At 49.8% G+C, this 60,948-nt stretch overlaps 1 protein-coding gene across 2 annotated transcripts; it reads left to right on the top strand.

Annotated features, from left to right (window-relative positions):
- The first annotated feature begins 1,307 nt into the window (after window positions 1–1,307).
- ADAMTS15 (ADAM metallopeptidase with thrombospondin type 1 motif 15) lies at window positions 1,308–28,099 on the top strand. Of its 2 annotated transcripts, XM_036862115.1 has the most exons (9): window positions 1,308–3,360; window positions 14,338–14,470; window positions 15,202–15,369; window positions 15,547–15,830; window positions 20,865–21,042; window positions 22,712–22,893; window positions 22,995–23,170; window positions 24,690–24,808; window positions 27,580–28,099. In XM_036862115.1, exons 1-9 carry the CDS (start codon window positions 2,404–2,406, stop codon window positions 27,690–27,692), a joined length of 2,310 nt encoding a protein of 769 aa, XP_036718010.1. In that variant the 5' UTR covers window positions 1,308–2,403; the 3' UTR covers window positions 27,693–28,099. The 2 variants fall into 2 exon arrangements, with proteins under 2 accessions (XP_036718010.1, XP_036718009.1); XM_036862114.1 differs by lacking the exon at window positions 27,580–28,099 and having other exon boundaries at window positions 24,690–27,372.
- The last annotated feature ends 32,849 nt before the right edge of the window (window positions 28,100–60,948 follow it).

Raw genomic sequence — 60,948 nt, 5'->3', positions numbered from 1 at the left:
CAGTGCTTAGCTGCGAGTAAGGGCTCAGTGCATGCTCGTGCCTTTGAGGACGTCCACGTGGCCTGTTTCTGTGCTCAGGGGGTGAGAGCAGCTGGGGTGAGACTGGGGAAGGGGAAGCGAGGCCCACAGCTGGGGAAAGGCTTCCTCTCTCGGGCCTGCCATCGTGAGTGACATGCCACGGCCCCCTACCAAACCCCATGGATCACAGTGAAAGTAACCTTGTAACTCACCATTGAAACTGCTGGGTGTAGGAAAACAATTGCTTGCCCTAAATAAGTGACTTACGATTGCCCTTGGTTGTCTGAGTTTCTCTTTAATTACAGGCCCTCTTTAAACACTCAAACACAGAAGGCCTTTGGAAACGTGAACTCTCTCTCTCACCGGCCTCCATATGCACACCCTCTCTCTCTCATTTACAGAGCATAGACGCCGTCTCTTCCTCATTCGCAGAATGAATCTCAGCCCCGTGCATCTCGGTTGAAGAGGGGCCCCAGGAGACTCGCGGGCATCCCAGCACTCTTCCTGTTCCAAGGCCCCAGGGGGCTCTTGCAGACGGGCTCCTTTACGGGGAGAAGATAATGGGCAGAAAGCCCTCTCCGCCATGGACCCGTCCCAGCTTTCTCTTCCCTTCAACAACAGGGCTGTTTACTCGCCAGCAGCCACTTTCCTGAGAAAATTCCAAACTTCTTCCGAACACACACCCCTTCTCATGCTTCACGGCGACACATACTGTCCTGCCCCCTCCTCTTGCGAACTCAACCCAGAGCCCTCTGGCTCTGGGAAGATGTTCTCGGTGTCAGGAGAGACTAGGAAAGGCTTCCTTCCTCTACTTGACCTCCTTCCTGGTCAGAAGAAAAGACGTGGATTTTCCGGCGGCCTAGGGAGGACCTGGGGCCCAGAGCCTGAAACCGGGCTCCTAGCCACCCCGCACAGTAAGCGCGAGCTCGCGGCCTGGCGGCCATCCCACCCACACACCCTCAGCGTCGCACTCCGGGGTCCTGCGTCTACTTGGTCAAGGATCAAATGAGAGGAAGTCAGGGCGGAAATACTTTTTCTTGATGATTCTCCCACCGTCCACCAGTGCCTCAGCGCCTCCCGGGCGGGAAGAACACCTTTGACTCTGCCTCCCCCCCTGCACCGGTGCGCTGGTCAGTGCTGAACACGGAGGCTCCCCTCCCTCCCTCAAGCCCTGAGTGGCAGCGTCTGCCCGTTTGGGTGGTGTGAACATCCCACAGGGCCTGGTCCGAGCCCCCGTCCCCGTCGTGACACCCCAGTCTGGGGCCATGCGGAATGGCGCACCACTCAATCCTGCCATCGTACTCCCACCCCTCTGCTCTCCTGCCCCGGGGGCTGGGGGCTGTCCTGGAGGCTCAAGAGCCCAGATAACCCTGCACAAATAATTAGGAAGCGATGGGGCTTGTTATTAAACGTAATTTATAAGTTCACATAATTAAAATGTTAGGAATGACTGTGTAACAGCCGACTGGCAAAGTTCTTGAAAATTAACCGTCAGTATCATCCCAGCCAGCACACCACCGCCCCCATGGCAGACTGTGGACCTGGGCGGCCCTGGCTTCCAGAAGGTCCCTCCATGTGCCCGGGAGTGTGCACATTTACAGGGGGCAATTCTTGGTTTCGGGACTTTCAGGGGACACTAGGATGAGGAAACAGGGATGCTGCAGCGGTAGGGGTGACGGGGTCAGCGGCGGGTCTTCATGTCCGACTCCTGACCCCAACTGCCTTGAGATAAAGGCTAAGACCCAGAGAGCGGCCGGATGGTGGGTCCGGACCGACGTGTCGGGCACTGGGACTTAGCGCGAGGGCAGGACACGAATCCAGACTCCGGCGCTGGTTTCTCTGGCCAGCCCACGCCTCCTGCCTCAGCTCAACGCCACTCCCTCCCCGCCAAGTGGCTCTCCGCTCGGGAGGCGGGACCGAGTTCTTCGGTGGCCCCAGGAGGCTGCAAGCTTTGGGAGGCTGGGAGGGAGGGGAGGGAGGGGAGGGAGGGAGGGCGCTGACTGGGCAGTCCAAAGAGGAGGGGGCCTTTAATAGGCTCGCCCAGCGCCTGGTTTGCGGCGCTGCGAGCGGAGCGGCTGCGGTTCGGCGGAGCGGCCGACACCTCCCTCTAGTTCTCGGCTGCAAATCTTCGTCCTTGCACTTGACAGCGATTGTACTTAAGCTCCCAGGGCGCGCTTTGCTTGGAAAGGCCAGGTAGGAGGCGCGAACTGCCCGGTGCACGCTCGCTGCTGGCGAGGAGTCTCCCTCCCCGGGCTCTCCTTTCTGGGAGCTGCGGGCGGTCCCAGGCGTCGGTGGTTCCGGTGTACGGGCTGCGAGGAGACGGTGCCGGCGGCCGGGGAGCCGGCCGAGCCCTTCCCAGAGCGCTGCTGTGCGCCGCCCGGCGCCATGCTTCTGCTGGGCATCTTAACGCTGGCTCTCGCCGCGGCACCCGCTGGCGGCTCAGAGCCAGAGCGAGAGGTGGTGGTCCCCATCCGACTGGACCCGGACATCAACGGCCGCCACTACTACTGGCGGGGTCCCCAGGACTCCGGGGACCAGGGACTCATTTTTCAGATCTCAGCATTTCAGGAGGACTTTTACCTACACCTGACGCCGGATGCTCAGTTCCTGGCGCCCGCCTTCGCCACTGAACATCTGGGCGTCCCCCTCCAGGGACTCATCGGGAGCTCTCCGGACTTGCGACGTTGCTTCTACTCTGGGGACGTGAATGCCGAGCCGGACTCGTTCGCCGCCCTGAGCCTGTGCGGGGGGCTACGCGGAGCCTTTGGCTACCGAGGCGCCGAGTACGTCATTAGCCCGCTGCCCAACGCCAGGGCGCCGGCGGCGCAGCGCAACGGCCAGCGCGCACACCTCCTGCAGCGCCGGGGCACCCCCGGCGGGCCTCCCGCAGGTCCCACGTCTCGCTGCGGGGTGGCCTCAAGCTGGAACCCCTCCATCCTGCGGGCCCTGGACCCTTACAAGCCTCCGCGGATCGGCTTAGGGGAGGGTCGCAGCCCGCGCAGGTCCGGGCGCGCCAAGCGCTTCGTGTCTATCCCGCGGTACGTGGAGACGCTGGTGGTGGCGGACGAGTCGATGGTCAAGTTCCACGGCGCGGACTTGGAGCATTATCTGCTGACGCTGCTGGCCACGGCGGCGCGGCTCTACCGCCATCCCAGTATCCTCAACCCCATCAACATCGTCGTGGTCAAGGTGCTGCTTCTCGGAGACCGCGACACGGGGCCCAAGGTCACGGGCAACGCGGCCTTGACGCTGCGCAACTTCTGCGCGTGGCAGAAGAAGTTGAACAAAGTGAGTGACAAGCACCCTGAGTACTGGGACACCGCCATCCTCTTCACCCGGCAGGTGAGTTGATTTGTCACCTCTTTGGACCCAGATAGCCCCCATTTTTGGGGGGGAGGTCACTGCCCTTAGCTCTCCAAATGCCCTCTGTGGTGCGCAATCACCTCCATCCCCCACCCCCGAGTTGAAATCTCGTTGATCTCTTCCGACTGCCACTCGGGATCTTCCGGGGAGAGCCGGCTCCTGGGCTCGGTGGAGCTCCGGCTCTAGTGCATCCGGATGCACGTGGGCGGTCAGAGGAACGCCTGCTCCTTCGGAAGGTGTAGGCCCGGCGCGGCCAATGAGCGCCTCCTGGATCCGGCGCCGAGGGGCCGGAACCCAGGAAGTTGCCGCCCCGGAGCCGCAGTTTGTCTCCAAGGCAGACAGGAGGCGCTCTGAGGATGGTGTTGGCGAGGTCCGCCCCTACTGTAAGGGGGCGTCTAAGTCCTTTCGGACATATCCTTCCCAGGCTTCTTTTTTTCTGCTTGTGGAACTGGAAGTTGAGCGCCTGCTGCTTTTCTCGTGGGTAGCATGTCGTTACCCTCTATCTGTCCTGGGCCTGGGAAAGCTGGATTGGGATAGAGGGGCTCGTTTGGGATTTTTCCTGGGTTGCAGTGAAAGGACAGACTCAAGTACAGGCAACATTTCCGTCTTCCTTGCTGCTTCTCCTATACCCGTCTGTGCTGGGCCTGTCTCCTCTTTGAGGAGCTTCTGGTCCATTCAGGGCAGGCAAACGGTTCGAGGCTTGGAGTTTCAAGCGGAGCTTCACTTAGAGCCGAGTTGAGGACATCTCTTTCACTTTTCCCGTGTCCCTGTTGGTGGAGTGTGACCCCGGGCCCTGATGTAGGCTCTGGGCAGAGCGGGCAGGGCTGCTCATGACCCAGACTCACTGACACTTCCTATGACGGTGCTCGACTACGGGGCTCCAGCTTCTGGCCCTGGCAGTGCGGAAGTGGAGTGAGCTCAGGGCAGAGCATCTGGCGATCCCAGCTGCAGGGTTGGAAAGATACTGAGCCTTGGGATTAGAAAGACAGATCAAAAAAGCAGATCAGAAAAGCAGCTCTGCCTTTTGCTATAGATCTACTGAACATTTAGATTCGTAGATGTTGCAGTGACTCGGTGCTGTGTTTTTGGATTCTTGAAATTTCTCAGATACGGGAGACTGGGAGGAAGGCGAGCATCCACGTGACCTGCTGCTTCCTCTGATCTGGGGGGCTGTGGTTTGAATCTGTGCCAGGCTCTTGTTCTGTTGACATCATAACCACGGGCTTCTGGGGGTGGCAAGGAATCCTTGGGTACCTATGGGGCCCTGACTCTCCACCGTATCCAGAGGGACTGGCGCGCATGGGGCTGGAACAGGAGCTGAAGACGTCCACACTAACCCATTTGGCACAGCTGGGCCCTTCCTGGAGCTAAGCTTCCTCCTTTCCCAGCCTTCTCCTCCCACCACCTGGTTCCTCTAGGGAGGCCTTTGGCCCGAGGCCGTTTCCTTGCGCTCATTCTTCCAACTGAGGTCTGTGGAGCCGTCACTGCCCAGCCCCTACAAGCACTGCCTGAGTCACGGGGAAGCCGCAAAGGAGGAGGCTTCAGCCTCTGCACACAGCCCAACTCGGCAGTCAGATGGCTGGGGAAAAAGCAAAGGCCAAGAACAGGATCTCTTAATGGGCAAAGCAGCTGTTGCCCCATCTGCTACCTGGGATGCCCCTGTGGAGGCCATTCACTGGTCTAAAGTAACAGACCTCTGTCTCTACTGCCTGGCGGTGAGGCTGACTTTTGGAACCAGCCCTGGGAAGAGCACTCCTGCTGGGGATATGGGCCATGCCGTCAGAAGGATCCGCCTTTTGAAGAAGAAGCAATCAAACAGCGTGACAGCTTCTGTTTGTCAGCAGTGTGTGCCAGACCTCCCCTAGGGGGCTACGTTGACCATGCATAATGGGTACAAGATGTGTGGCCACTTGGGTCGGAAGCAGGGATGTGCACGGTGTGACTCTTAGAAGCTGTCTTTCCCTTAGGCGTGGAGAGGGCAAAGCCAGAGAGTGGGGAGGCTGTGTCGGCAGGCCCATTATGCCGGTATGTGCTTCATGCTTCAGAGCAAACGTCTCTCCTCCACCTCCCTGCCAGTACAGACCTCAGGGCCTGCTGCATTCTCAGAGCCTTAGGAACGGCTCATTCCTGAGCTCCCCGGGGAAGGTACAGTATGAGATGAGAACACCAGCGCGCAGCTGCTCTTTCTAGACGGAGGCCGACGTGGTCTCCAGGAACCTGGAGCCTCCTCTGCTCCAACGCAAGAGGGACTTTTGTCTTACTCTGTAAGGGTGGGGAGGAATCCTTTAAATCAGACGTGTGAGCTTCTCTGCTTAAACCCTATTTATTGGAATAGTGGTGTAATCAATGCTTTTTCAAACTAAAATTTGAAAAGAATATATATAATTTGTTTGGATAAGACTTTTTTTAGAAAGGTGCTTATTTTGTAAATTACCTTTTGTCTCTAAAGGACCTTGAGCTGACGGACACCGTTTTTTGTGTTGTTGTTGTTGTTGTTTTTAACATTTATGTATTTATTTGGCTGCGCCGGGTCTTAGTTGCGGCACATGGAATCTTCGTGGCCGTGTCCGGGATCTTTACTTGCGGCATGTGGACTCTTAGTTGTGGCATGCAGGATCTAGTTCCCTGACCAGGGATCGAACCCGGGCCGCCTGCATTGGGAGTGTGGAGTCTTAACCACTGGACCTCCAGGGGAGTCCCTTTAGAGTCACCTATCTCTTGGTTGCCCCAGAGAAATTGGAAAAATGGCGATTGCCTCTTTCTGATTGCACTCCGGTTGTGTTTCTCACGGGGAGGAAGCAGTTAGGAAGGGGTTGGGCTTGGCCAGATGGTACCTCCTCCTGTGAGGAAGAGGTGAGAGCAGCTCCAGGGAGCTCCCGGTGCCGGGGTGCCCGGCAGGGAGCAGGAGGAGGGTAGGCCTGGCAGGCGTGGAGTTCCCCTCCGACGCCTCAGAGCTGCAGCGGTGGAAACAAGCCCGGGCCAGGCTGTGGGGAACCTGCTGTCCCCTTGGCAGGAGGATGGAGGGATGTGAGGTATTGAAATCAAAACACTGGGAAGATGAGACCCAGGGAGGATCCTTCACTGTCCACAAAGGGAAAACAGTGGATCCTACAGCAAGGATTTTGACAACTGGAGGAGTTTCCTTAAAGATTCGGAATAAGTCCATTCCCATAGGAAGAGTGCACGCTGGATTCTGCAAAGCGATCAGCCTCCAGCTCATAACAGCAGGGTGAGGTCACATAGGGCTGGAACCAGGATCTGTGGAGAATGAGAGCCAGCCGTTCTGTGTGGACATTTATTTCTGAGAGGAGGAGTTTCTATGGCTTCTGTTGTGCTGGGCAGTGGTCCAGTGGGACCGCACTTCTCCGGGTCTTCTCTCTCTTTAGGTCTAGCGCCTCTGCTGTTTGGGCAACTTTGTGGTCCGCTGACTTCCATTCACTTATCCATACATTCTCGTAACACTTATTGAGCATCTATTATTTCTGGTACTATCCTGGGCTGTGGAGCTACAGATACTCCTAAGATGTGGCCTCTGGCCGCCAGGAATTCACTGTGTGTCAGGGACCCCTGACAAGGAAACAACCCATTACAATGCGGTGTATGTGCCCTGGCGAAGGCTCGGACCCTGTCTTCTGGAAGCCCAGAGGGGGGTCATTCTCTTTAACACCGGAGTCTGGAAGCTGAGGACAAGGGACAGACAGATGCTGGACCGAAGGAAAGGCAAGAAGGAAGGAGGTGGTGGTGATGGGACAGGAAGCTTGTTTTCTACCTTGCAGGAGGCCCTTCCTTCAGGCCACCTTCTGGTTGGCTATTTGTGACATTTCCTCCATGGGACTGGCTGTTTTTTAGGATTCATAGTTTGTGGGTTTTTGTTTGCCTGCTTATTCCTTCATTTACTTGTTCTTCCTGTCGCGCTGAGTACCGTGCTTGCTGCTGCCTCGTCCCCTTCTCGCCCCGATTTCTTCCGCGCTGTCTTCTTCCTCTTGTGGGGTCATCGAGGCAGGCTCTCTGTCATCGTTCTCTTCTCTTCCTCTCCTCACTCATGCTCTCACCTTTCCTCCTCTCACGTCCCAAGGCTGGCGCTTGTCTTCCCGCTCTGGCCTTGGGTTTTGTGGGGATGTATATGTATCCTACACTGTGCAGAAAGGGTCAGCGTTCTGGACCCTCATTTGAAACAGAGGCCAGTTCTTTCCATAATCAACTAGTTGCAGCATGGCAGTGAAATTTAGTGTTCTGACAAAAGAAATGCTAATGATAAAATAATAATATGGATTTTACACACATCTCCCAACACAATAAAAAGAATCATAATTTTGTCAGGATCTTTTAATTTTTTAAAAAAATATTTATGTATTTGGTGGCATTGAGTCTTAGTTGTGGCAGGCAACCTCCTTAGTTGCAGCTCGTGGGCTCCTTAGTTGTGGCATGTGAACTCTTAGTTGCACCATACATGTGGGATCTAGTTCCCTGACCAGAGATCAAACCCGGGCCCCCTGCATTGGGAGCATGGAATCTTAACCACTGCGCCACCAGGGAAGTCGCCAGGATCTTTTCATTTTTTTTGATTTACCATGTTGTATTAGTTTCAGGTGTACAGCAAAGTGATTCATGTATGTATATATATATATATATATTCTTGTTCAGATAATTTTCCCTCATAGGTTATTACAAAATATTGAGTATCGTTCCCTATGCTATATAGTAGGACCTTGTTGTTTATTTTATATATGTACATATGTGTTATATGTTTATATATATATAAAAAACATATGTAAGTGTATATATGTTAATTCCAAACTCCTAATTTATCCCTCCCCCAACCCCTTCCCCCTTTGGTAACTGTAAGTTTGTTTTCTATGTCTGTGAGGTCTATTTCTGTTTTCGTAAATAAGTTCATTTGTATCATTCTGTTACATTCCACATATAAGTGATATCATATGATATTTGTCTTTCTCTGTCTCTGGCTTACTTCACTTAGTAGGATAATCTCTAGATCCATTCATGTTGCTGCCAATGGTATGATTTCATTCTTTTTTATGGCTGAGTAATATACCATTGTATAAATATACCACATCTTCTTTATCCATTCATCTGTCGATAGACATTTAGGTTGCTTCCAGGTCTTGGCTATTGTAAATAGTGTTGCTATAACATTGGGGCGCATGTATCTTTTCGAATTAGAGTTTTTGTCTTTTGTGAGAAGCTTTTTTGAAGTCGGGTCTTGGAGGAAGATGTTAGCAGAGAGAGAGAGACAGCTGTAGATTTGGCACTTAATAGTTTGTAAATCTTTATCACTAAATGGAAACTCAACCCCACTCCTTCTGGGAGGCAGGAGGAGGAGAGATGATTCTCCCTGGCCTGTAGGGTGATAGTTCTTCTGCCTCGTATCTTACTTACAGCAAATAAGCAAGCCGGGAGTGATGGGGGAGGGTGGGGAGGAAGTTTGGAGGGAGGAATGTGCCCTGTAATCTTTTCTTTCTTTTTTTAAACGCTGATTAGTCAGGAGGGCCAGCGAGGTTGGTTCCTCGGTAGGTCCTGCCCTTCCCCTGCCTTTCAACATCTCTGTAGCTGTTGGCATCACATGGGGCCCTCACGCTCACCTTGCTGTGACACCTTGCCCGGGTCGCAGGGCGCAGTGGAAAGAACACAGGCGTGGAGTCGGGCAGAGCTGAGTTGGGATCCTGGCACTTGCACTTTTAGCAACGACAGTGAGCGAATCAGCTGTTTGAACTACTCTCCCCTCATCTGTGAAACAAGGATAATGAAGATGACGAGGGTACCTGAATGGCAGGGCTCGTGAGGGGACGAGCTACCGAGTGTTCCAGAACTGGTGCTGCTGATACCATCGCTGCCTTAGTCTCGCTCAGTATGTTTGCTGTTGTCCCGTCATCACCGATGGGTCCCTGGCCAGAGCTTAGGTTTGAGACGGCCCTGCTTCAAAGCATTCTGCCCCATCCCCCTGCAGGTATGCCCACCACTTCCTATTTGTGTGGAAACTCTGGGCTCCACAGTTGCCAGTCCCACTGATCTTCCGGGCAGGACCTCTCTACATCTTCGTAGCGCCTCCGATGGGCCCATGTGTGTCGCCGTTGTTCAGTGTGTTCGCAGGAGGGAGGTGCTGATGCAGTGAAAGGACCACAGAGCTCTGAGTGCTCAGGTAGTTTCACCTCCCTTCCTGGGGACTGTTCATCCAACTTTTGAGGCTGCAGGGTTGGGAGAGGGAGCCTCGGGTTCTTTGGCATTTCATCTTGGCTCTTTACCATCAGGCTTTGCCCAGGAGGAGCCGGCAGACGGTGCACGGCAGGGCTGGGGTCAGTGTGTCTGTGCAGGTGTGGGGCTGGGAGTCTGGCGCAGACCCCGTACCCAGAGCACTCGTGGCCTTTAATCCTGCCTTCCCCTCCCCCCGGGCCTCTCCGGCCTCTCCCCATCCGTGACCAGCCTGCGCTCTGGGGGCAGGGGGTCCGGAATGGATGACCTTGCCCTCTTGAGACCCCCCAGCCCCTTCGTTCTTTGGGAGCACGTGCCCTGGAAGTAGCATGCAAGGGTGGGGAGGGCCCAGCTCTGCTGATGCACTGCCTGGGTTCAGCCCTCCCTCGGCCCCTCCCTCCTAGTCTAACCTGGGTTTGCTGTTTGACCCTGGGCTGGTTACACATCTTCTCCGGGTCTCATCTGTAGAACGGGGCCTGGTAATGGCATCTCCTTCATAAAGCTGCTGTGAGGATTCTGTAAGCGAGCAGGTGAAGCGCTCAGAATAGCGTCTGTGCATGAAGGCCAGCTACTGTTGGACGTGGTACACACCCTTCCTTGAAGTGACGGCTTCTGGAGAAAGTTGTTTGGTCTTCCTGCAGTGAGGTTGCTCTGCTTCCTCAATGATGTAATTCTTGTTTGGTTTCGTCCATCTCTTGCTGGGATACCACTCTGTATATCTTGAGGTGTTTATATCCCAGTGGAACAGAATCTGCTGATAGAAGCTGCCTCTTCTTCCAGGCGTCCTGAGTCACACTGCCCAGGCACTGAACTGCTAGATTTTTTTCTTCTAGCAAAGCCACGCCCTCCCATCCTTGGAGATTACAAACAGAAGTGGATTCTGAGTTGGATGAAGAAATCCAGTGACGCCTGAGAGATTCAGCTGGGTAACAGGCTGTGGGGCAGTGTTAATACAAGTGCAGGGTGGTTTCACCAGTGATTAGGATACCCTAACTCGTGTGGTGCCATCCAGACCAAAGGCCACTGCTGGCCTGGTGTCAAAAGGCACGGATGCCGACCCCATTCTTTACGTCATAGCGGCATGGCCTTGGGGGAGTGATCTTGGCTCACGGAGCCTCAGTTTCCTCGTCTGCAGAATGAGAGGGCGGCTCTGAAGTTCTGTGAGTAGAATTCTTGGAAGCTGTGGCGTGGCCGTGAACATGAGTGCTGGCTCGCACGCGTAGGAGTTCAGTGTGAGCAGGGAGCTGGCTCCATTAGAACGTGTATCTTCTGCCACATTAAAAAAACGAATGTGCTTGAGTTTTGTGGGTCTCCCTCTCTTCCTACCGTTGAACACGCGAGCATCTCAGCAGATGGCGGGGGAAGTGAGAGGAGGTGGAAGGAAGGCCGTAAGGAAGGCAGCTGCCGGGGAGGTGTGGTGCGTGTGTAGCACACAATCTTGGTAAACGTGGGATAGGCCGCTGCGAGGTGTTATCCTTATTTATTGATTTGTTTCCAAAATGCGGCTCTAGTCCTAAATTATTTTTATAAAAAGAGACAGTTAGAAAAGAATAATCCAGGAGGATTAAGTTCTTGGCCAGGATGATTCTTGGGTCATTTGGAAAGGCAGTTGCAGCTACAAGAAGAAATGGCAAATCACCAGAAATAGTGAGGGGCTGGGCTGGGCGGTGCCTACGCCCTCCAGGTGGAAGGAACCAGAACCGTTTCAGTTTCTGGAGACAAGTGCCTGAGCTGAAGAGGTTAAGGCAGCTTGAGTGCATCTGAGTTCGTTCCAGAAGGGTGGAGACACACAGGGCCACGAACGAGGCACCCTGGGACCCTGCACAGCCACCTGTGGGAGTTCAAAGCGTGGAGGCCCAGCGAGGCTCCTCCATCTGAGTCCTGACTCGGGGCAAAGGGCCAGGCAGAGGGCCAGGCAGCACCTCTGACCCCACGCAGCTGGTCTTCCCACAGCGATGGGCTGGGTACTGCGGGACGGCTGCTCTCAGCTGCATCCGACCCGCGGGAAGTTTGCCGGCTCTTGCCTTGTTCCTCTTGTTTGATCCAGGGAAACTGGGATTTCTTGATGGAAAGAACAGGTTGCTCCTGGCCAGGAAGGGCCTGCAGCTGCATGTCTGCTTCAGAGAGAATCCACACTCCCCCAGAGGAAGGCGGCTTTTGGCTTTAAGGACCTGCTGACCACAGAGGCAGGCTGCCCCGCGGCCGCGGGCCTCCGGCCTGAGCTCTCACTCTGCTCTAGCCTTTTCCGCTGAGCAGGGCAGGGGATGGGCCTCTGAATCTCCATGTGGGTGACTTCACGTTTCTGTGACTCAGTTTTGTCAACTACATAGCATGGGTCAGCAGACCAGATCAGCTTTAGGGTTCTTCCCATTCTACAAGCAGACCGTTCTGGGTGTTCCTTTTATAACCCAGAGGCCAGGGGTGGGGGGCTGAGCACCCTGGGGTCGGGAAGAAGCAGAGGCTTCAGGTGCTGGGACCGTCTGGGTTTTAGTTGGGAACTGGCCCTTCCGCAGAGGAGGAGAACGAGGGGATAGGAGTGACTTGCCCGAAGGGACACACCTGCAGCGTGATGGGCCAGGACCAGACTCTGGGCTTCCTGGTGCTTGTTGCCGTGCCCTCTCGTACACAAGGCCAGTGCTGGGTGCACATGGTGGCCCGGGGACAGTGTGACACGCTCGTCCTGCAGGCTCTCCCTACGGCTGTGACCGCCAGGCTAGAACTTTCAGGGCGACCACCTTTGTGGGCTCCTGTGCTCTCGTGCCCCCCTCCCTCTGCCCTTGCACGAGCCTCCCTGCCTCCCTTCCGTCCTCCGCTCCCGGGCCGCTCCACCGACCCAGCCAGCTCCTCTGCGGCCACGCTCCCTCAACCACTGGCCAGGTGAGCCTCCCCCGCGCCAGCCCCCATGCGTCCTGACAGCAGGTGTTTTCTGGGTTTCAGAACTCTGGCGTAGGGAGAACTTTCTGGGGAGTGAGCCTTTGGAGAGGGAAGGGGACTTGGAAGAGGCCAGAATTCGAGGTCCCCCCGGGGCCTCCCAGAAGGGACAGAGGAGCCGTGAGCAAGTGCGGGACAGCCTTTTACCCGCCAGAGACTCGGGTGCCCTTGGGTTCAGTCTGATCGCCCTGGAAGCTCTCTGGCCAGAATCCCCGTGAACTCCTGCGGAGGTGTGACTATCACCTGACCGTGAGAAGCCAAGTCTGACCGCTCAGGCGGTAAACCTCTGAGCGCTTGGGATTACATTCTGCTGGTTTTCTGTGCTGTGACCACGTTTCCTCCTGTGTGCCCTGGCTCCCCTTACGCGCCCTGGCTGCCCACCTTTTCCCCATGTCAGCACACGTGCACACACACATACACACACAGGCACACACACACCCCTAGGGAGACACACAGCTGAGGACAGCTCTCCGTGCCTGTTGTGTGAGCCCCTGGGCTCCCGGGGGAATCACCCGCAGTGCGTGGACTCAGGAGACGCTGGGTGAACAGCTGCGATGAAGCGGACAGAGAGTGAGTGTCCAGCCCTCAGACCCTGACTGGGACTTGAGCTTCTCTGAGCTTCAGGGGACTCTGAAGAGGTGTCTGTGGAGGGTGACGGTGGCAGTCATGACTCTAGGGGATGCTGGAGGATTAACTAGCACTATGTGTGTCAGGTGCAGGCCCGGTGTCAGCATTTACTCAGTCACCACCGTGATTAGCTGTGATCATGAGTCGCGGTCTCCACCGTCGCCAAATGGGTGTAATACTACCTCCGCCTCCTCAGCCTGTGGTGGGGATTGCACGAGATGCTGCACGTCAACTTCGTGTAAACTGTCAAATGCCCTCCACGTTAAAGGCAGGGATGTGATGTAGAGAGTACCAGTGTCACCCGTTCAAAGTGTCTTCTCAGGAGGAGCAGAATGTGTACAGGTGTCTCATCCTATTTCCAACTCCGGGCTCCGAAGGCACCTAGATGCGTTGCTGGCCCATAATGCTCCTGAGTCCTGCGAGATGTGCCCCCAGGAGACCCTTCCACATCCGTGAAGTGTATTCCGTCCGGGCTGCCAGAGGCTCTGGCCCCGCTGCAGGCTGTTTCAGTGCAAAAAGAGGGACCTTCCTGCTTAGGTCACGACTCATGTAATGTGTCTTCTTCGGAGCGGCCGTGGAGCCTGTGGTCCCCCAAGCCTCTGTGGCCAGTGGACCTGGGTCTGTATCCGGGCTCATCTCTGCCTCGCTGTGCCTACTCCCAGCCCGTGGAAGCCGGGCCTTGGGCAGGGCGGGCCCTTGGCCAGTGACCCTTTGGCTGAGAATCTGAGCTTAATTCATGGTGGTCCAAAGGCAGTCCCTCATCAAGGATCGAGGCTCCCAGAGTCGACCCTGGCTGGGGTGGTGCCGGCCTTCCACCCCCTCCTGCCCAGTGAGCCATGACCGGAACCTCACCCGGCTGGGGTGTCGCCGTTTTCGGGGCTGGAAAGCTGTGTCTATAGAAAGCAACGGTCCTTTCAGTGTAATCCTGTACCTCCTAATTTCCTCCCAGGGCCTCCCCGGGTAGGATTTGGGTCGCATCTTCTCAGCGAGCCGCCGAGCTTCCCTCCTGAGGCTTTTTCCCTGCGTGCATTCCATGAATGACAGCCCTGCAGCCCCCTGGGCAAAGGGCCTGGCTGGGAAGTGCCGGGCCTGCTGGGGCCCGGAGCGGGGCGAGTGCCCCTCCTTCCCATCTGGTCCTTCTGTCACGTCTCTAACTTCTGGCCGGCTTCTGCTTCTCCCCCACCTGGGCAGGACCTGTGCGGGGCCACCACCTGTGACACGCTGGGCATGGCCGACGTGGGCACCATGTGCGACCCCAAGAGAAGCTGTTCTGTGATCGAGGACGACGGGCTTCCCTCAGCCTTCACCACCGCCCACGAGCTGGGTGAGGCGGGGGGCTCGTGGGGGAGGGAGGAGGGAGTGCCCTTCTGGGTTTGCACGGGGTGTTCTGGGCAGGGGTAGACGTCTATCTGTGCTCCCTTGGGCTCCTTCCTTAGGGTCAGAGTCAGCCTTGACGATGGCTCACTTTCCCGATCGCCCCAGCCCAGGTTGCCGGTGCCCCTGTGTCGGTCAGCGGTCAGAGTGTCTCATCAACTAGGGGCCAAGGGGAGAGTAGGTTCCCTACCCTGCTGTCTTCACTGAGCCCACAGCCGATGGGCAGGGCGGGACCTGTGAGATCATGCTCTCTCTCTCTCTGTTTTTTTAATATAACAGCAATAAAACCCCAACATGATTTTTTTAAAAAAATATTTATTTATTTGGTTGTGCCGGGCCTTCGTTGTGGCAGATGGCTTCCTTAGTCGTGGCTCGTGGGCTCCTTAGTTGTAGCACGCAGGCTCCTTAGGTGCGGCACGCACGTGGGATCTTAGTTCCCTGACCAGGGATTGAACCTGCGCCCCCTGCATTGGGAGCGTGGAGTCTTATCCACTGCGCCGCCAGGGAAGTCCCCAGGAACATGATCTTGAGGACACTTGCAAAGCAATCTACCGTTAGGCAGAAGTGACCCGCCTGAAAGCTGTAGACACAGGTCCTCTAGCTCCCGCCCCCCACCCGCCCCTCGGGCTGCTCCACACTCGCCCGCGTGCCGCCCTCTGAGGCCTCTCGCCTCCCCCGCAGGCCACGTGTTCAACATGCCCCACGACAACGTGAAGGTGTGCGAGGAGGTGTCCGGGAAGCTCCGGGGCAACCACATGATGTCCCCGACGCTCATCCAGATCGACCGCGCCAACCCCTGGTCGGCCTGCAGCGCCGCCATCGTCACCGACTTCCTGGACAGCGGGCACGGTAAGCGGGGCCCCGGGGAGGCGGGCTCGGCCCCGTCCCGTCTGTGCCCCGTGGCCCACAGCGTCTGACGGAGCCCATTCCGTCCCCCTGGCTTCATCCCTGCTCCCGTCGAGACCCTGCGCTGGCCACGGCCACCTTTCTGGCTCACCCCTGATGAGCGCCCTCGGCCCCCTGCAGGTGACTGCCTTCTGGACGAGCCCAGCAAGCCCGTGTCCCTGCCCGAGGACCTGCCGGGCGCCAGCTACCCCCTGAGCCAGCAGTGCGAGCTGGCCTTCGGCCTGGGCGCCAAGCCCTGCCCCTACATGCAGCGCTGCAGCAAGCTGTGGTGCACGGGCAAGGCCCAGGGCCAGACGCTGTGCCAGACCCGCCACTTCCCCTGGGCCGACGGCACCAGCTGCGGGGACGGCAGCTTCTGCCTCAAGGGGGCCTGTGTGGAGAGACGCAGCCTCAGCAAGCACAGGGTGAGTGGGCTGGGGGGCGGGGGGTGGACTCTGGGGCCCTGTCCTGGGGACCAGCCCCGGCACACACTGCTGTGTGGCCGTAACTGTATCTCACTGCTGCTCTGTGCCTCGATTGCCCTGGCTGCGGTCCTGGCCCCTTCTTGACTGCAAAACCGGAGAGAAAAGATGAGGCCGGTCAGAGAAACTGGTGAGGCCGTAGGCAGGTGGGGTGCTTTCCCAGGGGCAGCGGGCCCGGCCCTGAGCTGCACCCTGGGAGGCGCTCTGGAGCCCAACACCTGGAGCCCAACACCTGGAGCTCGGATTGGCTCACTGCCCGCTCCTTCCTTTCTGCTCTCAGCGGGTGTTTCATGGCCGGGGAGCCGTGGGCTCAAGATGAGCCGGGCTCAGAACCCTATTTGTTACATCCCGAACCAAGCTTCAGTTTCTGTTGTGACTGGTCGTTTTTGAAGTTGAAACATAAAAGAACAAAAGTTATTTTTTCCCGATAAATAGGAATAGCACCCAAACCGGAACAAATTCAGAATCCACATATTCTCTGAATATAATAAAAACTTTATTTTCTCCAGATCTTGGGTTGAGATAGCAAAGGGATTTGCGCTTTTCCACCAAAAGGAATGAGAAAGAGGCCCATCTTCTCCCTTGATCCTGGCGGGGATTGTCAAGCCCTCTCCTGCCCCTGCCTTGGCCACGGGAGGGCTTGCCTTGGGGTTTTATGTACTCAGAGGCCATGGATCAATAATAAAAAAGCATTCACCAAGCACTTTATCCATTGCCCTGAGATGGGCATGGTACAGAATCATGTAGAATCTTCTGTGTTCTGGGAATATACGTTTAATTAAAGCTTCATTCATTCATTAGGCAACAACCCACTCTATTCAGGGATCTGGGTAAAGTACTGTGGTGGTCAGAAAAACGAATGAAACATGGGCCATGTCAGAGAGGGCTCACAGTCTAGTGGGGAAGCTAGAAATGTAACTGTAATCCAAGACGCAGAGGGGTGTGTGCTGTGTGTTGAGACAGAGTGCGAGAACGTGTCGTGGAGAACAGGGATGAGAGATTAATGATGATTAGAAGGGCCTGAAAAAGCCTTGATGAGGAGGTTGGATATGAAGAGAGCCTCGAGGGATGAGTAGGGTCTCAACAGGCAGAGCTGGAGCAGAGTCTGGGAGGTGGGCTGAGCTGGAGGCTTGCGTGGATGAGCACTCCATTGGAGGCATCTTTGGGAGGGTGGTTTGCTACTAGCCCCTAGTTGCCTTGACCACCAGCCTGATGCCTTGAGGCTGGAAGGTCCTGAGGACAGGCCAGTCACTGCCAGTTCCTCCTCTTGGGAAGATGAGTCGGAGGATAAAGAGATAGGTCAGGGGGATACTGGATACAGGAAATGTGATGGGAGAAGCTCTCTGGACCTCTCAATCCATCAGGGCCAAATCCACTCTATCCTCAACCTTCTTTCTGAGCGAACTGTCCCTCCTCCACCCTGGCCCTTTAGGGAGGACACTGCCTTCATCAGCCAAGGTCAAAGCACAAAGCTTGTCCTATTAATCACCCCAGAGATCTCATTTCAGGGGTCCCACTCTGTCCACTGAAGCCCTATTTTCCCAGCTCACTCCCTCCAGTTTTGGGACTCCAGCAATTCTTCAATCCCATCTGACCTACAGTCCCTTGATCCGACATCTTTCCATCGTCCCTCAGGCTTCTCAGGCCCTCACCAGCCTCTTATTGAGCTGAGACACGGTGGTCCATTGTTGGAAGCACTGCTTCACGTACACTCCTCTGCCCCCGTCCCCATTCATCGTACTCACTGGGCTAAGCCACCACGCTGGTGGCATCCGACTCCCTCACCTTCTCAGTGGTGCCAGCGTAGGTGAACACGGCCGGAGAAGCACACGCAGCCCTGCTCGCCGGCCTCAGCTTAAATCAATGACCTGGACGCTGCGGTGGGCCTGTCCTGCTGCTCAGGGGTCACATCACGTTTTCTTTCCTGAGTTCTCTCCCAACCACCTAAGCTGTTACTTCACACCTTCACTTCTCTCTTCCATGACCAGCTCTTTCCTCCTCATTTTTCACTTTTGCCAGTGACCTTTCTTCCTCTTTCCCTAAGAAAAACGAAGCATTTAAGTTATCAGACGTGAACTGCCACCAGCTCCCAGCACCGCATCCACTGCCGGACCTGCCTCTGCGCCCATGGCGCTGCCTTTCCTCCTGCACAGCGGACGAGCTGCCCACACGCTCACCTGAGGCCAGGCTTTGTGCTTTGCGCTCCGATGCTCTCCTCTCCCGTCTCTTCAAGGAAAGCACCCTGTCAATCTCCGCTCTCTCTCCTGCAGCATCGGATTGTCCCCTGTTGAGTCGGATCGTTCCTAACAGGATGCACGCTGTAGTTTCTTCCACCTCAAACTAAACTTCTCACGATCCCTCCTGTTCTCATGTATCACAGTCTCTCTCCTTGACTCCCTTTTACAGCAAAGTTCCTTGAAAGAGTTGTATGAACCGGCTCTCACCAATGCCTGTCTTGCCACTTTTCTCTGGAGCCCATTCCAAACAGGCTTTCAGTCCTCCTGTTTCTCTGAAATAACTCTTCTTAAGGTCACCAACGACCTGCACGTTGCTGGTCGGTGATTCTTGCCTGACCTGTGAGCAGCATTTGACCCGGCCATGGCTCTCTGCCCTGAGGACACAGCCTCACCCGCCTCGGTTTCCCTCCTCCCCCCCGGCTGCCCCTTCCCCACACTCCTGTTTCCCAGCGTTGGGGTGGGTGCTGCAGAGCTCGGTCCTCGCCCCCGTCAAGATCCACGCCACCCTCTGAGGTGGTTCATCTAGATCGCTGGCTGTAGACACCATTTACATTTACATGTTGAAGACTCCCAAGTTTGCTGCCCAGACCTCTCTCCTGGACACTGCCTGTCTCCCTGGATCTCCATCTCCCCATCTGGATAACTGATGACTGTCCTAAATACGACATCTGTAAAAGGCAGCTCCTCGTCACCACCCCGAACCTGCTCTGGCGTCTTCCAGGTGCTCAGGCCAACGCCCCTTTGCCCCAGACTCATGTCCAGCAATCCCTGTGGACTGTCTTCGAAATCGATGCAGAGCCTAACCATTTCTCACCATCTCCTCTGCTGTCACCCCCTCCCCGCCACCGCCCCCTGCCCCGTGGATTATCACCCCTGCTCCCTAACCGGTCCCCCTGCTTCTGACCTTACTCCTTACACACGGTTTCCTCCAGAGCAGCCAGAGGGATCCTTTGAAATGCAAGCCAGGTCCTGCCACGTCTCTGCACGGACCCTTCAGGGCTTTCACTCCTCGCTCAGACCCAGTGAGCCCCGTCTCTGTGTTCAGCCCCTGCCCGTCCCGCTCCCTCCTCGGGGCCTTTGCACTGGATCGCTCTCTCCCTAATATCGACGTGCTTCACTCCCATACTTCCTTCAGGCCTCTGTACAAATGTCGCCTCAGCGGTGAGGCCTCCATGCCCCCCTGTAACACAGGGCAGCCCACCTCTCCAGGGCCCTCCCCATCTCCCGCTCCCAGCACCTGCTTTAACCCCACCTGACACTATGTGCACAGGCTTATTTTTATGGTCTGTCTTCCCCGCTGGGATGCAGTTGCTTCAAAGGCAGGGGTTTGCTGCACATGGTGCCAGGCTTGTGGTAGGAATTCAACAAATGTTTGGCAAATGAGTGACTGAATGGCACATGGCAGGAGTGTTTCCCGTAGGAATGGGTAGGAAGAAGTGATGCCAGGTAAAAAAAAAACATAGCATCGTCTCAGAAGCCACAGGAGCAAAGTTAAATATTGAAGATTGGGGACCACGGGCCTGGGCACGGACTCTTTCATTCTTTAGGGGGGTCACTGCTGACCTTTGAGAGGGGACACTGCTGACCTTTGAGAGAGCAGCTCCCGTGGTGCGATGGGGACAGAGCCCGTACTGCAAGGCACGGAGGAGGGAGCAGGTAGAGCAGGTGCGGCTGCCTCTGGGGAAGGGAAGGCATGAATGAGGTGGGCTATGGTTTGAGGAGAAAGCAGGGTTCAGGGAAAGTGTCCTTCCTCAGGATGAAACTCTGAGCATCTACCTAAGTTAAGGTATCTGTCTTACCTGCAGCCGGTTCCGGACTGGCTCCGAGCAGGTTTGCAGCTTTCGGTGACCTGTGACAGCCTCTCCACCAGCCTCGTACACCTGGGCCCTGTTGCCCAACTCGTGTGTATTCAGGGCTGAGAACTGGCTAAGAAAAACATAATGAAGACTATAAATTTTCTCTCCCTTCTCCACCCTCTTGAAAAGTAAAACAACACTGCATAATTCACCCCAAAGCCAAACAGAGTTTCAGGATTGCTCAATAGTCTCCTATCTTTATCTCCTCTCAGCACAAACATTACATCTGCTTGTAGTGAAACTTTCTCAAATTTAACCCCGGATTGAGGTGAAGACCAGTCTGGCTTGGTGAAAAGTCTGAATTATGGAAATCTTACAAATAAAAATATTCAGATATCTATGGCGACACGGTTTACTGGCCACCCTTTAGACTCAGAGACTTTTGTAAGGACACTAACGGCACAGAAAGAGAAACCCTGAGCTCCCTCGCGGTGGTAAGCGCGGAGCTAGGAAATTTCACACACGCTGCATCATTTAAATCTTCCATCTGACCTCACACCCGAGGTCGATGTGCTGGCCCCATTTTTGCACACGAAGCACCTGAAACTTAAGGAAGTTTCTCTGCTTGCTCAAGACCACCCACGTGGCGAGGGCAGAGGCCCGGGTGGAACTTGCCTGCCTGACTCCGCAGCCAGGCCCCTGTCCTGCGCGCGGCCTCGTGTGTAACTGGGAGCAGTGGGCACTCGCTAATCAACGGGCTGAAGTGTCGTGTGCGTCCCAGGCACAGGATCATTTGCTGCTCATTCTCTCCCTCGTGGCACAAAGTGGGTTTCGTTCGGGTGGGATGGCACGGTGGAGGCTGTCCCCGAGGGGCTCCCGTGCAGGCTCAGCGTGTGGGTGCGGTGCCCCGACCCCGCAGGGACCTAACAGACCCTTCCTCACAGGTGGACGGCTCCTGGGCCAAGTGGGAGCCCTACGGGCCCTGCTCGCGCACCTGCGGCGGGGGCGTGCAGCTGGCGCGGAGGCAGTGCAGTAGCCCCGCCCCCGCCAACGGCGGCAAGTACTGCGAGGGAGTGAGGGTGAAATACCGCTCCTGCAGCCTGGAGTCCTGCCCCAGCTCAGGTGAGCGGGGGCGGCCGCGGCCGGGCTGGGCGGTGGGCCGGAGGCCACAGAGCTCCTGCAGTCGAGATTCTCACTCCCAGGGCACAGTCCGGACGTGCAGATGTGCAGAATCCTTGGGATCATTTCTTGGCCTCGCCACCTTTGCCAGGGCTGTTTTCCTCTGATGCTGAGGCTGGGAGTCTAGATGACCCAAGGGGTCAGGACACTAAAACCCTCTTAGTTAAGCACAGACAAGCCCATCTTCATAAGCAGAAGTTCTTTTTTTTTTTTTTTTTAAATAGGTTAGCTTTTAATTTGTTTTCTGAGAATAATCCTTTGCAATAACAATAGCAGAATGGAAGTAATATAGTTTAGAAAAAAAAGGAACTGTTACATATCCCTTGTTTGACTTTCCTATAGACCACGATCAGCTGTCTGTAATTTGCTGGGATAAAAGTAAATTACATCTTTTCCACATTCTCAGTTTCTTGCTATTTTTAATGAGATTGGAATAGGTACAGCCCAGTTTCAAACTCAGACACCATTCTTACTTGTATACAAGCAGGAATTCTTTCTTTCCTCCCTCCCTCCCTCCCTCCCTCCCTCTTTTTTTCTTTCTGGCTGCGTTGGGTCTTCATTGCTGTGCACGGGCTTTCTCTAGTTGCATCGAATGGGGGCTGCTCTTTGTTCCAGTGTGCGGGCTTCTCACTGCAGTGGCTTCTCTTGCTGCAGACTCTAGGCCCACGGGCTTCAGTAGTTGTGGCACGCAGGCTCAGTAGTTGTGGCTCGCGGGCTCTAGAGTGCAGGCTCAGTAGTTGTGGCGCACGGGCTTAGCTGCTCCGCGGCATGTGGGATCTTCCCGGACCAGGGCTTGAACCTGTGTCCCCTGCATTGGCAGGTGGATTCTTAACCACTGAGCCACCAGGGAAGTCCAAGCAGGAATTCTTTATCCAAGCCTCATGAACTTGGGTGGGAGGAAAATGACATCTCTATATTTACTAACCTTTTAATCTAAAATTTAGTATTTCCTTCAGGTAGAAATTTAGTAGTTTGTACTGACCTTTCCACCCAAAATTTAGTATTTCTCTTAATTAGGCAACAAACTACAATGCTAGTCACAGTACGTGTGGCTCTGCCACTAGAAATCACAGGCATTTTCATATGTTGCATATTTTCAGTTGTTGCAGATTTTCCTTCAAATGGCCTTTGTGCTCATCACTACCTCACGATTACAGTGGGTTTTAGACTCATTGTTGGATCTTGCTATTTAATAGGTTAACAAGGAAGCACATAGATCACAAATACGTTTCAAAATATATTGATAGTTGTATATAAATGTAATTGGTATTCTTTGTAATCTATCTATGTATTTTATGCATTTAAGAACGTTCTGAAAGCAGTTTCAATAGACTGCTGGGGGGTTCTATTTAGGATTCCGGTTAGAGGGAATTTAAGGGCAGACCACTGGGAGAGGTGGCACATTGCCTGCGGGATGAGTTACCATCTGTATCCTGCATCCTTTGGTCCCCGCCTGCCTTGGGCCTTTGAGGTGGGGTGGCTTCAGTGATGAGGACCACTCGGCGGCGGGTGAGGAGAAGCTGTTTAGAGCCGGGGGAGGCTGAGCGCCCCTGAGGGGCGTCTCTCCTTCGCCCCTCCCTTTAGCTTCCTGCATGTGCTTCCCCCTCCCCAGCCTCTGGCAAGAGCTTCCGGGAGGAGCAGTGCCAGGCCTTCAACGGCTACAACCACAGCACCAACCGGCTCACCCTGGCCGTGGCCTGGGTGCCCAAGTACTCGGGCGTCTCCCCACGGGACAAGTGCAAGCTCATCTGCCGAGCCAACGGCACCGGTTACTTCTACGTGCTGGCACCGAAGGTGGGTGAGCCTGGGCAGGGGACCAGGGCAGGGGCAAGGTCTGGGGGAGCATCAGGCAGAGTTGCCCCCGCTCCTCTTCTCCCCTTCCTGGGCCACTGCAGGTGGTGGACGGCACACTGTGTACCCCTGACTCCACCTCGGTCTGCGTCCAAGGCAAGTGCATCAAGGCTGGCTGCGACGGGAACCTGGGCTCCAAGAAGAAGTTCGACAAATGTGGGGTGTGCGGGGGAGACAATAAGAGCTGTAAGAAGGTGTCAGGACTCTTCACCAAGCCCATGTGAGTCCTGGGCCCTGGGGGATGGGGGGAGGGAAGGAGGGCAATTCCCGTGCAATTGCCCCCAGGCGTCGGAAGCTTGGGTTAGATGGAGTAAGTGTCAAATCCTGGCCAGTACCCTTGCTGCAGAGACCACTCATGCTCGGCTACAAGTATGATGTTCATTCATTCATTCATCCAACAAAGATGAAGGCTTGACTAGGATGCCACTTAGCTGGAGATGATATTCAGGCATTTGGCAGAGTTGTTAGGGTCTGTCTAGAATTCTAGAGTGAGACTGACCTGTGTTCAAGTCCCAGTTCCCCATTTTCTGGATGACGCTGGGCAAGTGACACAATCTCTAGAATTCTAGATTTCCCCACTTGTAAAGTGAGTACGATGCTAATATATTTCATGTCCTGCTATTGTGAGGATTAGGGAGTTTATTCAAGTAACATGCTTAGCATAGTACCTGCTGCATAATAAATGCTCACTAAATGTTCATGATGATGATAACAAAACATACCTGGGGACAGATGTGACAGCCTCCCCCTTTTCTGAGCCTGAGGCCCTGGCCTTGGGGACAGGATTAAGCCGAGAATGGCACTAAACTGCAGGGAGACGGCGGAGTGAACGGCTGGGACTGAGGGAGCCCGCTCCTGGGAGATGGGTGCCCAGATCAGCTGAGGAAATGTCTCTGCTGAGCCTGGGCTCCTGCCTTTCCGAGGTCCAGCACGTTCCCTTTATTTTCAGGGGGCTGTGCTCCTTGCAAAGTCCCGACCCAAGCTCTGGAAGAAGCAGGGGCAAGCAGAGTCCCTGCTGTCTCCGTTGAGGGGTGTGCTTGGCTCTGAGGACTTGGGGGTCCAGGTGCCGGTGGCAGTAAGGCCTCGATGGCTGTCCAGGAGCCTCGCCCGCCCCCTGGCCACAGTGCCCTCTGCCGAGCCCGGGGTGCGACCTCTCTGGGCACTCGGGTGCTGCAGGCGGATGGTGCTGCAGGCTGGCCCTCAGGGGCCCGCAGGGGAGACCGGGCTGGGAATTAAAGGTAGATCCCCGGACTCTCTTCACAGGCTAAATGGCAGGTGTCCCCTTCATAGACTAGTGGAGTGGGAAGGAGCTGAGGCATCATCTCTTTTAACCTGATCATTGCGTAGATGAGGCCCCTGGAGCCCAGAGAGGCTGATTTGCTTGAAGTCATCGGGGAGCTGGCGCCCGAGCCAAGGCTTGGTGTAGGTCCCTGCCTCCAGGGTGTGTACCTCCCTGCATCAGCCCCAGCCCTGGCCCCTCCCGTCCTCCTCGCCCTTCCTCTCCGCTCCCTCTGGAGGCGACAGGTGCAGCCAGCGTATCCGGGGTGGGGGGTGCTGGCCGATGTGCCGACAGCCTCCCCACCTCTCGGTTTGTGAGACCCATGGACTGGGCCAGGCCCTGTACTCTGCCACCTGCGTGACCTGCCCGGGGTGTGGGAAGGGGAACCCGTCTCGGCGTCGGAGGGCAGCGGGGTCCTCCTGCAGGCATCGGTCTAACGCTCACTCTTCTGCCGCCGCAGGCACGGCTACAATTTCGTGGTCGCCATCCCGGCGGGCGCCTCCAGCATCGACATCCGCCAGCGCGGCTACAAAGGGCTGATCGGAGACGACAACTACCTGGCCCTGAAGAACAGCCAAGGCAAGTACCTGCTCAACGGGCACTTCGTGGTGTCGGCCGTGGAGCGGGACCTGGTGGTGAAGGGCAGCCTGCTGCGCTACAGCGGCACGGGCACCGCGGTGGAGAGCCTGCAGGCCTCGCGGCCCATCCTGGAGCCCCTGACCGTGGAGGTGCTCTCCGTGGGGAAGATGACGCCGCCCCGGGTCCGCTACTCCTTCTACCTGCCCAAGGAGCCCCGGGAGGACCGGGCCCCGCCGCCCCCGGGCCCCCGGGCCCCCTCCGTGCTCCACAACAGCGTCCTCAGCCTCTCCAATCAGGTGGAGCAGCCGGACGCCCGGCCCCCCGCGCGCTGGGTGGCGGGCAGCTGGGGGCCGTGCTCGGCCAGCTGCGGGGGCGGCCTGCAGCGGCGGCCCGTGGACTGTCGCGGGCCCCCCGGGCAGCGCGGGGCATCCGCCTGCGACGCCGCCCACCGGCCGGCGGACGCGCGCGCCTGTGGGGAGCCCTGCCCGGCCTGGGAGCTGGGCGCCTGGTCCCCCTGCTCCAAGAGCTGCGGCCGGGGCTTCAAGAGGCGTCCGCTCAAGTGCGTGGGCCACGGAGGGCGGCTGCTGGCCCGGGACCGGTGCAACCTGCGCCGGAAGCCCCAGGAGCTGGACTTCTGCGTCCTGAGGCCGTGCTGAGCGGAGCGCTGCGCCTCCTCACTCTCCAGCCCCTCGCGCTGCTGCCTCCGGGGCGGCCACGGGCAGAGGGCAGTGGCCGGGGCCCAAGCCACGAGGTCACCCACATCCAGGGACAAGGACCTGGGCGGGGAAGCTAAGTCACTAAGGCACAGTCTACCTCACGCCCGGCTCCTCCGGGGCCAGCCTCGGGGTGAGGCTGAGAGGTGCTTGGAGCTGGGCAGGAGGCACCGGGCCCCGTCTCCCAGGGACCTGGAGGATGGGCGCCTCCCCGCAGAACTTCAGGGACCTTGGCCCCCGTCAGGGAGGCCGCAGGCTGCTGGAAGAGCCAAGGCCCGGCAGCTTGGCAACTTCAGGGGGCCCCAGGGCTCTGAGCCGTCTCTGAACAAGGCAGGTTTTTATGGTGCTTTCAGCCACTTTCTTTTCTGACCGGTGCGGACTGAACAGTGAAAACTGGCCGGGGGTGGGCAGAGCTGAGGGGCACGGGGCAGGTATAACTGGAGCCTGGGCCGCTCCATTTGGGATGAGGCGTGTGGGGGACAGTCCCAAGTTCCTCATCTTCCTTCCACCCTCGGCCGTCCCTTAAAGGGTCACCTCCTCTCCCTGTGTCGTCCGGTCTTCAGACTAGTGGGAGGGCTTCCGCATAGGTGTCCTCTGAGGCTTTGCAGGTGGAGGTAGGCGGTCAGTAGGGAGACTGTTGTCTTCTTCAAGAGGGATCCGACCATCAGAAAAAAAGATGCTGGGGTGATGGATTCTGTGCCCGAAGCAGGGAGTTTGAGGAGAGACCTAGAGGGTTCTGCTGTCACTGGGGCTGGGGCTGAGCTTTGCAGGAATGTCGCCCGAGGATGGGGAGGGGGGGCCCCAGTTCTGATGGCTTCTTCCTCCAGGGAGCCAGATATAAATAAGGCTGTTACCTTAACCCAGCATTGCCACAGTCCTGACCCCACGAGGGGGACGTGGGACATGCCCAGAAGGGCCAGGTGCTGAACAAACAAGCGGCCATCATCCAGACAGCTACGTGCGGTCTTGCCCGGGGTCTGTCACGTTGCATCGCAGGCTGTAGTTCCTGCAGTTGGACAACGGGGTTCACTGTTTGCTACCTCAGGCTCTGCTCTCTGGGAACCCACCCTTGTCCCTCCCTGGGGCAGTGGGGACCCTGGTGCTTCCAGCAACCCCGGCTGTCATCCCCTGTAGACTGAGCTGCCCACACACAGAGATGAGCTTGGGTGCATGCTTCCTGCTCCCCACAGCCCGGCCACCCCCCGGGCCTCCAAATGCGATGACAGGGTCTCTCTCTTCAGGTGCCATGGGGACAGGTTTCAGGAGACACCAGGAATCACTTAGCTGACCCAGGGGCCCTTGGCAGCCACCAGTAGGAACTGCCGGAGACTTGTCTGTCTCGGAGACACGGTAGCGGAGCGGAAACCGGATGTTTCCTACAGCTCCAAGGGGGATGATGTTTTGGAGTTAGGGATTCTTTGGCCACGCAGGGTATTTCTTGAGGGTGCAGCTGCCCCAGCACGAAGACGGGAGAGTCTGCCTCTGAGAGCAGGTAGTGAGTCCTGGACCTCGGTGAGGTGACAGCACAGCACTGCCTTCCCTGGGAAAGGCAGTCAGCCCTTTTACTTGGTTTCCCCTGATAGAATCCACAAACCAGCCGACCAGCCAGGTGAGCCTGGGATGGTGTTCTAATCCCAGTCTGACCCTGGCTGAGCCCTGAACAAGTTCCCGCGGGGGGCGAAGGGCAGGAGGGTCTCGGAGGCTGGGCTGCAGCCACCCTTGAAGAAGGGAGCGAGGAGGAACCCCCCTCCCTGCGCGAGCGAACAGCGGGGCTGCAGGGCACAGGTGGACCCCCGCTGGCTGACGACAGCACCGCACCCTATGCTGGGTGCAGCCCTCCTCGTTGGGGAGAGGGTGGCGCGGGGGCGTGCGGAAGGGGCGGGGACCGGGTGGGTGGGAAGGGGGGTGCCGTCACTGGGGGCGCCTGGCCCCCAGGAGAGCGGCTCGACGGATCGTTTCCAGGAGGGACAGCTAACCTTGTTCCTGACGTAAGCTGGGTCTCAGCGCTCTTTTCTGTCGTGATGTTTTCCTTTTACCTTTTTTTTTCCTTTTTAAAAGAAGTACAAGCAAGACAACTTGGGAGGTGTGTCTTGTCTGTGACCATTTCACTAATCCAACCATACTCTCCAAGGCTGAGCAGAGACAAGCCTCAAGGCACAGGTTTCTGGTGATGGAGAAAAAGTTAAGGTGGTCTCTCATGTCTGTGGAAGAAGAGGAACATTCTGGGGCTGCAGCAACCTCTTCCGAGGGGTGTGGACCAGTAAGGGTCTGGGCTCAGGAGCCCCTGCCTCCTCTGCCCGTTGTGTGCACTGATTGGAGGATCTCAACCTCGTGGGCCTCGCCATGCTGGAGCAGGGGCAGGGGAGCCGAGGATGGGAGGAGGGACCCGAGTGCCCCCAGCCTGGGCACTGGCTCCCGAAGGCACTAGACACTGTCGTTTACCGAGACCCCCTTGTGTTTGGTTCTTTTGCATTCCGTGTGTGTACTGCAGAAGGATGGAAGGACCTGGGTACTGGCTGGGCTCTGTATACTGTGTATACGTGGGAGCTGGCCGCTGCGGGGACAACGGCCTGCTCCCAATAAAGTTGTATTTAAGACCCATGTCCTGCCTCTGTGACTTCATCTCATCCACACACACCTTCCCCAGATCTACTGAGCACCCACCATCCGCCAGCCTGTGGGTCCCTGTCTCGCCCAGCACCCGGGCTGGCAAAGACGCAGATGGTGACAGGTGTGGTGAGTGTGAAGAGGGGTCGGACTGGGGCTGAGAAGGAGCACTTGGGTCTGGGGGTGTGGGGAGAGGGACCAGGGGAGGGCTCAGGGGAGGGGCACACCCTGCTGAGGGGCGGAGGGGATCCAGAGGAGCAGGTGTGCAGGTGGCCTGAGGGGCGGCCGCTGGGGCTGGACCGAGGTCAGGGGGCCCAGCACGCTCCTGGGCACCTGTCTCAGGAGAGAGCCCAAGTTTTCAGAGGGAAGCTTCATTCTGTTTGGAGAATATTCCTTTCTTCCTTGTTTTGTTTTGGTCGGACCACGTTAGCAGACGTACGGCAGGGGCGTGACACATTTTAAAGAACATCCAACTAAGAGTCCAGAAGCTTGCCTTGGTCTCAGATCTGAGATTGTCTCTGGAATCCCATTTCCTAATCTGCAAAGTGAGGAAGGTAGATTTCCTGTTCCCTTAGGGCGTTTCCAACATTCACAGTCTGGGTTTCTAGGCACAGTTATGCTTTACACTTTGGTGGATGATTATTTTGTTTCAATTTGGGATTCAGAGATGAGTGAGGGGTCTAAAGGAGGGGCTGGGACAAAGCTTTGGCACTTGATAGAAAGTCGTCGTGGAAGAAGTGGGGAGCCAGAAGAGCCTACATGACTCTCCGAGCTAGTTGGAGGCCTGGACGGGATCTGGAGGGGCTTAGGGTTGATGTCTAAGCTGGCAGTCAGCGACTGTAAGATCTCTGTAAAATTACCCACAACCTTGTCACATTTCTGGGGTTGTTATTTTTGGTATCCCTTCTGTTTTCCATTGTGGCAATTGCCAGCAAAAGCTTTGTGAGGAAAAGTTCCCATGGGTTGGTTTGGGGGTAAAGGAAAAACTGTTTCTCTGCCTACAACACTTTTGATACCAAATTCATGTGGTTTTTTTTTTTTTTTTTTTTTTTCCTCTCGCCAACCAATTTTCCAGCTCTCCGGGCACCAACTGGGTGTCGTATAGTTTCATTCATTTCTGGAATTAGCACCAGCCTCCGCAGGTTAAGAGCTCAGTCCCACAAGACTGCCTGCACTTCAGACACATCGCAAGTAATGGGTCCCCAGGGTCCGCACACTTCTGACCTACTTGGCTACAAAGTTGAGGGTTCCCACAGTTCCCTCTCAGGCTTGATAATTTGCTGGAATGGCTCACAGAACTCAGGGAAACACTTGCTTGTGTTTACTCGTTTATCATAAGGGACATGATCAAGGACACAGATAAGAGTCAGACGAGGAGGTACATAGGGCGAGGTCCAGGAGGGTCCCGACGCAGGAGCTTCTGTCCCTGTGGACTTGGGGTGCGTCACCCTCAGCATGTGGATGTGTTGACCAACCCAGAAGCTTCCCAACCACATAGTGCAGGGATTTGTATGGAGGTTGCCTCGCACTGGAAACTGCAAGGGATTGAAAAGGAGCTCTGTACCAGGAACCAGCATCAAAGACCAAATATCACAACAAAAAGATACTTCTAGCACTTCTGTCACTAAGGAAGTTACAAGTGCTTTAGGAGTTGTGTGTCAGGAACCAGGGGACAAAGACCAATATACATTTCTTATTGTGTTGCAGCAAATAACAGAGGAAGGGAAGAAGGCTGGGTCCCACCCCGCAGCGAGTCTGGGGGCTCAGGAGCGCCCCAGGCAAAGTAATAGGGGCAGCGACTTAACACTGAAACGTCGAAAGCAGACAAACCTGCCTGTGTTTTCAAGCTTTCTGGAGAAGGAAGGAGCAGTTTCCTAACCTCACTGGCCTTTAAAGAGAGGCAGGAACAATTTGCTTTGTAATTCCTCCTCGGGAGAGGAATGTCTTCTTGCCCCAGTAGAGAAAAAGCCTCTATGATTGCATAAAGGTCTTGATTCCCTGGGCCATGCTCCCTGTGCCCAGCGAGCCCTGGCTGGTCCCCAGCAGGCTGAGCTGGCACAGCCCACGGCCGCGTGTGTAACCCCACAGTCTTTCCATGGCCCTTGGCTTGTGCCCAGCCCTACCGGGTGAGTCAGGCCTGAAGCTGGCAGTCCCAGCAGCAAGTCCCAGAAGAGCCCAACGTCTCCTTCAAGCTCCCCAGACGCCACCCTCACTTGACAGCCCACGTGGCCCGGAGGGGATTGCGGTGGCACCCTCACTGCACCCACTGTGAGGCCCAAGTGGGAGGAGACCCCTTACCGCCTCCGTCCTGGGGCCCTGGAAGGGGAGGCTCCTCCCTGCCTGCATCACGGGGGCTCCGGCGGGAGGAGACCCCAAGCTGCGTGGGAAGCTCAGCTCCCCCTCACCTCGCACCCGGCAGCACCGCTCAGCCCGTGCATGCAGCTGGGAGGGCCTCGCATTGTTTTATTCTGCGCTTGTGGTCAGTAATGTAAATCACATTCCAAGCACTGGCCGGAATGTTGTTGAGGGAGATAACAGTCCCTGGCTTCCAGCGGCATTCCAAGGATGAAGCAGAGCTATTGGTTTCCAAAGGAGAGCGATCTTGGCAGAAAGGGCAAGATAGAGGGAGAGGGTGAGAGAAGGGAATCTCCTCCTGAAAAGTGGGATTTGGGAAAATGGTGAAAGTACTGTGATGGCAAATGCTCGGAGGTTGATGAGGTTTCAGCCGCATCCCTGAGCTGTCACAAACAGTCCCCTTCTACCCACCCCTCTCCCCTGTCCCCACGCGGGCCACAGTCCCAGACAGTATATGCAGGGGTTTAGGCCACCGCTCCCTGGGACTTCTGACCCCACGGGACTGGGATTCTAGACTCATCAGAGAGGACCTGTCACCACCACAGGTCATCAAGCAGAGACTCCTGATGTGGGGCTGCTGGTGGTGAGGATTTTGAGGAAAGAGTCTTTGGGAGGCCTAAGGACATGTATCTGGGGGATGCCATGACCCCGTCAAGGACCCTCCTGGGCCTGGGTCTGCAGAGCGTGGGGATCTGGCCCAGGCAGCAGGTACACACACACGGAGAGCAGGGCCCGGGGCCAGTCAAACACCAGGGAGCGATTCCCAGATGGAGGCTTCCCTGGGAACATGCGTCAGACCAGGAGGGATGATGGAGCTTGTCCTCTCTGCAACTATGAGGACCCTGCTCCGTGCAGGCAGCGTTTAACCTACAAACACGCTCCCACTTGCTCTTCACAGCCACCCTCTGTGGGTTGATCCATCCAGCCTTCTAGATGCTGAAACTGGTCTTTCAGAATATGACGTGACTTGTACAGTTACCCTGGCGAGTGGCGGAGGCAGGATTCAAGCCCAAGTTTGCTTCCTTCCAGAACTAGGCTCTTCCCTACTCCGCTGTGCTTTAGGAGGCCTTGTCAGCCTCTTGGTACGGCAGGGAGACAATGACCTTTCTTCAGTGACCAGTGTTCCGTTCTTCTGCCCTGAAAGATTTCTTGGGATGACTGAGAGCATGTTCTTGAGGCAATGTTTTGTGGTTTCTAAAGGACTTCTTAACACAACCCAAACATGCCCTGATTCCTGTACAGGCAGACCTGAGAGATACTGCAGGTTCTGTTCCGGATCACCGCAATAAAGCAAATATCGCAATAAATCGAGTTGCACGAAATTTTTGGCGTCCTGGTGCATATAAAAGTTATATTTACACTATTCTGTAGTCTATTAAGGGTGCAATAGTATTATGACTAAAAAATGTACATACTTAGATTAAAAAATACTTTATTGCTAAAAAATGCAAACCATTGGGACTTCCCTGGTGGTCTAGTGGGTAAGACTCTGCGCTCCCAGTGGGGGGCAGTGGGGCCTGGGTTGGATCCCTGGTCGGGGAACTAGATCCCACATGCCACAACTAAGGAGTCCATATGCCGCAACAAAGAGTCTGCATGCTGCAACTGAAAAGATCCCACATGCTGCAATGAAGATCCCGCGTGCCACAACTATGACCCGGCACAGCAAAAGAAAAAGAGAGAGACTTTGCAATACTAACATCAAAGATTACTGTCACAGATCACCATACCAAATATCAAAATAGTAATGAAAAAACTTGATATACTGTGAGAATTACTGAAATGTGACACAGAGACACGAAGTGAGCAAATGCTGTCAGAAAAATTGTGCTGATAGACTTGCTCGACACAGGGTTACCACAAACCTTCAATTTACAAAAATGCAGTATCCGCGAAGCATAATAAAGAGAGGTGCAATGAAAAGAGGTCTGCCTGTAACCTCTCCTAACAGGAAACCCATGCACTTGACTGCTTTCTTGGTATGTTTCCCAGGGGAGTGTTTTCTGAGGTTTTTTAGGGCTGGCATTTGACTCTTGGAAACATTCTGCCACCAAATGAACCTAGAGTTCAGAGAAGCCCCAGAAGTCTCAGATGGTTTGAACTACTTTGAGTCAAAGGAGCAGAAAAGAACGATGAGATGTGAGTAAAACTGGCAAGGGAGTCCAGCAACCCCCATGACTCTTTATTTTCCCTGAAAACCTGGCAGGGGAAAAAAAAAACAAACCCAGAATTTTTTTTTCATTTTTTTCCTTAAAATAATTATTAAATATTTAAGTCATACATAAGGAACAAAGAATAATAAAATAAAACCTAGGTGCTAATCACCCAGTGTAAGAAATAACACATCACCAGCAGAGTCGAGGCCCCCTGGGGATGCCTGCCCTTTCGTGCCCCTCCCCACCTCTGCCCAGGGTAGGGGTGGAGCAAACATTACCTTGAATTTGGTGTTTATCACCCCCAGCCATTCCTTCATTCTCTCACTACATGTGTCTGTATCCCCAAACAATGCCTAGTTTGCTTGGCGTGCTTTTCAACCGTCCATGCAGGGTAGCATGTGCATTTACCTGCAGGGACCTGTGTTCTTCAACCTCTTACCTTCTTTGCTTAACGTTCTGCCTGTAGGCGTCATTCACGTGGGTACATGTAGTTCTAGTTTGCTTGCTTTTCAGTCTGGTATATTATTTCATTATTTAGATAGGAATGATGGACATTTAGGTAGTTTCCAGAATCCTGCTAATACAAACAGTTCTGCTGTGAAGATTCCTGTACGTGTTTTCCAGAGCATGTATTATGTGAGAGATTTTAGGGGTGGAATTTCTGGGCCATAGAGTATTTGCATCTTCAACTTCATTATGAGCTATTTCCAAATTGTTCTCCAATGTGATTTTACCATGCCCAGTTTTCCCAATTTGCCTTACTATTTTTTAGGGGCTGCCTTACCCACCAACCAGGGTTGCTTCTTGACCCACTAACCTGTTGGGTAATGATTCACCTGTCTCCAATTTCTTTCTCTTTTTCTCACCCTCTGGCTCCCAGGATTCCAGCAGGAAATAGGCACACTCAACTTAGGATAATTTGAGGAGAGAGTTAAATAAGGAGCAGGTTACAAAGGTGTGGGCCGGGGTAGGGAAAACCCAAGGGCTCGTGCAGCACCCCAGGTAGTAACTGTTGGGCTTAGTTTCCACACTCCCTGAAAGGTGAGGGGAGAAACGTGGTGAGGACCAGAGTTAGGGAGCTCTGTGTAGACAGGGCAGCCAGACACGTGCTGAGACTTTTGATTGGGGGACACAGCTTCAATTGCTTTAACTATAAAAGAGGGAATAACAGTACTTACCTCTGCATCTTCTGTGTGAATCAATGGACCGATGTGTCCAGCAGAGTGCCTGGGCTGTAGCAAGCACTCAGTAAATGCCATTAGTTATTACTCTAAACCTGGAGTAAGTTACACTGCCTCCAGAATTCTCAAAGAATTTTCATAGCTGTTATTTCCCAATCTGTGTTGAAATATAAGTGGCTTAAGGTTATTCCTTTCATAGCTGTGTCCCCGACATTTAAAAAAATAGGAAATGTGTCATCTCCACTTTCTGTACTTTTCTGGGACTCTACCTACTGCCTTTTCTCTAGGACTTCAGGAGTCAACATGGTTCCTGCTTCTTGGATATTGCAGAACTATTTCTGGGGGATGACTCTCCAAGGTTCTGAAGAATGAGTTTCTCAATCTCTCCCCCAATTTTTATAATGAAACATATCAGACATACAAAAACTGGAAAGAGTAGAGTTACCCTCTGCTTAGAATCTGTGATTATTATTTTACTGTATTTTCTTCATCTCTTTCATCTAGAGACCTTTTTTGTCAAACCATTTGGGAGTTGCACCCTGACACTTCACCCCTAAATACTTCAGCTGCATTTCCTGAGAATAAAGATTGTCTTCTACAGTCTACTATAAACATGATACCGTTACCATACCTAAGAAAACGAACAGTTCCGTGTCAGCATCTGATATCCAGTCCATATTCGCATTGCCCCAGTTGTTCCAAGAATGTCATTTATAGGATTCAGTCAAGCTTCTCACCTGGAATTTCATTATCTGGTTGTTTCCTCACGGTGCCCTTTGACTTGTCCCATTTCCCCCTGTCTTCCCCGCGTGGCTCTCATGCTGTCCCTGGCGTCCGGGGGCTCGTAGTGCCTGGTGTTCCACTGCTGGTGAAGCTGCTGGGTGACTTGGTCTCCTTGACTCTTTTTTAGGTGTCTTGAGGCCATTCACGCCCTCTGTCCTCCGTGGAGTGGGGCTCAGCCAGCCCTCGCCCCTTTGGTTCCCCTACTCTTCCCTGAAGTCCAAGGTCCCTCTCTCCTTTTAACATGTGCATTTTTTTTTTTTTTGGCCCCACCGAGTGGCTCGTGGGATCTTAGTTCCCCGACCAGGGATCGAAGCCGTGCCCCCTGCAGTGGAAGCACGGAGTCCTAACCACCGGACCGCCAGGGAAGTGCCATCTCCTTGATCTTCAATACCCCAAGACGCTGTTAGGGTAAAATAATAGGCGTGCACCTACTCCTATGAAAGGCCTTTCATATGTCTTCAGTTTTAAGTGGGTCATTTAAATTCAGTGATTCACTCATTTACTCCACAAATATCTGTATACCTGCCAGGTATCGGGCACCGGGCACTAAGACTATCCAGAATATTCTTTTCTCTGCTTCCTTGCTGCTTCTGTGCTGGGTTCCTCCGCTCTGTCTGGTTGTGGCCCTCATGAGCTCGTCTTCCTCCTTTGGCCCTTCAGTGCTGCTCTGTGCAGCCCTCTGCGCAGCTCATTTCACACGCTCCCCTCCCTGCCCCCGCATCACGCGCTCTCCGGTTGCTTCCGTGAAAACCAGCACAGGGATGGCTCCTGAGTCTGCATTCTAAACCTCCCCCGGGCCGGTGCTCGCCAGACGCTCCCTGGCAGGGACCCCACATCTCATCACTCACTAGTCACATGACTTAATTCCACCTCCCAGATGTCTTGAAAGCTGTCCCCTCCGCTCCTGTCCACGGCTGCTGCCTTAGCGCAGGCCAGCATCACGTCTCATCCGGGAAATGTCAGGAGGCTGTTCCCCGTCCTCTGTGGTTTCAGATTCATCCCCTTTCAGTCCTTCCTCCAGGAATGACTTTCAGCCTCGATAGTAGATGGCCCATTTTGCGCTCTCCCGGCACCTCCGTGTCCTTCTGACACTGCACTACTGGTTTGTCTGTCTCTTCAGTTATACTCTGAGGACCTCGCGGGTGGGCCCTGATTGACCTTGCACTTGTGCTTGGCACACAGCCATAATATAACAGTAATAGCCATCCCTCAGCATTAACCATATACGAGGATTGTGTTAGGGGCTTTGCTTGTATTATTGTATTTATTCATCATATTAACATTATGCATGATGTTAAATTACTGTGCCCGTTTGCATATGAAGAAGCTGAGGGCCTAAGACGTAAAGGACCTAGTATGTGTTCTCCCAACTTCTAAGTGGCAGTCAGGTCTCCATACTCCATATTTACTGAATGAGTTATAGAATGAAACCTCTTGTCCTGGCTCTCAGGAGGCTCACATTTCACTGGGGGGACAGGTGGATGACCGTGATGTGGCGTGGGAAGGTATGTGTTAGGTCTCGAGGTCTCGAGGTATGTGTTAGGTCTATGGGATTGTAGAAGAAGAAGTTGCAGTGATAATTTTCAGAGGATCTGGGAAGACCTCACAGAGGAAATGATGCCGGAGCTGGGTCTCAAAGAGTGAATAGAATTTGCTAGTAGCTAAGGAGGGAAGGTGTTCCTCACAGTGGGGCCAGCATGGACAATGGCACAGGAGTGTCAGGAATGGAAGCACTTGCTATGGTAGGACTACAGGGTGCTTGGGGTGGAGTGGTGGGAGATGAGGCTTGAAGGCTGGGCTGGGGTCTCATCATGAAGGCCCTTCATGCCACCTTAAGGAGTTTGTGCTTTGTTTGGTGGGCAATAGAGAGCCATGGAAAGATTTAAAATCAGATATTTAACTCAGATCAGATTTTAATCAGCTCACAACTCCGGTGAGCTTGAGCAAGCATGAATTAGGATAGGAAATGACTGTTGGCAGAAACACCAAGTAAGAGGCTCTGGCAATAATCCAGATTCAAGACCACGAAACCTAGACCAGGGCAGTGTAAGTGGATTGGAGAAGATGACATAAATTCTAGAAATGTATACGGTTAAGGGTGAGCTGGTCTTGAAAACGAACTGTGTACAGAGTATGACAATGAAAGAAGTGTCAGAGGAAACTGCAGATCAATGTTTTCCCTGTCAGTGACTTCCGTGCTTTACAAAGGAAGTGTAAAATGAGGACATTCTTTGACACATGGATATGACCATGGAACAAGGGGAGAGGAAAGTGGAAATTCTTGATCTCCTGTCTGGATTAAGTTTCGAAAATATAGTACTGCCAGGGTTCAGAGGGATGTGATGACTGATAGTTTTCTTTTCTCCTGTTGCTCCTAACTGCCAACCACACCTTCTTACTAACTGCCTTAGTTCCTGGAATCACATCCCCCTCCCTCTAATCTTACTATTCTGTGGTTAGCTTGGCACCAAGAAAACATACAAGGAGACATGGCAGGTTGAAAGGAAAAGGAAAGAGCAATCAGAGGAAAAGACAGTGAGATAGTTCACTATCTTTTCCTCCACATACAGTTGAAAGCAACTGTATGGTATTTCAAATGTATTTCAGCATAGGTCATATAAACAGATTTATTTTTTAATATACCCCCTGTATCTTTCCATTAACCATACACTGTGCATAATATATTTCAATACACATCTCTCAGGATGGGAATAGCAGGAACATATGTTAACAGAGTTATATTAACTCTAGGGACAATACCACTGGGTTACGAGATATTATGCCTCCATATGGTACCCATAAAGGATCCTGTGGCTTTATGTGTAACACATTCTGCTTTGGATTGGCAAATGGATTGGAGTCAGGCTGAGAAAAATGAGGATCTTCCGGATGAGAAGGTTTATGTACTGTTCTGGGCAAGAAAACCTTCTTAAAAGCAAACTGGGTAAATCTCCTTGCTGCCCAATCTCTATCTAAATGAAGATTCCAATGGTTAGGCCACTGCTATTTTCTCCCCACCATGCTGGGAAAGTCTGACGCATACATATTGCCTTTGAGATAATTAGATAAATACCTAACTGCTTAATGGGAAAGTCTCTCCATGAGTCTAGGGCACTATGTCTGAGTCACTTTGCTCTTATTTCTTCAAAAGTCACCTATCTACACATGGCTCTGGTAGCCTGGACAGTCATGGCCTGAGAGTCAGGAGACCCAACCTTCTTTCTAGGCTATGCTACCACCAGGTGACTTTCTGCAGGTGACTTGTCTTTTCTCGGTGTCCAGTTCCTTTTTAGATGAGGCATTCAACTTGATCAGTAATTTCATGGTCCCTTTCAAGCTTTAAGACTCATCAATTCCATATATTGGAAATCTCAGCTCCAAGGGGATTTTCAAAAGCTTTTGTCTGTCACTTTTTCTGAAACAAAAGAAGATGTATTTTTTGGCTTTATACTTAGGAAATTTCCATGCTTCCCCACTTTTTTGGGAAGTGTCCCATCCGAAGCATGCCTACCTACTCTTCCATCTGCAGGCAGCCCTTGGAAGGAGAATAAATATTTAAGAAATCTCACTGCAACATAGGTTTGCTACTGCCTCTGGGGTTTCCTTAGTCCTTCTTGACTTCTAAAGTAGTTTTGGATGTCATGGACCAGGAAAGTGGTATTAAATATTTCCATTTCTTCCCTCTACTTATCAAACCCATACCTAGACACCAAAATCTGTTTTAAACTCTGCACTGCTGCCCAGTGGGTAGCTCTCATCATTGCATTCTCTTTATACTGGGCCTTGGGGAGAGAAACCTGGACACCTTCTGGAAAGTGGGATAATAATAAGGCCGCTGCTGCTAATAATGGGGGGTTTTCTACATCCCACCCAGGCACTGTTAAGTCTTTATATGTTGTGTATGTTGTGTGTGTTTATAGCTTATAATTATTTATATGTTACATGCGGTCTATCCTCACAGCAGCTTGATAGATAATAGAACAATAAAGTTCAACTATTATTCCCATTCTGCAGCTTAGAAAACTCACATTGGTTAAGTGACAACTAGGTTGGTAGGATTTAGGGCTAGAAACAGTGAGAATCGTTCCTCCTGGGTCTCTGATCTCACAGAAGTTCTCAACAGCCGAGTTTCTGTCTCAGCTGTTGTCTCAGGCATCAGAAGAGAAGGGATTTATTCTTGGACAGTGTCTTCAGTTTAGTCCGATAATCGTCTATTGTAGTGTGTGCTTGGAGCTTTATAAGAAAGAAGCCCAAGAAATGGTCCTTGCCCTCAAAGGGCCTATAGTCCAGTTCAGAGGGCTGTGCAGAGTCTTAGGAAATAAATAAGTAGTGCAGAGTAGTCCAGAAAGTTTCCTAGAGGAGGAGGAGTTGGGGTGGGTGAGGACAGCCCAGCTTGAGTCTGGAGGCTGGAGAGGGATGGGAGGTGGCAGAGTGTGCATGGAGTGGAAGGTCGTCATCTCCTCGAGGCAGGCACTGCGTCCTTCCTTATTCTTTTTCTCCTCTTTCCCCCTTTTCCGTATTTATCATTTTCTCACCAGAATCCAGGAATGTGGAATATGAGACATATAGACTCTGCACTCAGAGGGCTCACAGTCGAAGGGAGCGACTGTATGATTAGCCTGAGCAAGGGCAGCAGCAGGGGTAGTGAGGCCTCTGCAGAGGCAGAGGTGCTGTGCCGGAGAGGGGCGGTGGGAGAGGGCAGATAAGAACCGGGCCTTGAGCCCTCACCCGGAAAGCTGGGGCTTGATGCTGAGCCACAGACATGGCGAGTCTGGTTTCCGAACAGGGACTAGCATTCTGAAATCACATGGTATTGACTGTTTTTAAGAAAGAGAAATGAGGAGAGGAGAGAAGACTATGGACATATGCTTTGTGCCAGAAATGAGTCTCTGCGTTAACGCGTTGAACTCTTTGAAGCCAACTGCAGGGAATTCTCCAACATGGCTGTGCCGCGGCCTCTCTCCACCGGCAGCTGCTTCTGGAGGGATTTGGCAATGACAACTGAATTGACTTCTAGTGTCACATGGCTTCCTAGGTCTTCGTGTGGCCTCTGTGAGTTTAAGGAATTGTGTAGGAACTCGAGAGACGAAGAGCTGGAGCTGGAGACAGAGCAGCCTCCTTGACTTCGGTGAGGCTGAGGGCTACTGTCGTCCTCCTGGAGTTATGCCTGTGCCTGACTCTTTTCCTTTTTAGCTCCTTCTCTATGAAAAAGGTCCAGTGCAATCCGAAAAATGAAAGGGCAACATAAAAGGGGGAGCAGGAAGCCAAGTGAGTGCAGAAAAAGAACAGTAATGAATTACTTAATAAACTACATGCATGCAAAACTCAAAGCTCCCGGGCGATAGGTGCTGACTTACAAAACATGCTTCTTAGTTGACATGAGAACTGTTCTTTGATGAATGTAACCTATGGAAACACTCACTCATAAACGTGCAAGAATATTCCTAGGGATATCCATTATAGCACTGTGTGTAACTGAAAAGGAAGAAAGAAGAAAGAAAGAAAGAAAGAAAGAACGAAAGAAAGAGGGGAAGGAAGAAAGAGGGGAAGGAAGGAAGGAAGAAAGGAAGAAAAGAAGGAAGGGAGACCTTAGATTCCTACAAAAAGAGAACTATTTAAATCAATCGTGGTACATTTATCAAACAGAATTCCATGTGGCAGATGAAAAGAACTGTGATAAAGCTGTGTATTAGTTTTCTGGGGCTGCCATAGCAAGTACCACAGACTGGGTGCCTTAAGCAATTTTCTCATAGTTCCGGAGGCTGGAAGTCCAAGATCAAGGTGTCAACAGGGTTGCTTTCTTCTCAGGCTTCTCTCCTTGGCTTTCAGCTACCTTATCCTTGTGTCCTCACAGGGTCTTCCCTCTGTACCTGTCTGTGTGCTTTACTCTTCTTATAAGGGCACCAGTCATATTGAATAGGGACCCTAATGACCTCATTTTACCTTAATTACATCTTTAAATGCCCCATCTCCAAATACAGTCATATTTTGACGTACTGGGGGTTGGGACCCCACCATACGAATTTTGGGGGAACACAATGTAGCCCATAACAAGCTACACATACTCATATGGAAAGGTGTCTAGAATTGTTAAAAATAAATAAATTGAAGATCAGTATAATAAGTATGATACCATTGTGAAAAAACTAGTATGTATGTAACAAATATGAATGTATGGGGACTTCCCTGAGAGTCCAGCGGTTAAGACTCCGTGCTTCCAATGCAGGGGGCGCGGGTTCCATCCCTGGTTAGGGAACTATGATCCCACGTGCCGCGAGGTGCGGCCAAAAACAATTGAAAAATATATGCATGTATGTACACCAAAAAACATTTGGAAGGATGTGTGTCAAACACTTAGCAGTGGAAATCTGTGTGAAAGAGGTGGGCATCGTGGTGAAGGGGAGATGGCTGTGTAACAGTGGATTATGGGGATCTTTTTCCCATTTATTTATTGTATGAATTTCATTTTTAATATGTTTATTTTGGGGATTAGCTTAGTGATAAAGAGCACAAATCCCTAGACTGGGGTTGTTTGACTCATGATTTGAGCACAGACTCAAATCCCAGCTTTGCCTCTTTGTAACTGCTTCTCTAAACCTCTGGGGCTTTCTTCGTAATGGGGAAAATACTAATAAGATTTTTATGACAGTTACATTAGATAATGAATGTGAAACATTAGGCACAGTACTTGGCACTAAGTACTAAGACCAATGAATGTTAGCTATTTTTATTACCGTGTTAATAAAGAAAAAAAGCTCTCACTTGCAACTTGGGGTAAAGAGGTGTGTCCTTAACCCCTGAGTGTTGTTAATTGAATCTGGTTCAATGGAACACATAATTGAAAGTCTGCCATGTATGCGAGGCGCTGTGATAAAATCTGCAGAGGAGCAACTCAGGTCAATGCCTGCCTGTGAATAGCGAACAGCAGGCAGACACAGCTTCGTCTACAAAATAACCCTAACTCACAGGAGTCTTGTGACTGTCTGAGGGAGAAACACCTATAAAGCACTTAGTAAGAATTCAGTATAAGACAACCATCGTTACTGTTATTATTGTCCTCTCTTTTGTAGTAAAATCTACTTGGGAAATTAAATTTAGAAGGCAGCTCAGGAAGGACAGATTCAGGGAGATTACTTAAGGGAAGTGAAATCAAGCCATGCACATTCTGGTCTATTCCAGCCATCTCTAGAAGCAGATAGGAATACCTGTGATGGCTGGGTGAGGGGGATGGCGGTGGGGTGGGGAGTGCCGACAGATTTCCTTTTTCTCTTTTTCTTTCTTTCTTTATTAACTTTTAATTTTATATTGGAGTAGAGCCAATTAACAATGTTGTGATAGTTTCAGGTGCACAGCAAAGCGACTCAGCCGTTTGTATACATGTGTCCATTCTCCCCTAGACTCCCCTCCCATCCAGGCTGCCGCATAACACTGAGCGGAGTTCCCTGTGCTGTACAGCAGGCCCTTGTTGGTTATCCTTTTTAAATATAGAAGTGTGGACATGTCAGTCCCAGACTCCCAATATTCCTCTTTGGTCACCAAGAGCGTCTTTGTATATAGCTGCAAGTTATAGCTACTTCGACCACTGTCCCACCCTGAGAGACTGGTCTTTTCCTGGCACTTCCTCCACGTGAATGGACGCGTTCCTGCAGATTCTCGTTCCTCGCCCTGTGCCTTGGAGCACACTTTTGTTCGTGGTCGCCTGCTAGCCAGTCCTTGGTCAGGTGCACTGTGCTGGTCACCGCTCAGAAGTGACGGCGACGTCCCGGCACTGGGGCTTTTCCCTCTTGGGCTCATTAACAGGCCGGGGCTCGTCATCTCCGAGTGGGGCGCGTGCCCTTCCGGCCCCCTCTGCTCCCTGCGCGCCCCCTCCTCCTCCGCATCTGCGCCTTCGGACTCCTCCGTGTAACCCTAAGGGGCTGGCTTATCAAGACCCACTTGACTGAAAAATAAAAAGACTATTTGGGATAGAAAAGGGGAGCAGTCCATTCCTCCTTTCCTTTGAAGGAAGTCCTGTGGAATTGGCCTGTGAGTGAAAGCGAACGTATATATACGTATACGTACCCGTATGCGTGAACGCGTACATACGCGTAGGCTTTGGGCCCGACGCCGGAAGCTGGGAGGGGTCCGGCCAAGGGGCCGCAGGAAGAGGCCCAGGGAGCCAGCGGAGGGAGAGGGACGGAAGGCGGCGCCTGCAGGTGGAACCCTGGTCTCCAAGGCCACAAGCGACGGGGAAGCTCAGGTGAGTGGCCGGCGGTCGGGCTCACACCCGCACCTGGAGCAGGTGCGGGGCCTTGGGGAAGCCGGGCCGCGGAGCCGCCTTTCCGCTCAGGCTCCAGAGCCAAGCGGCAGGTTCAAGGCGGGTCTGCTGTGAACACGTGTGACCTTGGCTCCTTATCTGTACCTGGAGGTGATGGCAGTAGCAGGTTCGCCGAGTGGACTAGGTGAGATAACCTGTGAGAAGGAATACCGAGCGCCTGGCGCTCTTCGTGTCGCCCGGTGCGCGCGGAGCGTGAGTGACGCAGGGCGCAGATGGGGGCGCGCGGCCGGCGGGGAGGGGAGGCGGCGACGGGTCACCCCCGCGGCTCCCGAGCCCCGCCGTCGCTTCCGGCGTCTCACAGCGGGTGTGACTCAGGCAGATCCTTAGGGGAAACGTCCCCCTCCCCACAGGGTCACTCTTCCAAGCCCCCAGGGTCGGGAGGGGCACCTCCTGAGCTTCAGGCCTCAAGGGCCCTCTTTCCTTGTTGGATCCTGGGGGCCCGGCCGGCAGAGAAAAGTGCCTCGGCTGCTGCTGTCGCCGGATCAGAGCAGACCCCACCCCCCTCGCCGGACAGGCGTCTCCCGAGAGGAGAAGGGGCCACGGCTGGCTCCCCGGGGCCTGCGTGGTGGAAATAATGAAGTGAGACTTCCCTTGCACAGGGGAGCCTGAGCCAACCCCGGCGCGGCTTATCGCTTTGCTCAGCGCAGTGTTTGTTTTAAGGAAATCAAAGCACGTTCCTCTTCTGCGTTCTTCGAAGGGAGCAGGAGCGCGCTGGCCGCTGCCTGGGGAGGAGGGCTGCTGGGTGCCGAGGGGTCAGCTCACAGCTTCCCTCTTCTCGGTCCCCCTCGGGTCGTCCCCGTGCCCCTTCCTTGCGCAGCTAAGCGTTGTGGCGTCAGATTGCATCAGAGGCCCCAGACTTACGGCTGTGCATCCTGCAGTCTCTCAGAATTTGGCTCTGGGAGGCGAGGCTGCCTGGAGTTCACCCACCTCTGAGGACCTCGGGGCTCCCCGGTCGCAGCCCTTCCCCTCCGCTCAGCTGTAGCCCCTCCTCCGCTCCAGGCTCTGCAACCCCAGACTTCTCCTTGCTGGACCATCCCTCGTGACTCCAGCTTCTAACTCACGAGTCTGCAGGCAGGGAGGCCTTGGCTGAACAGGAAGGTTATCCCTGCCGTCCTCCGATTTCTGCTCCTTCTCCTTCCTTCCTCCCATCCCAGACCCCCTAGTGGTGGAGCCAAGGCCATGTTCTCCCTCCCCCGCTCCTGGGAGGGTCAGAGCCCCCGGTTTCCCCCCCACCTCCACTGAGGGTCAAAGTTTCTTATTGGCAGCCATTGAAGGGGCTGAGACCAGCTCTCCAAGGCCCACCACTGGATTGGGAACAAACAGCTCATTGTTTGAGGTGCTTTTAGGACCCCTCAGAGTCCACTGGGTCACCGGGTGCCCTGGGCCAGGACTCGGACGAGGCCTGCGTGTGAACTCTGGAAGGCCGCTTGGGCCTTCGTGGAGCTGGATCACAGCAGCAGCAGTGAATAGTGGGTAACCCGGGGAGTGTTTTACAGGGTTCAGATCGCTTTCCATGGCCAGAATCTTGCAGTATAAATTGCAGTGCGCCTAGGTTTAAACTTTTTTTTTTCTTTTTAAATATGGGTATTTTCAAACACACAAAAGCAGAGAGAATAGGACAGTGAAAGCCCAGGTACCTGGTTACCCAGATTCAGGAAGCCCTGACTTTCTGCTGCTGCTGTTTCCTCAGCGCTGGCACCACCATGCCCAGTTCTCGTCTCTCTCTTTGCAGCACTCTCTTCTTTAACTTGCAAACAATTGATGACTTTTAAGATGAATTTGTCACATGCCCTTCTGCCACAGTAATTATGGTTTATTATTGAAGCTTTTTTTTTCTACTCAGGAGACATGATCTGTTTTAATAGAGAGCTGAATCCAATGGCAATTTATTGTCAGAAAGAGCAACCCAACCTCATGCCAAATGGAAAATAGTTGTTTGAGGCAAGCATTTTCCGACACCCAGTCAGACAGCATTAAATAATGATGTGACTGGCCGATTTCACAGCTGCTTGGAGCTGGTGGGTCGGCTGGGGGCTGGCTTGTACTGGAGCCCTTTCTGATCCTCCCCCAGAAGCAGGGCCTCCCTGGGTTAGAGGCCTGTCCTAACTGGTTTGGGGAGGGGGCAGCTGGTTTGGGGAGGGGGCAGCTGAGGATGCTGCTCTCAGTGTTATTCATCAGCCTTTTAAAAGGACCGACACCCTAATTCCTGCAAAAGGCAGCTCCTAGAAAGGGTTTATCTTTCCCAGTGTCGGTATGATCTTTTTTTCTGACAATGAGAGCTAAGAACGTTATCACATTTTGCTTTTTGCCTTGCCTACCAGGAAGCTTAGCACTCAATTTAGAGCCCACTTGCAGTGACTGTTTCACCTCTGGTTGCAGTTAACTTTTCTCCCCCAATTCCTCTCTCCATTTCCGATTTCTCAGTTTTGCCTTATGTGCCGGGGCTTAGGGGTTTTATTGTACCCAACCTTCAATTTCATTCCGTTGAAATTAGGAGTGGTAGAAATTAAAAACAAAAGCAAACAATGCAACCTCACCTTCCCTGTGATCCTTGCCCACAGAGCCTTGTTTGTGAGAAGCCAAAGAGGTTAAAGTACTAGGCCCAGTTCACGTAGTAGGTGGTGCATACACACACACACACACACACACACGCACACATACGTATATATATATATATATATATATATATATATATATATATATAAAATGCCTTTATATATACACACACACACACACATACATACACACATATAAATGTATATACAGTGCCTTTACACTTTGTAATTTATGGTTTATACTTTTAAAAGGGCTTCCTCATCGGGAGCAAATTGTCTCAGTTTGTCCTTGATTTATTCTTTCAACAAAGAACTCACTGCCCACTTTATCTGTGTCCTACTAGGCAGTATGGGTGGACAAATAAACGTAAAACAAACACGTGTTCTCAGGGAATTTACACTTTAGTAGGGAATATCAGACATGTTCATCTAATTATAACACAAGATAAGAAGTGTGGGAGTGTTTTAAATAAAGTTTTTAGGGGTTGAGAGGAGGGAGAAGTTATTTGAAGATGAACGAGGGCAGACTTTGTGTAGATGGTTGGCATTTAAGTTGATTTTTTTTTGATGTGGACCATTTTTAAAGTCTTTATGGAATTTGTTACAATATTGCTTCTGTTTTGTTTTGGTTTTTTGGCCCGAGGCAAGTGGGATCTTACTTATTAGTTCCCTGACCAGGAATTGAACCCACACCCCCTGCATTGGAAGGTGAAGCCTTAACCACTGGACCACCCCAGAAGTCCCTAAGTTGAGTTTTGAAGGTGAGGGAAGGCATAGATGTAGACCCTCCTATCTTGCTATGACCTCCATGTTACAGAGGATGAAATCGGTGCAGAGAGAGGAAGGAAGTTTTCCCACATCACCCAGTTAGAAGATATTACTGTTGTAACCACCCCATCTGCCTCTCCGTGTTGAAGCTGGTCCTGTGGCTTTAGGGCAACTGTAGGCTGGATTGAATTTGTTCGTAGGTGACAATTATTTAATTCATGCTATTTAAATTGTCAGAGCCCAAGCCTTGGTTTCTGGGGCAGTGCGTTTTTTTATTTGCAAGGGACAAAACATTATCTTGAGCTAACTTAGGGTAAAAAGTGGGAATGCATGGAGGCCACCAGAGTATCTCAGATCATTTAAGGAAGTGTTGAAGAACCAACTGGGGCTCAGGGACAGCTGGGACCGGGCAGGACATGTCACAAGGAGCCACTCTTTGTATCTGTGGTTCTATCAGAGTGTCAGCCTACCTCCCCCCAACCTTCCTGCTCTCCCCAGCCTGTGCCCAACCTTCAGGGCTGAGCTTGAATTAGGAACTTGGGACATGGATGTCTTTTTCCCACGGATGTCTGCCCTTGCTCTGGTCTGATATAGAACTTATTCTTTGTCTGGCTCCTTTGAAAGCAATTGTATGTACCCCCTTCTTTCTGCCTGACCTCCAATACCCCTCACAGTCCTGAAGGAGAACTGGCTTCATGTGGTTCTTAGGACAGGGCAAGGCAAGGCGGCCCCGACAGCTGGTGTTTTGCATCCCCTGCTGCCATGACTTTAGGATCTGCCGTGTTCCATTTCTGGATCTCTTCAGCTCTCCTTTTGTCATTTTTTTAAATAAAAATTTTTATTTTGAGATAGCTGCAGATTTCAGGCAGTTATAAGAAATCAGAGAGAGCCCATGTGCCCTTTACCCAGTTTCCCCAATGATAACATCTTGCAAAACTGTACTGTAATATCACAACCAGGATACTAATGGTGATACAGAGCATTTCCAGCATGACTGGGTGTCTTCATGCTGCCCTTTTATAGTGATTTTCCTCTCACTCTCATCCCCTCCTTAGCCCCTGGCGACTGCTAATCAATAGTTTGTTCCTCTTTGTTGTGAGCCGTATTCCATGGTATGGCTGTACTGCAGTGGGTTTCAGCATCTGGGCTGTTTTAAGTTTTTGGCTAACATGAAAAACCCTGCTTATATAAACATTTGTGTACAGGTTTTTGTGTAAAATATCTTTATTTCTCTGGGATAAATGCTAAGAAGTTCAACTGCTAGATTTATGGTAGTGGCATTTAAAAAAAAATTAGACATACTTAAAGCATTAGACATTTTAAAGTGCAGTATTAGGTTCACAGCAAAATTGAGCAGACAGTGCAGAGATTTCCCATATATTCCTGGCCCTCTCGCACACGCAACCTCCCCACTATCAATGAGCCTACTTGACACAGCATTATTGCCCAAAGTCCACAGTTTATATTAGAGTTTACTCTTGGTTTTGTACATTCTATGAGTTTTGACAAATGTATATGGATCCACCATTAAAGTGGATCACAGAATATTTTCAGTGCCCTAAAAATCCTCTGTGCTCTACCTATTCATCCTTCCTTCCCTCCCCGCCAGGCCCTGACAACCATTGATCTTTTCATTACCTCCATAGTTTTGCCTTCTGAGAATGTCATATACAGTAGTTGGAGTCGTACAATATGTAGACTTTTCAGATTGAATTTTTTCACTTAGTAATATGCATTTAAGTTCCCTCCATGCATTTTCATGGCTTGATAGCTCATTTATTTTCAGTGCTGAATAATATTCCAGTGTCTGGTTGTACCACAGTTTATGTGGCCATTCACCTACTAAACGATATCTTAGTTGCTTCCAAGTTTTAGCAATTATGAATAAAGCTGCTATAAACAATCATATGCAGGTTTTTGTGTGTACACAAGTTTTCAACTTATTTGGTAAATACCAAGGAGTGTAATTGCTAGATCATATGGTAAAGTATATTTAGTTTTGTAAGAAACTGCCAAATTGTCTTCTAAAGTGACTGGCTGTACCATTTTGCATTCCTACCAGCAGTGAATTAGAGTTTCTGTTGCTCTACATCCTCACCAGAATTTGCTGTTGTCAGTGTTTTGGATTTTGGTCATTCTAAATAGGTATGTAGTAATACGTTACTGTTTTAATTTGCAATTTCTTAATGACATGTGATGTTGAGCATCTTTTAATATGCTAATTTTCCTTCTGTATATCTTCTTTGGTGAGGTGTCTGTTCAGGTCTTTTGCCCATTTAAAATCAGGTTGTTCAGTTTTTTATTGTTGAGTTTTAAGAGTTCTTTGCATATGTTGGGTATTAGTCTTTTATCAGATATACCTGTTGATATGATGAATTATACTAATTGATTTTCAAATGTTGAACCAGCCTTGCATATCAGGGATAAATTCCACTTAATCGTGGCGTATAATTCTTTTTATACATTGTTGGATTATATTTGCTAATATTTTGTTCCACATGAGCTTGAGAAGCATCTGTGTTCTTCTGTTGCTGAGTGACATAGTCTATAGATGTCAATTATATCCGGTTTATTGATGCTTTTGAGTTCAACATAGAGTTCAACTATGTCCCTACGATTTTCTGTCTTCTGGATCTGTTTCTGATAGAAGGGTATTGAGTCTCCAACTATAATGGTAGGTTTATCTATTTCTCCTTGAAGTTTTATCACTTTTTGCCACACATTTTTGATGCTCTGTTGTTAGGTTCATTCACATTAAGGATTGTTATGTCTTCTAGGAAAATTGATCCCTATGTCACTATGTAATGCTCCTCTTTATCCCTGATTACTTTCTTTGCTCTGAAGTCTGGTCTGTCTGAAATTAGTATAGCTCTGCCCTTTCTTTTGATTAGTATTAGCATGATGTATCTTTTTTTTTTTTAACGTCTTTATTGGAGTATAATTGCTTTACAGTGGTGTGTTAGTTTCTGCTTTATAACAAAGTGAATCAGCTATACATATACATATATCCCCATATCTCCTCCCTCTTGCATCTCCCTCCCACCCTCCCTATCCCACCACTCTAGGTGGTCACAAAGCACCGAGCTGATCTCCCTGTGCTATGTGACTGCTTCCCACTAGCTGTCTATTTTACATTTGGTAGTGTATATATGTCCATGCCACTCTCTCACTTCATCCCAGCTTACCCTTTTCCCTCCCCGTGTGCTCAAGTCCATTCTCCATGTCTTTATTCCTGTCCTGCCCCTAGGTTCTTCAGAACCATTTAAAAAAAAATTTTAGATTCCATATATATGTGTTAGCATACGGTGTTTGTTTTTCTCTTTCTGACTTACTTCACTCTGTATGACAGACTCTAGGTCCATCCACCTCACTATAAATAACTCAATTTCGTTTCTTTTTATGGCTGAATAATATTCCATTGTATATATGTGCCACATCTTCTTTATCCATTCATCTGTCGATGGACACTTAGGTTGCTTCCATGTCCTGGCTATTGTAAATACAGCTGCAATGAACACTGTGGTCCATGACTCTTTTTGAATTATGGTTTTCTCAGGGTATATGCCCAGTAGTGGGATTGCTGGGTCGTATGGTAGTTCTATTTTTAGTTTTTAAGGATCCTCCATACTGGTCTCCATAGTGGCTGTATCAGTTTACATTCCCACCAACAGTGCAAGAGGGTTCCCTTTTCTTCACACCCTCTCCAGCATTTATTGTTTGTAGATTTTTTGGTGATGGCCATTCTGACCAGTGTGAGGTGATACCTCATTGTAGTTTTGATTTGCATTTCTCTCATGATTAATGATGTTGAGCATCCTTTCATGTGTTTGTTGGCAATCTGTATATCTTCTTTGGCGAAATGCCTATTTAGATCTTCTGCCCATTTTTGTATTGGGTTGTTTGTTTTTTTGATATTGAGCTGCATGGGCTGCTTGTAAATTTTGGAGATTAATCCTTTGTCAGTTGCTTTGTTTGAAAATATTTTCTCCCATTCTGAGGGTTGTCTTTTCATCTTGTTTATGTTTTCCTTTGCTGTGCAAAAGTTTTTAAGTTTCATTAGGTCCCATTTGTTTTTTTTTGTTTTTATTTCCATTTCTCTAGGAGGTGGGTCAAAAGGGATCTTGCTGTGATTTATGTCATAGAGCGTTCTGCCTATGTTTTCCTCTAAGAGTTTTATAGTGTCTGGTCTTACATTTAGGTCTTTAATCCATTTTGAGTTTATTTTTGTGTATGGTGTTAGGGAGTGTTCTAATTTCATTCTTTTACATGTAGCTGTCCAGTTTTCCCAGCACCACTATTGAAGAAGCTGTCTTTTCTCCATTGTATATTCTTGCCTCCTTTATCAAAAATAAGGTGACCATATGTGCATGGGTTTATCTCTGGGCTTTCTATCCTGTTCCATTTATCTATATTTCTGTTTTTGTGCCAGTACCATACTGTCTTGATTACTGTAGCTTTGTAGTATAGTCTGAAGTCCAGGAGCTTGACTCCTCCAGCTCCGTTTTTCTTTCTCAAGATTGCTTTGGCTATTCAGGGTCTTTTGTGTTTCCATACAAATTGTGAAATTTTTTATTCTAGTTCTGTGAAAAATGCCATTGGTAGTTTGATAGGGATTGCATTGAATCTGTAGATTGCTTTGGGTAGTATAGTCATTTTCACAGAGTTGATTCTTCCAATCCAAGAACATGGTATATCTCTCCATCTGTTTGTATTGTCTCAAATTTCTTTCATTGGTGTCTTAAGAGTTTTCTGCATACAGGTCTTTTGTCTTCTTAGGTAGGTTTATTCCTAGGTATTTTATTCTTTTTGTTGAAATGGTAAATGGGATTGTTTCCTTAATTTCTCTTTCAGATTTTTCATCATTAGTGTATAGGAATGCAAGAGATTTCTGTGCATTAATTTTGTATCCTGCTACTTTACCAAATTCATTGATTAGCTCTAGTAGTTTTCTGGTAGCATCTTTAGGATTCTCTATGTATAATATCATGTCAAGCATGATGTATCTTTATTCATTTACTTTTAACCTATATGTGTCTTTATACTGAAAGTGGGTTTCTTATAGACAATATATAGCTGGGTCCTTTTTTTTTTTTTAATCCACTGTGACAATCTCTGTCTTTTAATTGATATATTTAAACCGTTGATATTTCGCATGATTACTGACATAGTTGGATTAATCTCTGCCATATTTATTACTGTTTTCTATTTGTTGCCCTTGTCTTTGTTCCTAGTTTTGTCTTCCACTCCTTTCTTGTCTTTCGTGGTTCTAATTGAGTATTTTATGATTCCATTTTCTCTCCTTTCTTAGCATATCAGTTATACTTTTTTTTTAACTTCTTTTAGTGGTTGCCTTAAATTTTGAAATATACATTTACAACTAATCCAAGGCCACATCCAAATAACATTATACTGATTCACAGGTACTGCATATACCTTATAATAACAAAGTTATCCTAGTTCTTCCCTTTCATCCCTTGTATCTTTGCTGCCATTCATTTCACTTATACATATGCATAAATACATACACACACACAGGCATACACAATTGAATACATTGTTGCTATTATTAGTTTGAACCAACTGTTATCTGTTAGATCAATTAAGAATAAGAAAAATAAAAGTTTTATTTTACCTTTACTAATTTTTTCTCTGATGTGCTTGCTTCCTTTCTTTATGTAGGCCCAAGTTTCTGACCTATATCACTTTCTCTGAAGAACTTCTTTTAACATCTATTTCAAGGCAGGTCTAGCAACAAGTTCCCTCAATTTCTGTTTGTCTGAGGAAGACATTATTCCTCTTTACTTTTGAAGGATAATTTCACAGAGTACAGAATTTTAGGCTGGTCATTTTTTCTTTTCAATACTTTAAATATTTTACTTCATTTTCTTCTTGCTTTATGGTTTCTGCTGAGGAGAATTCAGATGTAATTCTTATCTTTGCTCCTCTAAAGGTAAGGTTTTTTTTTTTTTTTTTCCCCCTGGCAGCACTGTACTGCATGTGGGATCTCAGTTCCCCGACCAGGGATCGAACCGTGCCCTCTGCAGTGGAAGTGCAGATTCTTAACCTCTGGACCGCCAGGGAAGTCCCTAAAGGTAAGGTATTTTTAAACCTTACCTCTGTCTTCTTGAGAGGTTTTTTTTTTTAATCTTTGATTTTCTGCACTTTGACTGTGACATGCCTAGGTGTCTTTGTTTGTTTGCTTGTTTTTGCATTTATCCTGCTTGGTGTTCTCTGAGTTTTTTGGTTTTGTGGTTTGGTGTCATTAATTTTGGGGCAAAAAAAATCTCAGTCATTATTGCTTCAAGTATTTCTTCTGTTTCTTTCTCTTTTTCTTTTCCTTTTGGTATTTTCATTACATGTATGTTATACTTTTTGTAGTTGTCCCAAAGTTCTTGGATATTCTGTTCTTTTTTTTTTTTTTTCCCCCAGTTCTTTTTCTTTTTGCTTTTCAGTTTTGGAAGTTTCTATTGAAATATCCTCAAGCAAAGAGATTTTTTTCCTTAGCCATGTCCAGTCTACTGCTGAGCCCTTCAAAGGCATTCTTCACTTCTTTTACAGTGTTTTTGGTCTCTAGCGTTACTTTTTCTTTCTTCCTTAGAATTTCCATCTCTCTACTTACATTGCTCACTTGTTCTTGCATGCTGTCTACTTTATCCATTAGCGCTTTTAGCAAATTAATCATAGCTGTTTTAAATTCCTGGTCTGATAATTCCAATATTCTTGCCATATTCAAGTCTGGTTCTGATGCTTGCTCTGTCTCTTCATACTGTGTTTTTTGCCTTTTGGCATGTCTTACAATTTTTTTCTTGATGGCTGTATATGATGTAAAAGAAACTGGTAAATAGACCTTTAGTAATGTGCCAGATATTGGAGGGGGGAGGGAGGCTTTCTATAGTCCTGTGATTAGATCTCAGTCTTTTAGTGAGACTGTGTCTCTGGAATGCGAACCTTACACATGCTGCTCAGTTTTTTTCACCTCTCTAATATCAAAATTTGTTACTCTTCATTTCTTAGTAATATCCCATGGTATGAATGTGCCACATTGGTTTCAGCATTCACCAAACACCATTTGGGCTGTTTCAAATTTTTGGCTATAATGAGAAAAGCTACTATAAATATTTGTGCATAGGTTTTTGTGTGAAAATGTCTTCATTTATCTGGGATAATTCCCAGGAGTGCAAATTGCTGGGTCATACGATTGTTGCATGTTTAGTTTTTTAAGAAACTGCCAAACTGTTTTCCAGAGTGGCTGTACCATTTTATATTCCCATCAGTCATGTGTGAGTGATCTTGTTTCTCCCATCACTATTTTTTATTTTAGCCATTCTGATAGGTATGCAGTGATAGTTCAGGGGGTTTTAATTTGTATTTCCATAATGGCAAATAAAGTTGAACATCTTTTCATGTGCTGATTTGCCATCTTTAGATCCTCTTTGAATATGGCTCTTCATGTCTTTTGCTCATTTTCTAATTAGATTATTTATTTTTCTACTGAGTTTTGAGTGTTCTACATATATTCTAGATACTAGTCCTTTGTTAGATATGCGTTTTGAAAATATTTTCTCCCAGTTTGTAGACTTCTTGATAGGGTCTTCTGCAGAGCAAATGTTTTGAATTTTGATGAAGTCCAGTTTATCATTTTTCCTTTTGTGGATTATGATTTTGGTCCCATGTCTAGGAACTCTTTGCCCAGCCCTATATCCCAAAGATTTTCTCCTATTTAAAAAAAAAGTTTTACAGTTTTATGTTTTATATTTAAGTCCATGATCCATTCTGAGTGAAATTTTTAATGAGGTGTGAGACTTGGATTGAAGTTCATTTTGTTGCCTCTGGGTGTCTAGTTCTTCCAGCACCATTTGTTGAAAGGCTATATTTGCCTCCATGAATTGCTTTTGCACCTTTATCAGTAAACAATTTGGTATATTTGTGTGGGTCTGTGTCTGGGCTCTCTATTCTGTTGCATTGATCTGTGTAGTTTTCCTTCTGCCAGTACACACAGTCTTCATTACTATAGCTATGTAATGTCTTGAAATTGGGTAGATGATTTTCTCTTATTCTTCTTTCTCAAAATTTCTTTTAGCTCTTCTAGTTTGTTTGCTGTTCCATCTAAATTTTAGAGTAACTTTGTATACAGCTACAAAAAATCCTTGATGGCATTTTGATAAGAATTATGTTAAATCTGTATATAAATTTGGGGAGAATTGACATCTTTACTATGTTGAGTCTTACAATCCATGAACATGATATGTCTCTCCATTTATTTAGCAATTCTTTCTTTCATTAGCATTTGGTAGTTTTTAACATAAAAATTCTGTACATGTTTTGTTAGATTTACACTTAAGTGTTTAATTTTTTTCAGTTATTGTAAGTGGTATAGTATTTGTACCTTTGGTACGTATGTGTTCATTGCTAGTATGTAGAAATGCAGTTAACTTTAAAATGTTTATCTTGTACCTTGGAAGCTTGCTGAACTCACTCAATTCCAGGACCTTTAAAAACATAGATTCCTTGAGATTTTCCACATATATAATAATGTCATCTGAAAATAGGGATAGTTTTATTTCTTCATTTTGGATATGTATGCCTTTTATTTCCTTTCCTTCCCCTATTACACTGGCTAGAACTTTCAGCACTTTGTAAATGAGAGTAGTGAGGGCAGATGCTCTTGTTTTGATCCCAGACTTGGAGGGGCGAAAACATTCATTTTTTCACCATTAAGTACATTGGCTGTAGGTTTTTGTAGATGCTTTTTATCAGTTTGAGGAAGATCTTTCTATTGCTAGTTATCTGAGTGTTTTTATCATATATAGGTGTTGAATTTTGTTAAATGCTTTTTCCATATTGACTGATATCATCATGAGCTGTTTCTTCTTTAGCCTGTTATATGGGGGTGACACTGATTGTGAACTGAGTCACCCTTGCATACCTGGAAGACACCCTATTAAATTATACACTTAGTCAAGTCAAATTCTTTTCTGTATTGCTAAATTCTATTTGCTAATGTTTTATTAAAGATTTTAGTATTATATTTATGAGGGATACTGGTGTGTTTTCTTTTTCTGTGTTGTCTTTAGTATCAGGATAATGCTTACTTCATTAAATAAATTGAGAAGTGTTTTCTTCTCTTCCATTTTCTGGAAGAGATTGTATAGAATTGGTGCTAAATCTTCTTTGGGTAGAATTCTCTATGAAACCGTTTGGGCCCAGAGATTTCTTTTTGGGGCATTTAAAAAATTACAAATTCAATTTTCCTAATAGTTAAGGACTATTCTAATTGTCTATTTCATTTTGGATGAGTTGTGATAGTTTGTGTTTTTCAGGAAATTAGTGTATTTCATTTAAGTTGTTAAATTTATGTATGCAGAGTTGTTCATAGTATTCTCTTATCTTTATGATGTTTATGAAGTATGCAATGTTAGCCTCTATTTCATTCCTAATATTATTAATTTATATCTTGTCTTTTTTTCTTTTTTAATCTTCTTAGAGTTTTGTGAATTTTATCGATCTTTTCGAAGAAGAAGTTTTTTGTTTCATTGATTTTTTCCCTATTGTATTTTAGTTTTCAACTTCATTGATTTCTGCTTTTCTCTTTGTTTTCTTCCTTCCACTTTTTTGGGTTTATTTGTTCTTTTTCTAGGTTATTGTGGTGGGAGCTTAGGTCCTAGATTGGAGACTTACACTGTTTTCTAATGTATCATTTAGGCCTATAAATTGCCCTCAAAGCACTGCTTTATCTGTGTCCCACAAATTTTGATATGCTGTTATTATTGTTTTCATTCAGTTCAATTTTTTAAAAACAATTTTCCTTGAGAATTCCCCTTTGACCTATGTATTATTTAGAAGTGTGTTGTTTATTTCCCTGTTTTCTTTCTGTTATTGATTTCTAGTTTGGTTCCACTGTCGTCAGAGAACACACTATGTGATTTCAGTTCCTTTAACTTTGTTGAGGTTGGTTTTGTGGTCCAGGATATGGTTTATCTTGGTATATGTTTTGAGGGAACTTGAAAAGAGTATGTATTCTGCTGTTATTGGGTGGAGTGTTCTGTAAATGACCATGAGATCCTGCTGGTTGATGATGGTGTTGAGTTCTTTCATACTCTTGGTGATTTTCTGTCTAATTTTTCTATTAATTTTTGGATAGTGGTATTAAAGTCCCCAAATATAATTGTGGGTTTGTCTATTTTTTCCTCTCAGTTCTATCAGTTTTTGCCTCACATATTTTGCAGTTTTGTTGTTGGGTACATACACATTTAGGATTGCAGGGGAAGGTCACCTTCTACTGCCAGGTGAAAGTAGAATTCTGAATTCCTCCCTGGATCTGTCTAATGACACCTGAGGAGGCTCCTCATTACTGCTGGGCATGGGGGGGATTTCTGCCTCCTTGCTAGGCCTCCACTGAAACTTCCTGGCTGGCAGGGGGAGGAGTGCCTTGTTCTGCTTCCCACGTGGCCTCCACTGACTCTAGGGGAGGGAGGGTGTGTTGGTTTCATTACTGCTGGGTGACAGTGAGTCCTGTCTCCTCTGACACAAACTCTGCAGGTTGGGGGTTACCTCATTATTTCCATGTGGACTTGAAGTCCAGGACTCCATTGGTCTCCACTTGGACCCCAAGGGAAGGTGACATCACTGCCCGGTGGGGATGAAGCTCCCAGCGCCCTTCTTGAGCTTCTAAGTGACAGTACCATGCAGGGATGTTGAGGGTGTCTTGTTGCACCCTGATGGAGCAGGTGAGGGGTAGCTCCCCACCCAGCTTTCCTGGATCACAGCCTTTTTCCGTGGCATTTGGCTGGAGTAGAGCGGTGATCGACTACAAGTTTTCTGTCTTTCTAGGCTCCCTTTTCCAGGTTCTTTGGCCAAAGAGAGAAGAGTTTTTCTGGGAGTTTGTCTGTTTTTTGGTCTGTTTGCTGTCTTCTTCAGCGCCAAGTCTGGTACATACGAGGCAAAAAATAAGCTCAGAAAACTGACTGCTGTGTTGTCATCAGATTCTGAGGTCCCTCGCCAGTCTGCCTTTTTCTTTCCACTTTTCAGAGTCTTCTTGTATTTGATTTGTATATTCTATCCAGGACTTTTAGTTGTATATGGTGGAAGGAATAGGAAAAATATGTCTACTCCATCTTCCCAGAAATGGAAGTTCAGCTCTCTCTTTGAACCCTCACAAAAGTTATCACAATAGTCTAAATTGGGGACTGGGATCCTGGGGAAGGGCAGCTTTTACAATTTTTAAATTTAATTTTTTTATACTTTAAATGTTTTAAAACATATATTAAAAATATATTTAACACTTAATATTAACAGCCAGGAACTGTGCAAGCTGCTTTACAAATATCATCTCATTTAACCCTCACAATTACCCTTTGTATGGGCATTGCCGGTATGCTCAGTTTACAGATCAGGAAACTGGGGCCTGGTAAGCAGTTTACCATGAGTTGCTCAGATGGTGAGTTTAGAGTTGGGCTCTGAACCTGTACCTGATTTCAAAGATTCTCTTGAGAGGCTAACCTCTGTGTTGTCTGGGAGGCCTGGCAGGCTGCTGGCTTGTTGATGGTTGTTGACTGAAGGAGTTATGTCTATTATTTGGCCAGAATCTTACTTGCTGTGGTCATTGGTGTCTTTCAGGACTCTCACTGACCCAGGAGGGTACTGGGGACAATTCTTAGAGTGTCAGAGGTTGAGCTCAGGATCTCAGGGACGATTCTCCCTTTTTTACAGTCTCCAAACCAAAACAAGTCCTTTCCTTATAAAGGGTCTATTCTATCTGACTGCCTCATAGAAACTTGGATTTGTTTAAAAGTTTGGCCAGGTTCTTTAACCTGTACCTAACTTTATTTGTACCCCTGAGTCTCTAAATTAGAAAAGAAAGTCTTCCTCAGCCTACGGAGGCCTCTGGCTGTGCCTGTGAATGCCTGTAAAAGGAGATTTTTCCCTGTCATATGCTTGCTGGGTTTTTTACTCAGGAGGCCTGGTTTAAAACCAAACATATAACATTTGTCTTGGAGCTTAACTAATTCCACCAACCTGATGTTCTCTTTAAAGTGCAGTCGTGACTGCAAAGGATGTGGTGAAGAAAAAAAGGAACACCCTTCACATGTCATATCCCTGTCTCTGGCTGGAGCTGAAAGCCCACTTTTAACACTCTTTCCTGCATGGGACCTGCTTCTATTGGGGAAGCAGTTGGGGGAAGGTGAAGGTTGAGCATTAAAGCGATAGAATTTGTAGGTTCCTGGGAAATGTAGCCACATGCAAACAAACGTGTGGGTGTTCCTTGATTTTCACCCTCACATTTTAGAAACTGTGATGAACCTGTAGGCAGAAAGAATGTGTCTAACTTGATACAAAGGCTTTGGAATCAGAGACACATTAGTTCCACCTTGGCTTCTCCACTTGTGTATCATTGGAAAGGGTCCTTAACCTCTCTGAGTGTCCGCTTCCTCAGCTGTGAAGTGAGGATGACAACACCTGACCCAGTGTTGCTGTTGGGAGGATTACAGTAGACAATGCAGGGAAAATGCCCTGTACAGAGTAAGTGCCCTGTGAACATTCACAATACATGACACGATCAAAATGCAACTTAATATTTTGTGTGTCTCATCATCCCTGTAAAATTACTCAGCAGGTGCAATCTTCTCTTGCCCTAGAAGGGATACTCCAGCAGGTACATCTTACCAACACATTAATTCTCCAACAGCCTCAATTCAGAAACTGCAATGTCCAGTTGAAGACAATAATAAAAATGCTGAACTAGATTTAATGTTAAACTTCCTCCCCTCCCTTGGCTCAGGTGAGCCTCAGGTGGGGTCCCTCTGGAGCCTGCAGTAGGAGCGAAGTGAGGGATGTGCTTGGTTCTCTATTTTTCAGCCCTTTCTTCTCATCTTCCTCTCTTACCTCCTGATTGGTTTCTTTTCCCTCCATGGATGGGAAGGTGGATGAGGAGTGGTGAGAAAAGGTAGGGGGCAGAGGACATAGAAAAGGTTCATTCTTGACTGGAGATTTCCCAAAGTGGCTTTGTGCTTTGGGTGTGAAGAGCACTCTCTTGTGTGGGCACTTTGGTGGGTTCTCCCAGCACACTCCCTTCTGCAGACCCCTCGACCTAGAAGCTGTATTTTAAATCTACAGAACTGTATAAAAGGAAACCTGAACAATATTATTTACTTAAAAAAAATTGAACCTTTCTGATTATTTCTTTGGGGATGTGCTAAAATTACAAGTTTATTCAGTGAAAATCAAAACCAAAAATAGTTTGAGGCAAAACATCACTCTGAAGTGATGGGTGAAAATAGAAAATGCTGTGTTAAGAAAGCCATGCTCACTAATATTTTGCACAGTGCATTACAAATGAGGAACAGCATACTGAAGGTATGTAAGATGTTTTACGTAAGTCTCATGGTAACTACAAAACAAAAACCTATGGTAGATAAAGACAAGGAGAAAGGAATCAAAGCACACCACCACAGAAAATATCAAACCACAAAGGAAGAGAGCAAGAGAGGAAGATAGGAACAAAGGAACTACAAAACAGCCAGAAAACAATGAAGAAAATGGCAATATTAAGCCCATACTTATCAATAATTACTTTAAATGTAAAGGGACTAAATTCTACAATAAAAAGACACAGAGTGGGTGAATGGAATAAAAAAACAAGCCCCAATTAAATGCTGCCTACAAGAGACTCACTTCATCTTTAGGGACACACGTAGACTGAAAGTGAAGAGGTGGAAAAAGGTATTCCATATAAATAGAAACCAAAGTATAGTATATAGCTATACTTATATCAGATAATGTAGACTTCAACTAAAAAACTGTCAAAAGAGTCAAAGAAGGTCATTATATAATGATAAAGGGGTCAGTTCATCAAGTGGATATAACAATCGTAAATATTTATGCACCCATCATAGGAGCACCTAAATATATAAAGCAAACACCAACATATCTGAAGGGAGAAATATAAAGCAATACAATAATAGGAGGGGACTTCAATAATCCACTTTCAACGATGGATAGATCACCCAGACATAAAATCAGTGTGGAAACACTGGATTTAAACTATATGTTAGAGGGACTTCCCTGGTGGCACAGTGGTTAAGAATCCACCCGCTAATGCAGGGCACACGGGTTAGATCCCTGGTCTGGGAAGATCCCACATGCCGTGGAACAACTAAGCCCGTGTGCCACAACTACTGAACCCACGGGCCACAACTACTGAAGCCCGTGCACCTAGAGCCCATGCTCCGCAACAAGAGAAGCCACCGCAATGAGAAGTCCGAGCACTGCATCGAAGAGTAGCCCCACTCGCCACAACTAGAGAAAGCCTGCGCGCAGCAATGAAGACCCGACACAGCCAAAATTAAAAATAAATAAATAAATTTATTTATTAAAAAAAATAAACTATATGTTAGAGCAGATGGACCCAAAGGACATATAGAACATCCCATCCAATAGCAGCAGAAGACACATTCTTCTCAAGCACACGTCGTTCCAGGATAAGTCATGCAGCCACATCCACCTGGGCCATGTGCATCTTTACTTTCTCAGGAGTGACCCCACACCAGGTCGCTTTATCTTCTTCCGTTGGCAAGAAACACAGTGCAGGTTTTCTGAGGAATCTCGTAGCAGCCCCTTCTCACTAGCCTTGGGGTGAGACGGTCACCCCAAGTGGGGGAGGGGTGGGACTCGCAGCTTAGCCACAGCTCTCCCCACAGAACTTTCTT

Source organism: Balaenoptera musculus, chromosome 8 (assembly GCF_009873245.2).
Source record: "Balaenoptera musculus isolate JJ_BM4_2016_0621 chromosome 8, mBalMus1.pri.v3, whole genome shotgun sequence".
In the NCBI taxonomy this organism is placed as follows: Eukaryota; Metazoa; Chordata; class Mammalia; order Artiodactyla; family Balaenopteridae; genus Balaenoptera; species Balaenoptera musculus.
Note: the sequence above shows the minus strand (reverse complement) of the source record. Positions and strands in the feature narration are given on the sequence as shown.

Coding starts and splice junctions, on each gene's coding strand:
- ADAMTS15 (XM_036862114.1), top strand. CDS start 2,404: ATGCTTCTGCTGGGCATCTTAACGCTGGCTCTCGCCGCGGCACCCGCT. Junction 21,043..22,711: donor GGAGTCCTGCCCCAGCTCAG/GTGAGCGGGGGC, acceptor CCCCCTCCCCAG/CCTCTGGCAAGAGCTTCCGG. Junction 22,894..22,994: donor TCTACGTGCTGGCACCGAAG/GTGGGTGAGCCT, acceptor GGGCCACTGCAG/GTGGTGGACGGCACACTGTG.